The sequence below is a fragment of the Mytilus galloprovincialis genome, chromosome 6 (assembly GCF_965363235.1).
Source record: "Mytilus galloprovincialis chromosome 6, xbMytGall1.hap1.1, whole genome shotgun sequence".
NCBI classification, from domain to species: Eukaryota; Metazoa; Mollusca; class Bivalvia; order Mytilida; family Mytilidae; genus Mytilus; species Mytilus galloprovincialis.
The window spans coordinates 31,280,801-31,346,070 of NC_134843.1; the positions used below are offsets into that span (position 1 = coordinate 31,280,801).

At 32.7% G+C, this 65,270-nt stretch overlaps 2 protein-coding genes across 3 annotated transcripts; one reads left to right on the forward strand and one right to left on the reverse strand.

Annotated features, from left to right (window-relative positions):
• Positions 1-2,986: 2,986 nt before the first annotated feature.
• On the reverse strand, positions 2,987-36,943 carry LOC143079365 (G patch domain-containing protein 1-like). Of its 2 annotated transcripts, none has more exons than XM_076254642.1 (19): positions 36,822-36,943; positions 29,026-29,157; positions 28,509-28,594; positions 27,583-27,743; positions 26,743-26,825; positions 23,879-23,931; positions 22,751-22,936; positions 21,420-21,555; positions 20,497-20,718; positions 18,649-18,999; positions 17,908-18,086; positions 16,765-16,892; positions 8,198-8,298; positions 6,963-7,291; positions 5,808-5,901; positions 4,859-5,002; positions 3,978-4,174; positions 3,478-3,605; positions 2,987-3,210 (listed from the first exon to the last, which is right to left on the reverse strand). In XM_076254642.1, the coding sequence occupies exons 1-19, from the start codon at positions 36,883-36,885 to the stop codon at positions 3,168-3,170; spliced, it is 2,817 nt and encodes a 938-aa protein (XP_076110757.1). In that variant the 5' UTR covers positions 36,886-36,943; the 3' UTR covers positions 2,987-3,167. The 2 variants fall into 2 exon arrangements, with proteins under 2 accessions (XP_076110757.1, XP_076110756.1); XM_076254641.1 differs by having other exon boundaries at positions 4,859-5,005; positions 5,763-5,901.
• A 165-nt stretch (positions 36,944-37,108) lies between these two features.
• LOC143079366 (uncharacterized) lies at positions 37,109-39,628 on the forward strand. Its single transcript, XM_076254643.1, has one exon. It carries the CDS (start codon positions 37,236-37,238, stop codon positions 38,454-38,456), a length of 1,221 nt encoding a protein of 406 aa, XP_076110758.1. The 5' UTR covers positions 37,109-37,235; the 3' UTR covers positions 38,457-39,628.
• Positions 39,629-65,270: the final 25,642 nt, after the last annotated feature.

The following is a 65,270-nucleotide window of genomic DNA, read 5'->3' on the forward strand; positions in this document are numbered from 1 at the left end:
ACACTGAACAGCAAGCTATAAAGGGTCCCAAAAAATTACTAGTGTAAAACCATTCCAATGGGGAACCTAACTGTCTTATCTATATATATAAAAGTCAAGAAAGGAAAAACATTTATGAACAACATCAACAAATGACAACCACTGAACATCAGGTTCCTGACTTAGACATGTATGTGAGCATTCAACACCCCTTCAATGATAATTTTAAGTATTACTTGATACATTCTGTGAGAACTGGTCTTATAAGAGGTTACATTTTTAATTGCTTACAATATGTCATTTGCCATCTGCATACAGCCATCTCAGTGGTTATATGGTAGGTTGTAGGTTTGAAAGTGAGAAAAGCAATTGAATTGAGATGACCAATGTTAATCTGTTTATGCTATTTTACCTATGAAAACATTGTTAATTTCATTGAAATCAGCAAGTGCACTCTTAGTTTCTAGCGATAATTATTCATATCACTCTCCTGTGCTGAGAAATTGTAAGATCAAAGGGAAATTTCATAAAATGGAGATAAAGAATATTATCTGATGAATATTAATTATTCCCAAAAGTTTTAGGGATGTATACAAATCACCCATTCCCTCTGTACAGCTAGACATATAACTTCAGTTGTAAAAAACTACCAGAGGATGTCTTAAACAACATGTTAAAGGGGAGATAATAAAATTTACACCAAAACATATTGTAGGGCAGGAGTATCCTTTTGTCAGGTCACTCATAGTTCATTAATACTGTAGACTTGCTAATTGTTACTATTATGTTGGCAGTGTCTCCCTATTTGTAACAAGAGTGCACACGCTGAAATGTCTCGCCTTCTTTACTAATCATTGATAATAAGTTGATAGTCCTAAATATAAAGCTTTATTACAACTGTCACATAAACTTAACATTAACCAAGAAAACTAAACATTGACCAATGAACCATTAAAAAGAGGTTACGGTAAAATTAAACCTGCACGACTGACAAATAAATCATAAAATATTTCCTTACACCAAATTTAGTTGACCTATTGCATATAGTATTAGAAAAACAGACCAAAACTGAAAAACTTAACTTTGACCACTGAACCACGAAAATGAGGTCAAGGTCAGATGACACCTGCCAGCTGGACATGTACACCTTACAATCATTCCATACACCAAATATAGTACACCTATTGCATACAGTATAAGAAAAACAGACCAAAACACAAAAACTAAACTAACCACTGAACCATGAAAATGAGGTCAAGGTCAGATGACACCTGCCAGTTGGACATGTACACCTTACAGTCCTTCCATACACTGAATATACAAGACCTATTGCTTATAGTATCTGAGATATGGACTTGACCACCAAAAGTTAACCTTGTTTACTGATCCATGAATGAGGTAAATTTCAAGTGAAAACTGTCTGACGGGCATGAAGACCTTGCAAGGTACGCACATACCAAAAATAGTTATCCTATTACTTATAATAAAAGAGAATTAAACATTACAAAAAATCTTAATTTTTTTTCAATTAGTCACTCAACCATGAAAATGAGGTTAAGGACATCGAACATGTGACTGACAGAAACTTCGTAACTTGAGGCATCCATATACAAAGTATGAAGCATCCAAGTCTTCCACCTTCTAAAATATAAAGCTGTTTAGAAGTTAGCTAACGCTGCCGAGGGATCACTATCCCTATGTCGAGCTAAAAGTCGCAGGCTCAACAACTACAGGCTCTAAAGAGACGGTGTCGCTCACCTTGGTCAACAAAGGACACAGATGGATTCATGACAAAATTGTGTTTTGGTGATGGTGATGTGTTTTTAGATCTTACTTTACTTAACATTCTTGCTGCTTACAATTATCATTTTACATAATTCTGAATCTTTAAACCTAATAAATATAGCATGAACCTAAGAACCAACTTATTTAGTTGATGTCTCATTCAAATAAGCCCAGTGCACTATCTCCTTTTATTGACACCAAGATAATGTTGAAATGGATGGCTGACAGTTTGAGAGTATATACTACCAAATTTAGATAAAATATATTCCAAGTGTATGCTCAATCATACTTTAAAGGTTTTAAATTTCAACTGGTTTTTAGATTTGTACAAATTTTTGAGACTCGATCAATATCAACATATGAGCTTCTAACTATCATCTTCCAGGTTAATAGTGTGACAAGTTGATAGATTTGTCCCCAACAGTTGAACACCCTTTGGGCATGATTAAACCCCAAAAAATAGCAACTTGTAATTGGAACAACATCAAAATTTCAGTCTTTCAAGAACTGCTGTAGCCTTGAACTCTGACCTACTAACCCAAAATCAATATTGTTCCTGTTTTTACCAAGACAACAAACAAACTTTGGTAATAGTTTTATGTTGTTACCTTGATCCATGACCTACTAACCTCAAAATGTATAAGTGTCCTTTTCATCCCATTGGGCATTATCAAACCAAGTTGAGTCAAGACATTATTTATTGACTAGAGACATATAGGTTGTAATTCTAACGCTCAGACTGCACCAATCATACGATAAGCTGATATCTACTACATCCACTTCATTTGAACTGTTGTGGATATAGTTAATTCATTGGCAATCATACCACAACTTCTTTTTTTTACACATTGCAGATTTTCACCATAGTTATATTGTAGGTTACCTAAATAAAAGAACTTGAAAACTACCAAGGATTTTCTAACCCCGTTAGATTACCTACTTTCTTAGGCCTTTTTAACTTTCAATGTCACTGATGAATCTTTTGAACACAACACTTGTCACCAAATGTATGTATGGGGTACAAAATTTCAATCCTGCTATCTATGATGAGTTTATATTCAACCACCGGGTCGATGCCACTGCTGGCAGAGTTTTCCCCTGAGTGTATCACCAGCCCAGTAGTCGGCACTTCTGTTTTGACATGAACTTCATTACTTTGTTTGGCCTTTTTTGTCTTTTATTTAGATGAAAGGAGCATCAGGCGTACAAAACTTTGATCATGGTATTTTAATATGGCAAGTTTTATTTTCCTAGACCATTGAAGCCATTTGAAAATATAAATAAACTTTTATAATTGCTAATGTCTGCTGCGACAACATATCCTGTATAAACTGAACATGAAAATTGTTTGTGTCTTTTTCTATCACAGATGCGCAATGATCTTAATCCAACTAAGCATATCCTCATCTCAACAGTGAATGTTTCCCTTTAGGTAAACTCCTCAATCTGAAAATAAAAGCAAGGTTTGTAAAAAAAAATCACTTTTCATGCTAGTTAAAACAACCCTGGCGACAACCTTAAACATAACACCCAAGATCTAACTGAGATCACCCTAGTTTTGTTGTACAGAGGTTCGTGTTGATAATAGTTAAAAATTTAGTTATGTGTGCTTTCAAATTTTTTAATAATATATCTCTGTTGCTTATACCAAGAATTTACTAGGATGCTAAAAAGCCATTGGGAGAACACTGTACAAATGGTTTGTTTCCTTACTTGTGTAATAATTCCTTATCTGTAGGTAGATTTTCCTCACTGCTACTCTCATCTGAATCATCACTATCAGAATATCTCTTCTTCTTTCTTTTATCCTTCTTCTTGTGTTTGGATTTTTTACTTTTTGACTTAAAATAAACACACATAAATTATAATCATACCTTACAGAAGTAGGTATCTTCTATACAAAAAACTTGTATGAATTAAATGTCTATTATTCAAAGAATTTTATTTAAATGGTTTCACTTATTCTGCTGAATTCCGGCAAGGCTAATAATATTAGATTTACAGAAAAGAGAGTTTAATCATAGAATATTGTAGCCATAGTTTAAAACAGATTTACCATTATCATATATATACCATGTATGCCAATTTTTTTCAAGGGATTTTTAGAGAGAATGGAGAATATCATTCTTGTAACAGACCTTTTTAAGTAAAAAAATATTTTTTTAAATTTTCTTATTATAAATCTAATGTTAAGAAATGCATTTTTACATTACCTTTTTCTCTTTTTTATGTTTGGATTTGGAGCGTTTATGCATTCTGTGGTCACTAGAATCCCTAGTGTGTTTACTTCTATCAGGGAGTAAAGATGGATCAACAAAATCTCCTGTACCATGCTTTCTTTGACCTGTTGGTGCTAGATAATCAGCACTGCTTACAAAACTAATAGATACAGGAGTACTGGTAGATGCAGCTGAAATATAATATTTAATTTATAAATAGGGACTTACATTTAAAACTTGCTTTTTTTTTTTGGGGTGGGGGGGGGTAATTTTCATGCAACTAGTCAGTAAAATATAAATATAACATAAGACTTTATCAGAAATTGAAAATAATGAATATTCACACTACTTGATCACAATGTTAGTAAGTTATTTTCTTCTGTGTGTTTCATCCCATTGACATTAATACCACATACTATTTCTTTATGACAAACTTAAATAAATAGAACATCTGAAGACATAAAAAATACTGTATAGCTGTTCTCAGATTTATACTGGCCCCAAACTTTAAATACAGGAATATTGTCTTTTCCAATATCCCGTTATTATCTATTACTGTTGATATTTCCAAAATCAAAATAAGGATGTATTCAGAACCGCCAAATTCAGCTTTATATCTACTAGGGAATATTATTAGTTGAATACCAATTTTTGTCAATTTCGTGGGTACATGTGAACCAAGAGTTTAAATGTTCAACAAAAAACAAATCTTCTATAGAGATGTTTGCAGACTTCAGCTAAACCAAAAAATAAAAAATCCACGAACATGGAGGTTTATCTTAATCCATGAAAATTGGTACCCACAAAAGAATAAATGAATCCACAGTATTCGTAAATGTTATGTCAAATGTCATTTTTTTAATCAAACAACTCACCAGATGAAGATGGTGGTAAAGGGCCATAACTTAATGGCCCCTCTGGTACTTTGGGGGATAGTCTATCTTCTAAGGTTTCCATGACAACTGGTCCTCCTGGTAAATACTGTGATACATCTGAGGCTTCTTTGGGTGTAATTTCCATATCTGCAAAGTATTACTATGACTTACACTTCTAGTCTTAATGTGTAAAACTCGAAAATAGGAAGGCATTTTCAACAATTAAATTTTCTCACTTTTTAAATTTCAAAAATTAAACAGAAATGAATATGATTATCATATTTTTTATTTTTAAAATTATTTAATTTCTTTTTATGAATAAATAGATTTGTAGACTTAATTAGGAGCTAACAAAGTGAACAAGATTGTCCTAACACTTTTAAAGTATGAAAAAAATATGTTTTAGCCCCCATCTCTTTTGGATATACATGTAGACCATGCATGACATTGATCTTTTTATGGTACCAGGTCACCGAAGGAGAATCTTCAGCAAGCAAACTAGTTTTATCCTGCCCTATTCTGTGTGTGCCTGTCCAAAATCAGGAGCTACAATTTAGAAGTTGTTGTTTTTTGCTGTATATCATATCTTCTTTTTGTTCATTACTTTGTACATAAAAGGGCTGTTAGTAAAAGTTTGAGCTGTTTTACATTTCAGTTTAGGGCCACTTATAGCTGACTATACCATATAAGTTTTGCTCATTGTTTAAGGTCGTATGGTGACCTATAGTTGTTAATCTCTATGTCATTTGGTCTCTTGTCAAGAGTTGTCTCATTGGCCATCAAACCACATCTTTTATTTTATAATGTTACCTCACATCAGATATTTAAATTGTTCGAAATAAATATACTTTTAACTTCAATATTACTAAAAACACAGTTTTTTTTCAATGATTATATTTTATACCCTGTTTTGAGATTATAGATGTTTTAGGAGTATCATCTGGTGGTTTATCTTCTAACTCATCATTGTCAGAATCTTCTGAATCTGTGTTTCCAAAAATAGCAGCAAATAAATCCAATGATGGTTTTCCATCAACTGTTTTCTAAAAGTAAAACAAATAAGTTTAATTTCTGTAAACTTATTTACATGTTTACTTTATACAAAAAATTAAAATAAAAGGAGTAGATCTGGTAAGAGCCAATTTTGGCCTCAAATTTAAGTGTATTGGACACTTTTTAAACACTTAAGTGTCTAATTAGGTCGATTCAATAAGTAATACTTTATGAAATCTATCAAAAATGCCATGTCAATTTTCAGATGGTTTTTGTCAAAAATGAAAGTGGCTGCATCCGTGTTCACTCTCAACCTTTATATGTGTGATGTATGATGCTTGTACCCTATATATGTGCATTGTATTGTCATAAATAGCCCTTATACATGTAGCAGAAGTATTCTACTTTCAAAAAAATAGCTAAAAGTTTACATTTTAACAATTTTGTAAAACTGCTATATTTTGGGGCCAAAAGGGGTCCTTTCACTGAAAAGTAATGCTATACAAAACATCATAAAAGTTTCAAAGTAATTAAAATCTTTACTTTTCATGTCAAAATGATCTCCCCTGTATAAATCTAAACCTTTTGTTGTGGTATACCATATTTGCCGCAAATTTATTGTTTTCTACTTTGTATTAAATTAATATAGAGATCCATTTGTTACACATTGTGATCAATTTATTTGGCAACCGAAAATGGCAGTCAGCAGGGTTTAAGAACATTAGTTGTTTGACCTGCTAGTCAAATGCATTTTCTTATAAGATATTTTTTTCACTCTTTTGGTCTTTTAGGAAATTTTGTTTATGCTGTATTTAACCCCTCTACAACAAAATTTGTTACATGTACACGTATAAAAATTGTGTTTTTTATCCAAATTGAAATATAACAAAAGGATTGTGTGTTACTATTCTTTTTAATCACTTTCATTGGTTTTAAAATATTTTGTTATATTATTGTTTTCTAAGATACAACCTAATAGTCAAGCATATACACGTATATATATATTCAAACCTTACTACCCCAAAAGTGACGTGGATACAGTGAAGCTAGTTAATCTATCCCATAAAATTTATTTTGTTCACATAATAAGTTTTCTACTGACAATATTTACCTCCCCTTCAACAACAGCTTGTTTTTCATCATTTCCCTGGTCTGCTTTGTCAAAGTGAGCATCTTTTTGTAAACTTTCAGATTTGTCTTTTGCTTCTTCCACAAGATGACTAAAAATAGATTTAGGCTTTTCCGATGTTCTTTCATTTTTGCTTCCTGATTGTGATTGGTGCTTTGGTTTTTCTGGTGCAGAGAGATGACTAAATATAGACACAGGCTTCGAAGAAATTGATATGCCCTCTGATTTAGAAGTTTTATCCTGCGAGCTTGCAGATTCTTTATTATCATTTGTAGATGTTGAAGATGTCTGATTATCAATATCTCTGCTACCTTTAAAATGAGAAAATGAATAAATATAACCTTCAGAAATCATGCCATCTATATATTTATACATATTCACAAGAAATTAGTATTTAAATGATTGATTGTCAGCTGCTTAAAGTCCAGTGGCAAATATTTCATGCATATTCAGGAGAAAACATATCAGCAAAAAAAAAATAGCTCCTCAAATAGAGGCCATCAAGGATTTAGGTTGGGAAAGCTCCTCAAATAGAGGCCATCAAGGATTTAGGTTGGGAAAGCTCCTCAAATAGAGGCCATCAAGAATTTAGGTTGGGTAGCTCCTCAAATAGAGGCCATCAAGGATTTAGGTTGGGAAAGTTTGGCCTGCCACTAAAAAAGATGGCTGTATATTAGGTAGGGGCATAAATTTTGCCATTCAATAGGCCCCCATATAGTTGTTGTAAGGGTTCATATTGTGCAGAGAGCATGGCATTATTTCTTTACAAGGCATTAGATTTCACAACCCCATTCTGACTAGACGTGGCTGCATACATATACATATACAGTACAGCCAAACCAAAGCAGGCTGGGAAGGGGTTTAACTGTTTAATTAAAGAAAACCAAAGAGACCATAGTTTCATTCCACAGTAACCCATTTAAGATTAAGGATTATTGATCACATTCAACATTTTAACTAATGCAGACCATTATACATTTTTAATGAGTATCTGATAAGAAATGATTTCATACTTAATATTTTTAGGAGTTGCTTTGTTCAGTACAGAATTCATTTGATGTATTGGTGAGTTGAAACATTCATACAATCAAAGCTGTTTGCTATATTTCTTTGGGGGAGATAGCAGTAAACCTGAGTTGCTTTCTAAAAATACAAAAGTTCAATGGTATACTATAATATAATACTGCTGTTAAATTGAGTCCACTTTTTTAACTTACCAGAGTTTTCAGGTTCAGCCATTTCATCTGGTTGGAATGTGAGGAAGTTGAACACAGAGAATTTATCTTTCTTTACTGTAGGTAAACCAACTATACCAGACCTGAACAAATAGATAAAAAATTAATGTCATTACCACATGCTTTTAAATAATTTGTTACGCAGGGAAAAGAATCCAGAATCTATCTAATTTGGTTTGAACCATTTCACCACCTACGATAGAAATCTGAATACCTAATCAATTTAGAAGACAAGTACCATGATTCATGTAGCAGAGCCTGATACAATGCTGAAAACTTGGATGCAGATGCTAAGAAACCACATGTAATAAACATTGATAAATCATGATTCCATCTTTACAAACATAACAACAACAACAACAAAATCATCGGCACTGATTTTTGAACTTTTTAGGCATTTAGAGATGTAAACCTATAATATAAGTTTTTTTTTAAATAAATCTTCCAAGAATTGTATATGTGAGAGCCTTAAAGGGAAAATTCACGATTTTTTACTTATGGTTTAAATATGTTCATTATGACATAATATATATATTCACAAAGTTTTATCGCTATATGTGCAGTAATAAAGGAGAAATTCAATAATTAATGAAAAAATATCAACTACTTCCTGTAGGTCGTGACGTTTTCTCCTGATTTTTGCATGCCGGGATTTAAAATACAATCATTAAAAGTCTTGGTTTTTAATCATATTTTAACGTAATCGTAAGCGCGCCGATGACTTATGCTTTATCTAATAACCATCCGATAATAAGAAGATAAAACGCACAGACGTTCAATTGTACTCATTCGTGAGATAAATTATCTATGTTAAACGTATATATTCGAATTATGTTTGTAGACAACACAAAAAGTTATAAATTTATTTTTAATAAATGCATTTTCGGACTGATAAGGTGAACAAATTAAAGTACAATAATCTGTAAAGACAATATGTTGGTGTACTCATGATTATTGACCTTTTACTATCTCTGCTATGACTAGGTTTATACGATGTGTGTATTCACGGTTCTGTGGCAATACTCGTAGATGGCTTGTTGAAAGGTAAATTGTTATTTGCACTTCGGTATTTAACCACGCCTCTAGGGCACACCTTGCCAGGTGTGACTGTCTATTCGGATCAGTGGGAGCATTTAATACGCACATTACAAATACATATTCAAGTTGATGACAAATAAAAATTGGTCGCCGTGGAATTATTTAATTATATTTGGTGCTATTATTTATTTGAATTCAAATAAGTTAATTTACTAAGAAATACACAATTTTCGGTTAAAGACGGGAAACTTAATTCATATGTCAGAATGAAATGATATACAAGTCTTGTCCTTGATTTATGTCTCATAAAAAAGGGGGACTATAGCTTTACTAAATCATTTTTATTTGTCTTTATTGGGCGAAAAAATGTACGAGAACACTTACATTTAGACTTTTGAAAGCCATGTATTAATTAATATATGAAACTATCTGAAGATAACTCTACCGAAGCGGAATATAATATGTACGAATAAAGAAAAAATACTTTTGTATTGGAATGGAATCGAAAAATTACGAATAGATATTCTTTTCAAGTGTGAAAAACGTCAACCAAATTTATTCATAATCGGGAACGTCCTTATTAAAATCTGAGACTACTATAATAATCGTCGTCTCCCAACGTATATATATACTTAAATAACTATTTGACCAACGATGTTTAAAATTAAAAGACAACGAATTTAATGTTATCATTCCCTATTTTTGAATGTTATTATAAGTCTGTTCAACTTGCAAGAATACCCCTAAAGCGGACAAATATCCGACAAGCAGTTTATTCTTTAAATTGCTGTCATTGAATATCAAGAAAGAAAATAAATCCCGAAATTGATACTCAATAGTTTTCCTAGAAAATATTCACATCCCTTGGGGATTATTAGTGTACGTCCAGTTGCATATATTTTACATGAATGTTGGAACAATTGTGATGATGACAAATTTCGTCCTTTATTCGAGAACAATCTAATTGATATATAAATCTGTGAGTTTACTATGTTCTTAACTTCGATGAACCAAAGCAAGTTATAAATTGACCTGTATTTAAATCAAATTGTTTCTTTTTTTTCTTCTTCTTCTTTTGGTATACAATAGTCTATCGAATTCGTTGATTACATACTGTTGGCATACGTGGACTAGTCTATAATAATTTACAAAACTTTTACCACAATTTACACAAAATGTATGTTTCTTTCTTATGTTCAATGTATACATGTATACATATTTTAAATTGCGCTACTGACTATAGTTCCGTAACTTTCTACCCAGGCGTATGTATACACGAATCGTCGACAAGTGCGCAAATCAATAATTCTGGTATGTTCCAATCTGTCCTAAACTATTGACAATGAGTATATATTACATTTTCCCAAATTAATCCTTTGAAAAATATGTAAATAGATTTGTATTTCTTCATTTTTTTTTTTTTGTATTAATTTTTTTTTATAGATAATATTCTTTACACCAGAAATGTTATTTATAAACAAGCGTATGAGTTCAGTAATGACTAGTATAAATATCACTTTCGGACACGCAAGACAAAAATGTATATTATACATGCACCTGATAGTTCAAAATGGAAAGTTATAAGTAACGGTCGTGTACACTGATCAATACCTACAGAAGTGAAACGATGCATGAACTTGCAAGCCAGCCGGACAGGAAATCGATTGAATACCTGGACGTGTCACCTTACACCCCTTCCAATACCTTTGGGAGTAATACCTTTAGCCATGCTGGTGATCAGATGAGGGAAGATCCGAATTTATTTAAATAAAGTTTATTACTTGAAAGAATTATGAACGAATTAGATTTTCGAAAACAATTTCCACGGAACACTTATTTATGATTTGAACTTTGACTTTTTAACTAATTACAATATTATCAGTTTAAAAATAACAGACTATATGGTTATTTAAAAATACAAGACCATTTTCCGTATCAAGTTAGTCAGTCAGATAAAACAACCGTACGATTGACAAGATATCGACACGCAATTACGACTACATCGTTTACTGTAGTTTTGTTCCTTTGTGGTTTATAGACATATCGGGATTTTTCATCGGAGAAGGTGACAAGATGGCGGAGAGCAGAGAACTGATACTCAAAATTTAAAATCGATGGTGATCTCTTATTTAGCGGAATAAAACTTTAATATCTATAAATTTGAGCATTTTTATACAGAATGGACATAATATCAATTTTTGATTTTTTTGCGAAGTTTCCCTTTAAAAAGACCAGACAGACAGACACCAAGTATTTTTATGTCCCACATCAATGTGTTGCACAGGGGACAATAACCTGTTACATAGGTGTAATTGCTAGAGAAGCAAAATTCTTATCATGACAATTAAACAAAGTCCTGTAAACTCAGAAATAATTGTGTGCTATTATTTTTGCAATTTTTGAACAATTGACCAACATCATCGACATTAAAGACAACAACACCCATCAATTACCGCATGGTGATTAATTTATTAAGGTCAACATGTTTCGCCAACAAGCGTGGCGTCTTCAGGACAATTACAATATTGAAAATTTGCAGTGAAGTACTGATTCTGCGGTTGTGCGGTTCACAGAATTTAAAGTCATAATGAACGTAGTCTTGACGACGTTATTGTTTACAAAATGAAAGTGAAAGTAAAAACAGTATAAATAGAAATTAAAAATGTAAAAATAAAAAGTTATAAATAGAATGTTAGTATTTTCTCGTCTTGTAGCAATTCATTGTGAAATTATTGTCTATTCCATTCATTTCGATGTTCGGATATTCTCCTGGGATATGTCTATATCCTTCAAGACCTTCATAACTAGAATATACTGATAATTTCAAGGCTGTTTCTAACGTGGTTACTGTATAAATAAATTCCTGTTCCGGTGGTGTTGTTATTTCTTCTGGTTGTAATTCTTCTTCCTCCTCGTCACTGCTGATGTATAAGTCTGCTGCAAGATCTATAGTATTATTGTGGAGATCTGATTTTGCTATAACACGGAAAGTAGGTGGTTTTTTCCAATCGATTTTCTTAGTAGCCTCCATTGGTGGTATCCACGGCTTGATTTTTTCAGCTAAATCTTGTGGTGTTTTGTCCTCTACTATAAGTCCCTTTGAATTGAATATATTGTGATCTGTTTTCATATGCCTATGTGCCGAGTCCCTCCTAATAAAGGACTTGTAGCACCAGGAACATGAAAAATTGGTTACTGTCGGTTTGTGGTATGTGTTGAAATGTCTTTTTAAACTGCTCACATTCTTGTAGTTCTTTTGGCATCGGGTACAGTGTAATGAAAGCGGTTTTTGCGGTTTACGTGGAGTTGTTTTCGTTTTTGCCATTATCTTCTTATGTTGAGTCCCCACGGCGATTGTGTACTCAAGTAGTGAATATATGCTTCTTCTGTGCGTAGTCGTATGTTGACGTTGGCAACAGTGGTTTTGATGCCTGTTATTGTTACGTCGTTTGTATTGTGACCTTCTGCGCTAAAATGTTTCGAAACGGGTTTATGTTCGTTTTTATTTTTAATGTCATTCATATGCCCGTAAAATCTTTCACAAATGGTGTTCCCTGTTTGACCTATATATTGTTTGTTGCATTTTTTGCATTTGATTATATATATAACGCTGGTGGTTAAGCATGTGATCGATTCTGTGATTTTAATTGTTTTTCCGTTTGAGTGGCTTATTATTTCTGTTGAATGGGTCATCTTTGTGCAGATATGGCAATTCCGGCCGCACGGCCGGTTTCCTTTCGGGTTTGGCGGTTTTATGTCTGTGTTAACTAATAATTGGCGTAGGCTGGTGGTTTTCCGTGTGGTTACATCAAATTTCATACGGGACATATGATATGTTTCAGGTGATCTTTCTAGGATGTCTTTCCGTTGGTTGATAATTTTTCTTATTCTTGGGTTGTATGGGTGGTGGGTGATAATGAATTGTACATTTTCTTCTGTGGTTCCAATTCTTGGTGTGAAGAGTTCGTTCCGATCTTTTTCGTTTGCATTTTTGATAGCCTTTTCTATGATTTCCGGGGGGTAGCCTCTTTTTATAAAGTTTTCTTTCATCTTTTGTGTGTGTAACTGGTAGTCATCTATTGTGCTGCATATGCGTCTGATCCTTATGGCTTGACTGTAGGGTATGCTGTTTTTTTGGTGTAGCGGATGTGTAGGTACAGATTTGCATCAGTGGGTTTTTTGTACAATGGGGTTGTAAGATTTCCTTCTTTGTCTATTATAACTCTTGTGTCTAAGAACGGTATCGATGTTTCGCTTATTTCGAAAGTAAATTTAATCGAGTGGTGAAAATCGTTGAGGTCCGACATGAAGGCATCCAATGCCTCGCGATTGTGGGGCCAAATCATAAAAATGTCGTCGATATATCGATACCACACAAGTGGTTTGTGTGGTTGTGTGTTGAGAAAATTTCGTTCTAATTTGTCCATAAATATTATAGCATACTCAGGTGCCATTTTTGTGCCCATGCTAGTCCCGCGTTTTTGTAAATAGTAATTGTTCTCAAATCGGAAGCAGTTGCAGGTCAGTATAAAATGTATCCATCTTAAGACTATCCAGGTGGGTATTGTTTGTTCATCTCTTGTGTCTAGCATCTCTTTGGTGGCGAGTAGTCCTTCTCTATGTGGAATTGATGTGTAAAGTGCCGACACGTCTGCGGTTATTAGAATGCTATTTGCAGGTACTGGGCTTATGTTTTTTATTTTCATTAGGAATTCGTTAGTATCTCTTATGTATGAGTTAATGTTTTTTATTAGTGGTTTAAGTATATCATCTGTGACTTCGGACATTCTTGATGTGGGTGCGTCTATAGCGGAGACAATTGGTCTTCCCGGATTTCCCGGTTTGTGGATCTTCGGTAGTGTGTAAAAAATCGGTGTCCTCCATTGTTTCGGAATGAGGTATTTCTCTAAATTCTTGTCCATCTTGTTTTTCGTTATGTTGAGAAAGTCCATGAATTTCTTTATAAATTGGGGGTTGAGATCGTCTTCTACTTTCTTGTAGATACTTTCATCGTTTAGTTGTCTGTATACTTCATTTAAATAGTCGGTTTTGTTCATAACTACGACGGCTCCTCCTTTGTCTGTGGGTTTGATTATTATATCCTGATTGTTCCGGAGTTCCTTTAATGCCGTAAACTCGTCTGTGTGCAAGTTTCTGTGCGGTTTGTTTGTATTGGTGGTTTGGTTGTTGGTTATCTCTTCTGTTATTATGTTTATATATTTGTCTAGATCCTTATTTACATTCGCTTTTGGTGTCCATCCTGATGGTTGTTTATACAGTTTTGTGGTGGGTGTATATGGTTCTCCTTGGAAGTGGTGCAATAATCTTAATTTACGGTTAAATAAGTATGTGTCTCTAAGAGTTTTTATAGGGTCTGGATTCGGTGGTGTTGGGCAGAAGCCTAGTCCTTTATTAAGTAAAGCTAATTGTGGTTTAGATAGTGGGTGGTTTGAAATGTTAACGACTGAGTTAAGTTGGGTTGATTTTTTCAATTGTTTGTATTTATTTCTTTTGATAAATTTGCGGTTCTTTCTTTTATTTAATTTCTCTTTTGTGGTGGTCCTGTTTTCATTTCCTTGTCCATTGAAATTCTTACGTTTTGAATAAGATTGTTTATGTGGTTCATTTCTCTCTCTTCTGTCTTCTCTCTGAGGTCCGATTCTGCGGTATCTATTTGTTCCTGAATCGTTTTGCATCTTTCTGACCAGTATCCTATAAGTTGTTTTACCAATTCAAGACTGAAGTTAATTTGTGCGGTTTCCCATTGTACTAAAAATCGTGGTGTGGTATCTGGAACTTGTGGTTTGATGTTGAATCTTGAAGATTTCGGCGGGTTGCGATTTTCTAAGCAAGTGGTCAGGTATTTTAAATGGTGTGTGCTTCGTACGTGTTTTATGTTGATTTTGCGAAGTGTCCTAAATTCAGCTAGGTTGTCTTGAGTAACTCTGAAATTGGGGGCTTCCTGAGGTACTGTTTCTGCGGTTCCTTCTATTTCTCTTCTTCTTTTCTTTGACAGTTGTGTGGAATCTTGTTCGTTCTCTGTGGTTGATAATGTGTCCTCGAAATGGTCTGTGTTCTCGTCCATGCTGGGTGGTTGTTAGGTACAACGCTAGTGTGGCAAAGGTGGATCCTTACGGATGCAGGGGTTCACAGTAAAAAAGTAAACTTCAATTTAAAAGTGGTGAACCAACACCTGAGGTAGTAATTCTGCGGTTGGGTAATAGCGGGTGGATACCACGCGGTATTCACAGTTGTCTTTCACTATAAAAGCAAATCATCAACATTAAAGACAACAACACCCATCAATTACCGCATGGTGATTAATTTATTAAGGTCAACATGTTTCGCCAACAAGCGTGGCGTCTTCAGGACAATTACAATATTGAAAATTTGCAGTGAAGTACTGATTCTGCGGTTGTGCGGTTCACAGAATTTAAAGTCATAATGAACGTAGTCTTGACGACGTTATTGTTTACAAAATGAAAGTGAAAGTAAAAACAGTATAAATAGAAATTAAAAATGTAAAAATAAAAAGTTATAAATAGAATGTTAGTATTTTCTCGTCTTGTAGCAATTCATTGTGAAATTATTGTCTATTCCATTCATTTCGATGTTCGGATATTCTCCTGGGATATGTCTATATCCTTCAAGACCTTCATAACTAGAATATACTGATAATTTCAAGGCTGTTTCTAACGTGGTTACTGTATAAATAAATTCCTGTTACAGTGGTGTTGTTATTTCTTCTGGTTGTAATTCTTCTTCCTCCTCGTCACTGCTGATGTATAAATCTGCTGCAAGATCTATAGTATTATTGTGGAGATCTGATTTTGCTATAACACGGAAAGTAGGTGGATTTTCTTAGTAGCCTCCATTGGTGGTATCCACGGCTTGATTTTTTCAGCTAAATCTCGTGGTGTTTTGTCCTCTACTATAAGTCCCTTTGAATTGAATATATTGTGATCTGTTTTCATATGCCTATGTGCCGAGTCCCTCCTAATAAAGGACTTGTAGCACCAGGAACATGAAAAATTGGTTACTGTCGGTTTGTGGTATGTGTTGAAATGTCTTTTTAAACTGCTCACATTCTTGTAGTTCTTTTGGCATCGGGTACAGTGTAATGAAAGCGGTTCTTGCGGTTTACGTGGAGTTGTTTTCGTTTTTGCCATTATCTTCTTATGTTGAGTCCCCACGGCGATTGTGTACTCAAGTAGTGAATATATGCTTCTTCTGTGCGTAGTCGTATGTTGACGTTGGCAACGGTGGTTTTGATGCCTGTTATTGTTGTTGACCAACATGTGAGATTATTTATTGCCATTTAAAGAAAATCTGCATACATAAATGTCTGCAAAATATATCTATCTAAATTAAAAATGTAAGTTATTATAATTCATATTAATTGGGATACTCACATGTACATAATTACATTAAATGCATTCATCAAAACCTTGCAATAATTTCTGAACTACAGTATTTTTCTGTTTTTAAAACTATTTCCATAGAATATTTACCCTGGGTAAGGATCCGGCACATTGAACTTTCTACACAACAGTTTATGAGGATACCATTTATATTCATCCCTCGTCAATCTACCATACATCTTCATTTCTGCAGCTTTTTCTCTATCATCTTTGTCTCCCTGAAGTTCAAAATTCTTTCTTTAAACTTTCTGAAATGCTCTTTTTAATGTAAATTGCAAGATTTTACAGTAAAACATTCCAACATTTTTATTGATGCATATTTATTTCAGAGGCACCTATAAGATCTATAGTTTTGTCCCTTTTCTCGTTTTTTGAAATATTAAGTAAAAGTTCCAATTATTTTCAATTCTGTATGAAGGCAAACAATCACCAATACAAGTATATTTATATATATTTTTTTATAATTAAGAAATAATTCATGGGGGCTTGAGTATATCATTATTTTACCACGGGTTGGCTTTTTATGACAAATATTTTACCCTGAGCGATTGCTAGGGGTAAAATATCAGCATTAAGGGACAACCTGTGGTAAAATCACGATATATTCAAACCCCCTTGAATTATTTCGATTCTAATAGGACAAATACCGCAATTATTTGGATCAAAGCGCTTTAGTAGATGGCATTTTTTGCTCTTCCCGTAAATAAACGCACTAATAAATTGACGTAAAATAATGGAGCAAACTGAATAAATGATGATGCTTAAACTATTTACAATCACATATTTAGATAGGTTTGGATGAATCTAAATGATCATTGTACTTATATGTCTCATATGTATACAAAAAATGGCTAATATAACACATTTTTGCATCTTTGTTTACGTTTCCTTGTTGTGATGATTTTTGCTTTCACAGGTGTGTATTTTCCCGTAAAATGCTTATACTCTGGCGTCGGGTAGCTCATTCATTAAAAAACATATGACGTGGGAGTACAATAAGAACAGCCCTAACAATATATTCATTTGTTTACCACGGGTGTGTACTCAAAGCGTTTGAAGGACGTCATGTTAGAATGTTTTATAATGACTTTCTTTTGTTTGCAATATGTTCAACACAAGACAGCAAATAACACACATAAGCAAAGGAACAATGCTTTAATTGATGATCTTCATCTTAAAGTCACAGTAAGGCCCTATTTTGTTGATAGTTTTAGTAAATATAATCAAATTTACCCCTTCTTCTGCAGGAACATCTACAGTTTCAACAGTATCATCAAACTTAGCCCTGGTAAACCTGGAGGCTATCATCCCTGCTAAAGGTTTGTACATCTTTCCTGCCTTTATAAATTCTTCTTTCTCCCTTTCTCTTTCCCATTCTGTCATATGTCCTTCTGTTACTTCAGCATAGGCATCTGTGGTTAGAATTAAAATTGGAATACTGAAATTGGATGTATAAATGGTAACCAGATTTTCTTCATTTTGACTTTTACATAATAATTTTTATTAGTATTTTCATTTAAATTATTTAATTCCATTCCGTTCGGTGAAAAGGCATTGAAGATAATACAGCAATACATGATAATGTCTCATTATTATTTGAACAATAAAATGCATGTTAGTTATGCGTGTCAAATTTTTGTCACAGAAATAGCACAGTTTTCTTTTTTTAGTTTCAGTCAGTATAACTATTAAGCTTTATTTTAATTCTAAGCTATCCATTTTTTTTTTGTCGGATACAGCTTTCTATGACCAAAATTTCAATAAAAAATCAATGGAATCATGAGTAAAATTTTCTATGCAAGCAAAGTTTCATACTTTAGAAGTTATTCATTACAACATCATCAGAATGAAGAACAATTCAAAACTGTAATTTTCATCGATTTTTATTTAATACAAGAATTTTACTGAATATCATTTTCTTTGTGTGACTATAACATATTGCATTGAGATTGGTAAATTGATAACACATATTACCCTTCATTCCCTGTTTCACAAGTACAAGATATTTCTCATATCTTGCTTGTTTTCTTTCATCTTTGATAAATGGTTTAAAAGACAAACTTCCTCCTTGGAACACTGGTGCACTGGTTCTAGATTGATCAGTTCCTGGTTGTGACTGTTGTGACTTTTCAGTAATATCTGTATGAACTGGAACCAACTGTAGTTCTGTAGATGAACTCACTGATGGTACTTTAAATAACTGCTGATCTTCAGGAATAGATATCAGGTTTTTGTCTGAAGGCTGTACTAGAGAAAGTTCAGTTCCCTTTCTAGCTCTTTCCATTTTGTCTTTATCTTTAGATGACACCAAATCAAAAACAGATCCTGCAAGGTAACACATTGTTTAGACAAAACTATTATATACATAGGAAGCTATAATGACATATCTAGACAAAGAGTATGAAAAGGAATTATTTTCTTCTTCAGAACGCAATTAAATGATTTGAAACCATTAATCTAAATAACTAGCATCTTGAATACTTTAAAATACCAAAATAAAATTCCTTTACAAGACAAAATGGTAAATTTACCAAACATTTATTGCATTACATTCATTTTTTTTTTAAATTTTCATTGTGTAATTTTCAAAAACAGTTTTTTAAATACTGATCAAGCACTTACCCTTTGTATACAATTAGCATATCTTTTTAAAATAAAAAAAAATGAAGTCAGGGTTGAAATAAATTTTCTTAAAGATTATATTCTAAATTCACGAAATTTATTGTGACCTTTTTTAACACAGCTTAATCCTCACTAACTCATGTAAATAACACACAATGATTTTGTTAAATTTCCTTTAATTTTACTTCAATGCACAAGTATATCTAATTTTATGGATTCATTATTATTCATGGGAACCAATTTTCGTTCACTTCTTGGGTAAAGGAAAACACAATTTAAATGTTCTATAGGATTGAATACAAGCGTTGGCAAAACAAAATAATCAAACATCCAAGAGACTACACTTTTTTAATCAATCCTTGAAAATAAATGAATGAATCTCCAATAGATTATATGCTTAGGGCTATTCCATTAGAATATATGTGGAAGGGAAGTTTAATCATCTTAGGGCTATTCCAATAGAATGTATGTGGAAGGGAAGTTTAATCATCTTAGGGCTATTCCATTAGAATGTGTGTGGAAGGGAAGTTTAATCATCTTAGGGCTATTGCATTAGAATGTATGTGGAAGGGAAGTTTAATCATCTTAGGGCTATTCCATTAGAATGTATGTGGAAGGGAAGTTTAATCATCTTAGGGCTATTCCATTAGAATGTATGTGGAAGGGAAGATTAATCATCTTAGGGCTATTCCATTAGAATGTATGTGGAAGGGAAGTTTAATCATCTTAGGGCTATTCCATTAGAATGTGTGTGGAAGGGAAGTTTAATCATCTTAGGGCTATTCCATTAGAATGTATGTGGAAGGGAAGTTTAATCATCTTCGGGCTATTCCATTAGAATGTGTGTGGAAGGGAAGTTTAATCATCTTAGGGCTATTCCATTAGAATGTATGTGGAAGGGAAGTTTAATCATCTTAGGGCTATTCCATTAGAATGTGTGTGGAAGGGAAGTTTAATCATCTTAGGGCTATTCCATTAGAATGTATGTGGAAGGGAGGTTTAATCATCTTAGGGTTATTCCATTAGATATATGTGAAAGGGAAGTTTAATCATTGAATGTGGGTCATGGGTCTTTTTTCAGTATGTGTCTATTACCATTAAGCACAGTTATCTAAAAATGGTTCTTGGTTGTAGGGATATTTCGATAGTGCCTTCCTACCCTCCCACATTTATTTTAATGGAATAGCCCTTAATACTTACGAACTTCCCCTAATGCAATGCTTCTGGTGATGGACGTCTGATCCTTCTGTTTCATAATACTATCAGATTCTGTATCTTTGGGCTTCTGGAAAACATGGATAGGTCTGAAATGTCTGGGTAAATCAGGAGGAGGAAAAGATTTTCTTTGATGAAGAGGTTTATCTGTTAACTTAAATCCCTCTAGAACTTTCCCAATATAACCGATTGCTAAATGCCTAGATTCTGTAAAAAGAACGGAAACATAATATCTTTTTGCAAAGTTTGTATAAATATTGCTTTCACTCTCGCTCTCGAACAGTATTAATCTGTATAAAAAATTCAAATACACATAATAAACCTATTGTAAATTAGAAATTATTGCGTGCAATTATTATTACGATTTTGTCAATATTAGACTAAAATGCTATTTAAATTTTTGCGATGCTCAGAAAAATTCTGTTTGATTCTATTGCGATTTTGTCAATATTAGACTAAAATGCTATTTTAATTTTTGCGATGCTCAGAAAAATTCTGTTTGATTCTATTGCGATTTTGTCATATTAGACCAAAATGATATTTTAATTTTTGCAATGCTCAGAAAAATTCTGTTTGATTCATTTAAAAAATTACAAAATGCTAGTTTTAATTATTGTGATTATAACCCTGGTACTTTTTTTCGCAATAATAAAAACATCGCAATAATTTCTTAATTTACAGTAGTCATTTGTGTCAGGTCACACTTTACTATAATATTATTATAATATTTGTTTTATAATTCCTTGGCAAAAAATACTGCATCTCCTTATCTTTATTAGACATATTATCAATGTAATCACAATTGCACAAAATAGTTGACTGTTAGTGTTAAGTAAAATTCAGATGAAAGCACATTGCAATAACATTCCAATCAGTCATAAAAATTCTATAGATCTCTATAAACATACCATGTTTGTGTTTTGGAGCCGTCCATCCATGTAAATTTGATGTGTCCTCTATCTCCATTGTCATATCGTAATTTGACATGTGATCTTTTGAATATATATCATCATCTTCATCCTCTAAAGCTCCTACACCAAATCCCTACAAATATATAATTAACATTTTATCTTTAGCATTAATGATGATGTCATTACTTCTCTTATGGTCGTGACCTAAATCTATTTTACAGTTTTACTCACAAAAAGATATTTCTCTTGTCACACGTAAAGTAGTGCAACATAAATAAATAAGTTCTGCAACAACTTGTTAATTTGGTAACTCCATACTACAATGTTATGCGACAGTGAGATATTTCGTTAAAGTATTGATTAATGAATAGCAAAGGTAATAAAATAATATCAGGACTTGTTCTCCTTCACAACAGATATTTAAACTTCCTGTTTTTGTGTTGTTTTCTCTTATATCATTTATTTGATTATCATGGGCAATGAAATAATGAAAGAGCTCTACTTTTAGTAATAAATAATAAATGGTTTTAATCCATAAATGATTGGATAGGCCTTTGGTATTTACATATTAAACATATTTGTTCTACTCTTCATATAGAAAATTGGATTATTTTCTAAACCAATGAATCAGAAAATCAAAATTTCATTATATAGTAAAACCATTCCTGCCTTTATAATGTCATCATGGATTCTACGCTACTTATTTTTAGTATTGTATTACTCCAACTTTAAAATACACATAAACATCAATCTTTGAATGAACTTTTCAAATTTCAGTGAAAGATTACCCCAAATAAGATCCTTCTTAGATTTCATGAATACAGAAATTTTATTGCTTATCAAAGTGCCCACAAGGAGCAGAATAATTACAACAAATCTCACATAAATAAAAATAATAATGTGCATACATTTTTATAAGGATGTACTTAGTTGATGTTTAGGAATTTGTGTTAGATGTTCAAACTATTTCTGTTTTTTTCTATGATATAGCAGGTATAGGGAGCTCCATAACACCCATTTTTATTTTATATAAGAATTCAATAGCTCATAAAAGGTCATTTATCAAAATTTAAGCAAATTCTAGATTTCTTTTCTTACCATTTGAGACCAAAATAATACCAATGCAAATGTAAGGTAAATGTCTAAGTCAACCTTCCCCCCCCCCCCTGTTTTTTTTTATATATAAATTAATGATCTTAAACAGGAGCTCCATAATCTATCAATATTTTAGTTTATTTTGTTACTACCTAGTACTATTCTGACTTATAGTATCAATTTTATATTCTAGATTTGTTTAATTTCACCTTTGTACATCCTTAAATACATACCTGACCCCTGATTCCTTTCCGACCTGTTTTAGTAACTGCTGGTGGTTCAAACAGATTGACATGACTTCCAGGGAGTGCTGACCTGGGGTCAAGACCACTGTATCCTAAACCATGAACATTGTCTTTAGCAACAAATGATATTGGAGTCGTATCTTTAGGACCAAATTCTGCTTCTTCATCAGAATCCTGTTAATAAAGTTAATAAGTACACAAAACCAGACATACAAGGTTGTGATATTTAAACAATAACTCATCCAAAAAATCAAATATAGAATAATATTCCATATTGATAGAACTGTAGTAGGTTTTTCTATATGGATTGGATTTTGAATAAAACAACATATTCACCTACTGAAAAATGATATTCACCATGCAAACGTCACATGCAATTCTGTGAATAAGTATGGGTAAAAGTTAAATGCTTTTCCATATTTCTACTCTCGGAATAATCATAGATTATTTTATTAACCATGTACTTTTTAATGCAATAAAGTAGAAAATGCAATGAAATTAACCATATTCTATATATATTCCCAATTTGTTTTGATGCAACATCATCATCAATGTATTTAAATAACAACACACCTTGTTATTTTAAAGTCATAAGAAACCTCAAATTAAAAAAAAGAATGCATATGTTTTTTTATAACTCAATGGATAGTTTTCATTATAAAACTTATGTACACATACTTTATTCTGAAGAAAATTCCACTTGTTATGAACATAAAAGTCCTTAGAAACCATATATTTTTTAACTAAGAAGGAAAGACCTTTCAATTGTTCATGAACAATTGACTTTTTAATATTTTATTTGTCTTACTTAAATGGAATCAAGGGGAATAACTCCTAAACAGTATATCTCAAAATTATCAAAATTGATCTTGACCTATGTTTTATGGTCCATGAAATGGTATTCATTTTTGAAAGATTTTGTAAAGTGGTACTTGAATTATCACCTGGAAATTTAAATTAAAAAATCATCTAATTGTATTATAAGAAGGGGCATAACTCCTTGCTGGTGTAATTTGTCACTTAAAAATCAAACAATCTAGAAAATTCAAAACAGTTGTTTCAATTTGTCTTTTTCAATGTGCATTTTTTGGAACAAATATTTTTTTTTTCACTTACCCCTTCTTCTGTCTGAGATGGTAAAGAACATCCATAAATCTTTTGCTTTGGTTCTAAAAAGATATAAATATTGTAACGTGTACACAGGGTAAGCGTGTCTGTTTCTATTTTAGAATGAGTCCGTTACCAGTTTGATACTGGATCCAAAATTGCTCTATTTACAAAACATATAACAAATAATCGTTATTCAAATATTAATGTCAATGAACCAAAATATGTACAACTGCTCTTTGCAATCGTTAATAAACCATCTATAAACTATTCTACTCAAAATATATACACTAGTACAAATTTGTACTCTTACAAATTTGTCCTGGGTCAGGAACAAACTTGTCCTCCTGGTACAATAATGTACCCTACAAGTTTACACACTTGTCCTTGTTCTCTTGGTACAATTATGTACTTTACAAGGTGGTCACACAGACTCACACTTGTCCTATACGGTACAATACGGTCCAACTTGTAAACGTACAAGTCCGTATTTCTAACAGGCACCAACCTGTTCTTTATTACACTTAGTAATATTAACACAATATCTAATATATAAGAGACAGCGATCTCGAATATAAACGTACCGTACCTTGGTCTTATGTCTCCGAAGACTTTATGACAATCGACCCTGAGCTAGGAATCTCTCCTGATTTTATACCCCAATGGTAGCCGTACCATTATTATAGGAGGGGTGTTCTTCCAAAGTGTCTCATTACTCGTACTGACAGTTTCCTTTGGAACACCCCTTCACGTTTGACCTGACCCAAAGTTTACCTGCGAAACATCTTACTCTTTTCTATGTTTAATTAAAGTATATACAAATGCATTAAATGAGGCTTCTGCAGAACAGTTACTAATATAAACAATCTAGCCTTAGATACCAAATCATCACAATATGTATTCAAATAAGTTTTGAAATCCATTTTACTGTGTCTTTTTGTTGAATAAAAGTCAATGCAATATGCTATAGTATACTTAATCTTTACAAACTGTTTTTTTTTTCTAAATAATGAATCTGTTTAAATATGTATGGTATACTATAGTCTAGGTTTATATGTATCCTTATTTAGAACATAGATTCAGGGAACAGTTATTCACATTATTCAAGCTAAAATGATAGCTTGGCTTTTCTAGTTGTAATGTAGATGTAATAATTGACTTATACCACACATTTCATTTTATTCAATCATACACATCAATTTTAGATCATAACAAAAATCTTTAACAAAACCTACTCAAATATGACATAACATTAACAACCAGATGCTCCAGCAAGGCGCAGTTTTATACGTCCCCAGAGGTCGAACCCTAAACAGTTGGGGCAAGTATGGACACAACATTCAAGCTTGATACAGCTCTGAATTATGATTGTGATTAGTTGACACAGCATCGGTTTCTGACACAGAATGAATGTGGTCTTATGAACTTAAAAAAATTTAAATTTACCTATTATGGTCTAATATCCAAAATCTAAATACATGGCCATGGATTCAGTATATCAAAGAATCCCAAGAATTCAATTTTTGATGAAATCAAACAAAGTTTAATTTTGGACCCTTTTGACCTCAATGTGAACCAGTTTGATAACAGGGCCCAAAAATCAAAAATCTAAATATATGGTTAGATTTAGTATATCAAAGAAACCCATACATTCAATTTTTGTTGAAATCAAACAAATTTAAATTTTGGACCCCAATTCGGACCAACTTGAAAACTGGGCCCAAAATCATGATAATCAAAAATCGAAATACATGTTTAATTTCAGCATATGAAAGAACCCCAAAAATTCAAGTTTTGTTAAAATCAAACAAAATCAAATTTTGAACCCTTTCGACCGTAATGTAGAACAATTTGAAAACAGGACCAAAAACTTAAAATCTAAAAACACAGATAGTTTTGAAATATCAAAGAACCCCAATAATAGTTTTTTGATGAAATCAAAGTTTGATTTTGGACCCTAATTTGGACCAACTTGAAAATTGGGCCCATAATCAAAAATCGAAATACATGTTTAGATTCAGCATATCAATGAACCCTAAGAATTATTTTTTTGTTAAAATCAAACAAAGTTTAATTTTAGACCCATTGGACCTCATGTGGACCAATTTAAAAACGGGGGCCAATTCCAAAATCTTAATACACGGTTAGATTCAGCATATTTAAGAACCCCAAGAATTCATGAAGAAAACCTCATTGAAATTGGTCAAGAAATAAGCAACTTATACAAAGTATTAGAAAAGTATTGTTTTTGGCCCCTAATTCCTAAACAGTTTTGGCCATAACGGTAACCCCTTAATATCAACCCCAACCTTCCTTTCTTGAAATGGAACCTTGTGGTACAATTTCAGAAAGATCCATACACTTACACACACCTTATTGTCTGGAAACTAGAAAAAATACTTATTTTGACCCCTTTTTGGGCCCCTTGTTCCTAAACTGTTGGAACCATAACCCCCAAAATCAATCCGGACCTTCTTTTTTTTTGTGGTTTCAAACCTTGTGTTTAAATTTCATAGAGATCCATTCAATTAAAATAAAGTTATTGTCTGGAAACTAAGTGTCTTTGGACGATGCTGTGGACTACGTGATACCAATATACAAACACAAATTTTTTTTGTGGTCATATAAAAATTTAGGGGTTCAAATTTGCTTTAAAAAAATGAAAAGTCCAGGACCATTTGAAATTTTAAGTGAAAGGGCCTCCATAAGAAATCAATGGTCATGTATAAAGCATCAGTGAAAAGAATGGTACGTAGGTCCTTGACTTTTGTAAAATATGAAAAGTTCTCTCCTAGAAAAGACAGGTTCTTGACCTTAGACCCCTGTTACAAGAACCCCTGGATTCACAAGACATATAAGTACTGTTTGACTACCTTTCTCTTGTTTCTTTCTACTGCCAATTCCATGTCCTTGTTTCCATCCCAGCTTCTTTAGAAGCTTTATTCCAACACTTAGTCTGTAATATACAGGAAAAGTCATTAAAAAATTATCATCAAATTATTTAATTATCTTTTGTGAAAAAGTTGCAAAATTGATACAGTAATATCCAGTAGTCTAAATTTTCATCTCCATCATATACACCTTTCAGAAAATATTACCAGTTTCATCAATTCTTTATATAACTTGATACAATGTATAGATTGGCTTTGAAAAAGTTGAGAACTACAGACTGCACTAAATGAAAAAAGACCATCCTATGCCTGTTGCAAAGATAAGCTATATATGTGACTGTCATACAAGTGACAGGTTTAGCTAGCTAAAAAACCAGGTTTAATCCACTATTTTGTACATCTGGAAATGTCTGCACCAAGTCAGAAATACGAGTTGTTATCCATTAGTTTGATGTGTTTGTTTTTGCCATTTGATAAAGGACTTCCTGTTTTTGCCATTTGATAAAGGACTTCCTGTTTTGAATTTTACTTTAAGTTCAGTATTTTTGTTATTTTACTTTTTTCTAAAACGATGCATAAATTTAAAATTTGATAATTTTGACATGCTTGTCATTATTTTTTTTTGCACTGAAGGTTGCAAAAAATCAATATAATATTTTATTGCAGGTGGAAAATCTTTGGGAATTGATTGATGTATACTTTCTTTCTCAAAAGAGAATAACTCTGTAGAAACTTTGTCATCATGAAAATAGCATTGAGAAGAGATAGTACATAGATCTTTTTACCATGTTTACACTGCATAAGTTTTGTCAGGGATCTTACTTTTCAGGTAGAATATAATCTGTTAAGGCTGATGTTCCTTCAAATACAGTTCCTGTCATTAAGGCCTGTCCTTCATCATAACGTCTCTTTCTTCTTTCTTCTGTAGAAAATTTCTCTGATGTAACCAGTTTTCTTGGAGCTATCCCATGTTCATTGAAATCCTATAGTGTGTAGTAGATTAATAAATTTTCATTAATGTTACAATTATTTGGACATTAAGGACATATCAATTTTTTATTTTTTTTAAATAGGTGTCTGATGTTTTAAAAATGTATTATGAATCTGCATCCATCATACCAGTTTTAATTTTTTTTTAAATTCAGACAAGAGGTCAACTTTCTGAAGCAGAATTAACCATAAAACCCTAATTGCTTTGACTCTACAATTTTTTGTATATATTTTTATCCATATTTCCCCCAGCTACATTTAAAATCATTTTGGAATTTTTCTTCTAAATAATATGGAAGTAATCTTTTAGAATTAGTCACTAAGTCTGATTGTCAGACTGTTAGTGGCAAAGATAACATCTAATTGATCCCTTCTTTTAAATAAAAGCAGTTGACCAAAAAATTCAAGTAGCTATTGGAATCATTATATCTTTGAAGCACTTACAAACAAATACATGAAATAGACACTTTAGCCTTCAGATTAGACGGTTAGTTTTCCCGTTTGAATGGTTTTACATTACTAATTTTTGGGGCCCTTTATAGCTTTCTGTTCAGTGTGAGCCAAGGCTCCGTGTTGAAGGCTGTACCTTGACCTTTAATGGTTTACTTTTATAAATTTTTATTTAGATGGAGAGTTGTTTCATCGGCACTAATACTGCATCTTCCTATATCTCACTTACATATCATAATTAATTTGAAATTTTAGGGCATCTATTTAATTTACAGTGTTTACATGTACTACAATGACAATAATTTTACCTCATCATCCATAAAATCTTCAGGTTTTTGTTGCATAGATTCATACTTTTTGTCTCTTCTAGATACAAATTCTGAGGGTGCAAAGCCTTTCAAAATAAAAAAATTATTTAATTTCAAATCTCTTAAAAGTGGACTACAATATACATTTTGTAAATACTGGCATGACCTAAAAACCTTAAAACCTTTATGCAAGTATAGTGATTCAAATTTTTGTTTTAACTTTTAATTAATATAATCAACTGATTTTTCAATCATAAATATCTAATCATGAAATTACTTTAATTAGTAGATATCAAAATATTTTTATTCACCTTCAAATTGTGCAAAATGTTATCATGGTTAACTAATGAGTAAAAGAGCTTAATACGATAGCAACTAATTCTTTGAAACGATGCAATGTATAGATTAGGACAATTTCAAAATAATTCATGACCAACAAGTTGGAACTTTAAGCAGTTTCCAAATGAAATGCCAACATATCTTGTATCTTATCTAAAATGTCTGAAATTGTTTTTACCATCTTTAGATCCAACAGAGTTAAAATATCCGGCAGAAAATCCTCCAGTAAATGCTCCATGGAATCTCTGTCTGCCTTTATTATCTTTCACCTTCAAGTCTCCGACAAACACTGGCTTCTTCAATGGTGCATCTGGAATATAGTGAATTTTATCAATCATTTTTATGTAAATATTTATACCAATCTACACAGGTTTTTTTAATTTAAAATTCACTAATAACAATTTTTCCTGCTACAAGTAGTATGTTATTAAATTCTTAACACAACATGAGTATGCAGTTACATTAACTTTTCAAACTGAGATTTTGAATAACTATTTTATTTAACTTGAAATACTTTTCTTTTCCATTTCAATTGCAGTGAAATAATTATGTTTAATTCCATTTCATTTTTGTCGAGCCTTCGACTTTAGTCGAAAAAGCGAGACCTTGCGATCCTACATTCTGGAGGCAGCGGCGGCCACAAATATTCTGTGGTTAAAAGTTTATGAAATTATAATAACTTTCTTGAAATATCCTGGATTTCTACCAAACTTAGACAGAAGCTTGTGTATGTTCATAAGATAGTATCCAGGAGTAAATTTTGTAAAAATAAAATTCCATTTTTTCCGTATTTACTTGTAAATGGAATTAGTTTTTCTACCAGGAACCATTACATTTGCTCTGTGGTTAAAGTTTTAAAATTTTAATAACTTTCTTAAACTATCCTGGAATTTTACGAAACTTGGCAAGAAGCTTGTTTGTGATCAGAAGATAGTACATGTAGTATCCAGAAGTAAATTTTGTAAAAATAAAATTCCATTTTTTCCCTATTGTACTTATAAATGGACTTAGTTTTCTTCCAGTTAACATTACTACATTGTATCTAATAAGAATTAAGCCTCTGATATAATAAGAATTACTGGATTTGAAATTTATTCATATAATTGTTCGTACATAAATGACAGTGCATCATAAGCCTCTAAAGGCTGGTTGGTATAAATATACATGTTAATTGACTGCTTATGTTTAAAATTGTAATATATTGTTTTTCATGTATAAATTGTAATATATTGTTTTTCATGTATAAATTGTAATATATTGTTTTTCATGTATGTACCAAGTGGTTCTTTAAAATAAAAATATCTATATAAAATATCTATCATGCAGTCTGCAGTTAAAGTTTTTAAAACATTTTTAAGATTCTTAATTACCGGTATATAAAATAGCCTGGATTTTTACCAAACTTGGACAGACAATCAAAAGATAGTATCGAGAGGAATAATTTTATTGATTTTTTTCATCATTTTTTTTGAGTGTTTGATAAACATGATTAACAGCAAAAGTAGGTGAGACACTGAGTTCCGTGGAACCCTTACAAATATTTTAACTTAACTTTTGAAATACAATGTAATACATTTGTACTCTTTTTCATGTTTTTCATTTCATTTGACTATGTTTTATTTGAATGTTAAACATTGTACATTTGTAAATAAATTATTGAGTTTTATTTGATTTATCCTGATGATGGAAGAGGGATGAAGTACTAACCCCTACAAGTCCCGGCAGCTGACTGACCGAAAAAGGGGGGTGTCCACTTCATGCTTCAGTGATTCCCTTTATATGGGGACATAGTCTTCAATTATGGTTGAAAAATTTCAGGTCTTGTTTGCAAAGACTTTGAATAATATAAATATATTTATAAGTCTAGTAAAATATAGAAGCTCAAAATCAATTCGTTTTTAATATAGGGACGAAGTCCACTATTACAGTAGAAAAATCAATAAAAAATAAATTAAAAAAATGGGGAAATTTCCCAAATTTTTCAATATACTAATGAACTCAAAATCGTTAACTTTTTTTTCAGACTTTTTTTAAATCCCCCCATTTTCCCAGTAATATACTTCCTTTTTCCGGTCTTGTATGCATGAGACTTTGAATATATTATATATTTTAAAACAGAATAGTAAAATATAGGATTGGAACTCAATACCAATTCATTTTTAACATGTTTAATAATTGTTTTATATGAAAAAAACATTACCTGATGAAATCGTTTCTTTACTTACATTGAAGATGGCATCATAACTTAAATAATGTCACAACTAAATCCCTAACAACAGAACAGAATTTGGAAACGTAACAGTATTTTCATTTCCTTTATTAACATGTTTGAAATAAAAAAAAATAATTTGCACAGACGTCCCAATGCCTCATATTAATTGTTTGATATGAAAAAAACTTTACCTAATGACAGGGTTTCTTTGTTTTCATTGAATATGATGTCATATATAACTTTAGAAATAACGTCACAACTTAAATCCCTTACAACAGGACCATCATTGGAAAGGTTACGATATTTCCCTGGGTGCACTTGTTTCTAGTAAGCTGGTCATGCGCCGGTCATGTGACCGGCGTACGCCTATTCGTGCGAGAAACAAGTGGAACGGCTTATATACCGGCAAATCTAACATGGCTGCCCAAGGACCATTACTACCAGCTATAATAGGTTATGGCCTATTCCAGCTGTTTGAGATAGATGAAGAAGGAAAATTGCAGCTATATCTTTTACAGACTGAATTGTGATATTTATTAAACGTTCACAACTGTAAAAAAAACATTCTCAAGAGCGACAAAGCATTTATACGTTGCTCAATTATTTACAATTAACAATTAACAACAGGATAAATATGATAATAATAATAACAATAAATAATTTATTTATAAAGGGTGACTACAATTAGTTACAAATACTTATCTTCCTTGAGACCTCGGCAATTCTAGTACAGTATATAAATACAAATGTTAGTTTGTTTAGTTAGGTTTTTAGCGCGTTTTGGCTATTTCGCGATGATTAACAATACAGTTTTAAATGAACAAATTCGGTTCTTACAACAGTCAGCCATGTTTTTCGCCGCTTAGCCGGTCAAATCAAACCGGCTAGAGTGCCGTAAGCCGGGCATGTGCAGTGCTGAATATTTTTACAAACAAGTGTCATGCCGGTTTGCCGACGGCTAACGGCGTAAGCCGTTTGCTAGAAACAAGTCCTACCCCTGTCTTTATTAACATAAAAATATGTTAGAATTAAAAAAAATAATTGATACGGACTTCGTCCTCTTTCAACTTTGTACTTTATTTAGCCTTTTCAACTTTTTTGGATTCGAGCGTCACTGATGAGTCTTTTGTAGACGAAACATGTGTCTGGCGTATATACTAAATTTAGTCCTGGTATCTATGATGAGTTTATTTTCACAGGTCACGTTTGCCTCATATAAATCAACCAAATTTTTCCCTCAAAAGGGGACGCCAGGGCCCTCCACCCTATCATCATATAAGGCACAAAATGTGCACCTGAATATAGGTATCTTGTTTTGTAACCCCATTGACATAATGGTTACATTGGTTACATTGGTTACACACGTATGAACTATCATAAATCATTCACAAATTCTCTAGTCCATTTGTGACTTTCATTCACCTAATGGTTACATTGGTTACACTGGTTACACACATGCAAGAATCCCTTTTAGCCATCTTGTTACCATGGCAACCCCATTATTCATGGCTGTGAGGTTACATAAGTTATTTAGGTTACAATGATTTAGGGTTACAATGGTTACATGCATGGAGAATCAGGTTACAATGGTTACATGTATAGGGAATCAGGTTACAATGGTTACATACATGGAGAATTTTGTTATAATGGTTACATGCATGGAGAAATAGGTTACAATGGTTACATGCATGGAGAAATAGGTTACAATGGTTACATGTATGGGAAAATCGGGTTACAATGGTTACATGCATGGAGAATCAGGTTACAATGGTTACATACATGGGGAATCGGGTTACAATGGTTACATACATGGAGAATTTGGTTACAATGGTTACATGCATGGAGAAATAGGTTACAATGGTTGGTTACACGCCATTATTCCGACAGCCCATTAGTCCGACAGCCCATTGGTCCGACAACACAATAGTCCGACAACCCATTGCTCCGACACTTATCAAGTCAAGTATCAGGGTATAAGAGTAAAATAAAATTTGTCTGTCTGTATTATTACGTTTAAATATGTAATCACATATTTTAAAAAATAACTCCGTATATATAAAATAAAGCTTAGGTAGTTCGAATACTTTCTATATATACTCAATTCGAAATCTGTATATAGAATAGAACAGAAAGAATATTTCATTTTCCAAATTAAAGGGTCTATAAAGAGAATATAAATCAAGAACAACCAGTGATGGTGCGAGCTACTGATGATTCAAAAATTTCGCTGTTGAGTTATGAATCTGAAAAAGCATCACGCAGTAGAGTTGACTTATATAAACATTGAAACCAAATTTCAGAAATCATTGTATTGTAGTTCCTGAGAACAATGGGACGAACATTTTTAACTTGGCTGTCATGTGAAAAGTGTTCGGTAAACAGGAAGTCGTTGACAATGAATCTGAAAACGCATCAAACGATATAGCCGACTTCAATAAACCTTTCAGAAGTCCTTGTATTGTAGTTCATGAAAAAAATGCAACGAAAATATTCATGGGATGGACGGATGAACTGACTGACTGACTAACTGACGGACGGACGGACAGTTGGACGGATGGATAGACAGAGGCAAAACAGTAAGCCCCCGCTTTTTCGAAGCGTCGGTATAATGATTGGGTCAACATTAAGACTTTACAATACTAATATGATATAATTATCTTTATAGCAACATAAGCCTCAGTCACAATTGGAGCCAAAACAAAATAGAAAAAAACCTTAACTAACACATTGATATCAAATAACAGTCCTTATCAAGACATGCACTATATAATTCAAAAGAACTAACAATATAATCATCATTTTCCCCCCTTAATAGTAAAGTTTTCTTGTGTTTTTAAACATCGAAAATTTATTTAACTTTTTCAAGTTCTGACATGTGCTAGATATATGCTAAAAGAGTTCCTCCCTCAAATTATTATAAAGTAAGCATTCGATTGAAAAATGTTGCTCATCCTCAACTTTATCAGCTGTACAATACGATTGTTTGAGTATCTGACATTTTCAGTTCTTAATGTAATGGGTGAGCACCGATTCTTAATTAACATATGAAGTACCTTTCTTAAAATCAATGATATCTAAATATTTTTTCTCTTGAACACAATCTTTAAATGAAAAATAAGTGTCAAGTTTGCCATAAAACACATAATGTACTTATTTGTTTACAATTAGACAATTTGACAAAGACACAAGCAGGACAAGAATGTCACACATTGTCTTAGATTTCTTACCAGTCAAACTGCGTTGACTGTATATTTCTATGTCATATACAGTCACTGACCCGATATCATTTTTCCTCATGACTATTTAAGTAGAAGACTCAGTTACCGAAATGTTCTTGTCCGTCATATTTGTCTTAATACGACCGCAAAACTTTTTTAGGGGATCTTATAATGGTATGATGTCGTCTGTGTCGAGGGTAAGGACTGAGCAGTTGAAATAAGCAAGTGTTTCAACTCCAATATAATGAGACAAATATCCCGCATGGAAAGAATGATTGGAATCAAAACGGACAACCCCAAATATTAAAGAGAACAGGTTGGTCTTTTTAGAGAAAATTTACCCATACACACAAGACAGATGCATTGTCGGAATAATGGGCTGTCGGAGTAATGGGCTGTCGGAATAATGGTTGTCGGACTAATGGGATGTCACCCAATGGTTACATGCATGGAGAAATAGGTTACAATGGTTACATGTATGGGAAAATCAGGTTACAATGGTTACATGCATGGAGAATCAGGTTACAATGGTTACATACATGGGGAATCGGGTTACAATAGTTACATACATGAAGAATTTGGTTACAATGGTTACATGCATGGAGAAATAGGTTACAATGGTTACATGTATGGGAAAATCAGTTTACAATGGTTACATGCATGGAGAATCAGGTTACAATGGTTACATACATGGGGAATCGGGTTACAATGACTTTCCCATGCATGTAACCATTGTAACCTGGCTTTCCCATGTATGTAACCATTGTAACCCGACTTTCCCATGTATGTAACCATTGTAACCTGATTCTCCATGCATGTAACCATTGTAACCTGATTCTCCATGCATGTAACCATTGTAACCTGACTTTCCCATGTATGTAACCATTGTAACCCGACTTTCCCATGTATGTAACCATTGTAACCCGATTCTCCATGCGTGTAACCATTGTAACCTGACTTTCCCATGTATGTAACCATTGTAACCTGATTCTCCATGCGTGTAACCATTGTAACCTGATTCTCCATGCATGTAACTATTGTAAGCTGACTTTCCCATGTATGTAACCATTGTAACCTGATTCTCCATGCATGTAACCATTGTAACCTGACTTTCCCATGTATGTAACCATTGTAACCTGATTCTCCATGCGTGTAACCATTGTAACCTGACTTTCCCATGTATGTAATATAACCATTGTAACCTGATTCTCCATGCATGTAACCATTGTAACCCGACTTTCCCATGTATGTAACCATTGTAACCCGACTTTCCCATGTATGTAACCATTGTAAACTGATTCTCCATCCATGTAACCATTGTAATCATGACTTTCCCATGCATGTAACCATTGTAACCTGACTTTCCCATGTATGTAACCATTGTAACCCGACTTTCCCATGTATGTAACCATTGTAACCTGATTCTCCATGCATGTAACCATTGTAACCTGATTCTCCATGCATGTAACCATTGTAACCTGACTTTCCCATGTATGTAACCATTGTAACCCGACTTTCCCATGTATGTAACCATTGTAACCCGATTCTCCATGCATGTAACCATTGTAACCTGACTTTCCCATGTATGTAACCATTGTAACCTGATTCTCCATGCGTGTAACCATTGTAACCTGATTCTCCATGCATGTAACTATTGTAACCTGACTTTCCCATGTATGTAACCATTGTAACCTGATTCTCCATGCATGTAACCATTGTAACCTGAATTTCCCATGTATGTAACCATTGTAACCTGACTTTCCCATGTATGTAACCATTGTAACCTGACTTTCCCATGTATGTAACCATTGTAACCTGATTCTCCATGCGTGTAACCATTGTAACCTGACTTTCCCATGTATGTAATATAACCATTGTAACCTGATTCTCAATGCGTGTAACCATTGTAACCTGATTCTCCATGCGTGTAACCATTGTAACCTGACTTTCCCATGTATGTTACCATTGTTACATGACTTCCCAATGCATGTAACCATTGTAACCAATTTCTCCATGCATGTTACATTGTTACCCTATTCTTCATGTATGTAACCATTGTAACCTGATTTCCCATGCATGTAACCATTGTAACCCGACTTTCCCAGGCTTGTTACAAATTTTTACTGGATTCCCCATGGACAGCCATGCATGTACAGTTTGCAACAGATAAAGTCACTATTGCATATCATTTACTTAAGGTCCATGTGTGTAACCAATGTAACCAATGTAACCATTGCTTCAATGGGGGTAACAAAACAAGATACCTATATTCAGGTGCACATTTTGTGCCATATCATGTCCACCTGGATCCGCCTATGGTGATGCCTGCACCATATTACATTGTCGAAGTTCTATTTCGGCGAATAGGCCAAGGACGAATCAACAAAGTCCCAATTGTCTCCAGGGCCGAAACGTCTTTTTTCCGTTTTTTGTCCCCTTTGCTTTTTCTGACTACTTTTCTACGCCTCACAGCTGATTAAACTTCGGACAATCTGCAATATAACTGAAAAGATATTTCATGGGAATTGTTCCTAGGGACAATACCTTCATCAATTTGTTCCACTGGGTTTCCGAGACAAATAAACGTTTCTTCTTCGTCTGAATCCATTTTCAAGTTTTTTCCATGGAGGCTGCCATTTAATATTACCGCAGTAAAATATCACAGATAAAATATTTTTTTGGAATAAAAAGACTATTATGATTATCAGATAAGAATAAGAGATTGTTTTAAAAAAACATGATGATATTTAAATGATATTTACTACATTACTAATTATTATTATCCAATGGAATTAACAAAAATGCGGTCAAGATTTACCCTTACATCACTGCGCATGCGAATCAAAAAATGATTTTGGGAATCACCCAGAGATGAACTACCTGCATAAGAATTTTTATTGTTTTGTCACGATTTATGATGTAAGCTATTTAAAAATGTTTCTGCCTATATAGGTTAACATGAAGAAGATATCCTTTAAAGGAATGAGACTGTCAAGTCAAGGAGTCGAAAGACAATCAGGTGAAAACAGTGAAACTCCCATCAGTACACTAGTTGCAGCATCAATTGAAAGTGACAATGTGGCACCATCTGGAACGTTGATTGATGAGCCTTCAATTCGTAAAAAGGAAAAATTTGGACTTTTCAAAAGTTTTAAAAGAAAATTGACGTTAAATTTTAGACGAAAAACAGATGAAACTGACCACACTCACACCGAATCTCATTACACTGCTCCTAACATTTGTGATTCAAACTCAAAGAAAAAGAAAGGACGATGTCGTAAAACCATCTGTGATGCTTCATTAAAGTCTAATTCCTCATCTCATAGTTGTGATAGCTTAGATCTGACCACATCTTCAAACAATTTACACAAGTTTAGTGATTATCATGTGAATACAGATTCTAATTCATTATTGACAAAAGATAAAGTTAGTTATCGTAATAAAGACATCTCTAGATTTCAGCAAAGTGATCATATAAAACCTGAAAAACACTCAAAAGAAAAACTGATTACATATCAAGAGGTACAACGAAGTGGGCAAGGAAATTCTGTGTATGCCTCGTCAAACGGACACTGTCTCAACTTGACCAGTTTTGTCTCAGTTGAAAAAAGACTAAATAATTCTCAGGAGCTGCTGTGCCATCCAGAAATTCTTGATGATGAAGGTGGTCCTAAAATCTGGAGTTTAACGCAAGAATTGTTCAGACTTTCAAAATTTGGATGGTACTGGGGTCCTATTACTAGAGTGGAAGCAGAAGATAAACTGTTAAATCAGCCTGATGGTGCTTTTCTTGTTAGAGATAGCTCTGATGAGCGCTATTTGTTAAGTTTAAGTTTCAGATCATATGGTAGAACTTGGCATACAAGAATTGAACATTGTAATGGAATGTTTAGTTTCTATGCACAACCAGACACTGAGGGTTATCCCTCTATTGTTGATTTAATTGAACATTCAATGAATGATTCTCAGACTGGAATATTTTGTTATTCTCGTTCAAGATCCCCTGGTGCTCCGTCATTCCCGGTTAGACTGACAAAACCTGTGTCAAGGTTTACACAAGTCAGATCATTGCAATATTTGTGTCGTTTTGTCATTCGTCAATATACTCGTTATGACCATATTCAAGAACTACCACTGCCGAAAAAGATAAAGGGATGGATTGAGGAAAATCAATATTGATATAAACATGTACATGTGTACATAATTAAACATTTTCATTTTTATTAGTACATGTATGGATTGAAGACAACTGTACTGTAGGTTTAAATGTCATGATTGTAGTTTCAAATTACATGCATAAGTAAAGGAAATGAAGGAGAAAACAGTCTCTTTACCATTACTTTTTAAATTATTTGTTACATCACTACCAACACATGCAGCAGCCATGGCCACATGCGCATAATGAAACCGAAACACCCTTTTTTAATTTTCATTTAATATCTAATATAATGAGATGGGCATTGTTATTTTATTTATATTTGTACATGTACATGTACTGTTAAAGAAATTGAACCAGTCACTGTCAACATGGTCAACAAACAAATACACATTTTACATTGTTTTACCTGTACATGTATATATATTACAATGTATAACTGCAAACTTTCATTTATCATTTATTTGTCAAATAAAAAACATGAAAAACCAACAGAATGACCATATATTGTATATATAGATGGTTATGTCATTGTCAGAACTTTTTGCCAACCAACTCATTAAAGAAAAAAAAAACTTATAGATTAGGCATATTAGACATGTTAGACAGTGTTAGATGAGACAAACAATATTTAAAACTGATAAACATGATAAAGTACTTGATCTATAGTTGCTTTAATCCATGTCCTTTGGACTGGTCGTTGGCAGTCATGCCATCTTTTTATTTTACATACACATGTAGGGTAGATCTGCATAAACTGAATTAGTGAGCGTTCCATGACTTAATACTAGTATTTATAGGTACATATGTTTTTTTAATGTACCAATTTTTTTCACATACATGTATCTGCAATACATTTGCAATACATTTGCAATACTTGGCTTTAAACATGGTAAAACAATGAAACAGGTAAAACATTGAGTCAGATTTAGAGATTATGTAACTCGACATACATCTATACATTATAATTTTAGAAACCTAATGTATCGTCATTTGATCATCTCACAAGTGCATATTACAGTGTATACTTTTTACCAAGTGTGTCTTAGTGAATTGGATTATTATATTTTTTATGTTAGTAATTAATATTAAAAGTGTTCCTTTTGGCATGTTTGGTGTAAAATTGTTTGATTGACTGTTATATCTTTTGAAAAAAAAAAACCCAAGTTTTTGATAAATTAAAAAGAATAGCTTTGCACTTAATGTTTTTACATGTAGACATGATAGATAGCTGTGAATTTTTGTTGTCCTTTTTAAAAAAGGTGTTTGCTAAAATGTGCATGTACATGTATAATCAGTGTATATATATGTTACAGTGAATTTGTATAATCACGGATCAGGGGCGTAGCTAGGCATTCATTCAACTGTAGGCACAAATCGGCAGGGGTCTGGGGGCCGCTTAAGGCCCCCAACAGCTCCATGGCAGAGTCCTGGTATGGAATTCAGGGGGGCGAAGCCCCCCCCGACGGAAAACGGATTTCAGCGTTTTGGCTGCAAAATTTTATGCACAAAAATATTAAATTTTCTGGTCGTTTAAACATGATAATTATAATATACATGATGAAAAGTTCGAAGAATTATGAATAATTCACCATAACATCTGAATGGGGAATTAAATAACTCAGTACAATTGGAAAATCAAATATCAAAAAAAATATTTACAATATGTACTGCCCATCATAGATCCGCGTATCCCTTTAATTAAGCAGTACATCCTGTTTGGTATTTTTAAATCTATTCCGTTATGATCGATATATACATTTAACTTAATGGATAGTACATATTGACGATCCTTCATTAAAAAGAATACGCACGTGCACGTAAACACTGATATTATACTATATAATAACACTATCCTTTTGGCTAGAAAGACATCAACAATCAATATTTTGATTCTTAAAACTTCACCCTAGCCACACAAACACATACACACATAGTCGATGCCTAGTGCAAAAGTTCTGTTCTGTTCATACTAACGTAACAAAATTCAAGAAATTCGTATTTCTGCCCATCATAGATCCGCGTATCCCTTTAATTAAGCAGTACATCCTGTTTGGTATTTTTAAATCTATTCCGTTATGATCGATATATACGTTTAACTTAATGGATAGTACATATTGACGATCCTTCATTAAAAAGAATACGCACGTGCACGTAAACACTGATATTATACTATATAATAACACTATCCTTTTGGCTAGAAAGACATCAACAATCAATATTTTGATTCTTAAAACTTCACCCTAGCCACACAAACACATACACACATAGTCGATGCCTAGTGCAAAAGTTCTGTTCTGTTCATACTAACGTAACAAAATTCAAGAAATTCGTATTTCTGCCCATCATAGATCCGCGTATCCCTTTAATTAAGCAGGGATCTCCATGGCCTGTTTAACGATGGCGCCCCGCCATCGTTCAAATGTCTTGCGCCATCGTCAAATGACTCGCCCCATCGTTAAATTGTCTTGCGCCATCGTTAAATTGTCTTCCACCATCGTTCAAAACTTCATCATTTTTTGTAGCCCGACGCCATTTTTTTTTATCAATTATAATCAAATGCATGTAATTGCATAACCCTTAGGCTTTTTATGTTATAATCCAACACAGTTCTAACGCCTGAGGGTTATCCGGATTAAGATCGCTAATCACTTGTACCTGAGCTTGTACAGGTAGACCAACAAACCAGACAGGAGAATACAATCTGAGGATAGACGATCCATTTGTCGAATTAATCAACTAAGTTTCAGCAAATGATTATGATAATTTAGATTAAATAAATAAATTAATAATCCAGTTACAAAGAAAACAGTTTAACAAGTCGAACACGTGCTTTATTTTGACTTACACAATCAGCATCCCCTTTTTTTAAGAAGAACAAAATAAGACGCAAAACAGTAAATATTATTTCATCGCAAATAACTCGAGTACTGCTGTAACGATAATTTAGAATTACTTTAAAAGTTTAAAAGTAAAAACTTATAAATATTTCCTGTAAAGAAATATCGTATCGTAATTCCGAATTCATTTCGTATATTACAATCAAATTGATACATCCGCGTTTCCGGTTTCTATTCAGACTCGAAAGATTGCATGTTGCACAGCATCAATTTTCAGATTTAGTCATTAAAAACCTTTTCATTTGCTTTACAAATCTCTTTAACCTTTTACATGACCCGTACGAATCGTTTTGTTGTTGCTGCAAATCAGCCATACCGGTAATGGGTTCTGAATTTGACAGTGTCCATGAAAAATAAGCTCCACATCATATGATTTTTAACCCCCATAACAATTACCAAAAATACAAGAAATCTATATGGGGACCTTCATGACAGCTTTTGGTCATTCTAGACTAAGGGGGACCATGAAGACTTGGCATTTGAATGGTTAAAAACGGCAATAAATGAACATATTGATACTTCTAATTCTAAAATGAAAATTCAAATAAATATAATTTAAATAAGCAATGAATTAGCATGTTCACTATTCCTTGTATGGAGGGATAAAATACTTCCGATCGCGCTACACTGTACAGCGTAGACACGGTTTGTAATGGTAAAAGTTCCTCCATGGTTCAATTTTCATCCATGGAGATCCCTGATTAAGCAGTACATCCTGTTTGGTATTTTTAAATCTATTCCGTTATGATCGATATATACGTTTAACTTAATGGATAGTACATATTGACGATCCTTCATTAAAAAGAATACGCACGTGCACGTAAACACTGATATTATACTATATAATAACACTATCCTTTTGGCTAGAAAGACATCAACAATCAATATTTTGATTCTTAAAACTTCACCCTAGCCACACAAACACATACACACATAGTCGATGCCTAGTGCAAAAGTTCTGTTCTGTTCATACTAACGTAACAAAATTCAAGAAATTCGTATTTCTTTATATACTGCGCTACTATAAAATCCCTATCTGCTTAGGAATTTGAATAATTGTGGTCATTACACGTAGATCTGAGAGTACTCAAAACTACTGGAAGCTAGTTGATAGATTGATTTCTAAACATCCAGTGTAAAATTTAGGCAAGTTTACAACCAAAAAAAAACCAAATTGAATATTTACAATAAACACAACAGGGAACTTAGTCCTGTAATAGGTGTTGTACAGGACGAAGGTCTGGAAATTTGAAAATGTCATGCATTGGAAACTCAGTGAGGCCGATTATTGGATAGGAGCAGAAACTTTGCCTTTCAGTAGACCAACTATGAACTCCTCAAAGAGTGGCATTCTCTGTATACAACTAGGCATAAGATTAAATGTCTCCATTCTTACCAGAAGTGACTATGTATTTATGCATCCTGCACAGCCAAAACGGACGACCAACATTGGCAAATCGGGTGAAGACAAAGTGGAAAGCTAGTTAGAAACTAACAACAACTAATTCAAAATTCATGTGTCTAAGTTGAGGTTCATTCAAGTTTTTGTTGATAGAATTGAAATGATCTAAAACAAAGTTCTAGTTTATAGTTTCTATATAAGGTACACACATAAAAACATTCAATTCTATCCAATATTCCATTCACTAAGGACGAGAGACTAGTGTACACATGACATTCGAGTTGTGACAACTTCACTGGAGTTCATCAACATATAACGTTGTTTATTATTTTTTTTCAGAAAAAAAAAATATTTGTGAAAAAATTATGTGTAGGCACGTGCCTAAAGTGCCTAACGGCAGCTACGCCCCTGCGGATTATGTAGAATCCCTGATTTTTCAGGGAATATGTAGAATCACTAAAATCATTAGAAATTATATACAATCCCTGAAAATGACCAGTGATTTTACATAATCACTGAACATTTTAATAATTATTCTACAAATTCCCTAATATTTTTTTCAGGGATTATGAATATTTAAGGATCCTTTGTTTGATAAAAAAGAAAACTACATATAGACTAATCTTCATTTTTTACGTTCATAGTTTAGTTTAAACATATTTTATTTGCTGAATTAAAGCAAAATGGATCAGACACAAGTAAATCATACTTTCATATTCCGTGTAGATAAAATAATTTTGCTTTTAAACACAGAGGATGATCTTAAAGATACAACCAACTGAAGGTTAAGAGATAAAGTTGAAGACTCAAAATTAATATTATCAAGATTCACACATGATTCACTTTAAAGCGATAACTTTACATGTATTGTTTGTTTATTAAAAGCCAGAGTCCAATGGATATTCATGTTCTATTTGTAAATCCACAGAGCATGTTATTTGTGGTACATGGAAAACAAATCGTGAAGACGATTATGGAAGATCTGGTTTTTGTTTTGTTTTTGTTCAACTTCAAATGAACAAGAAATTTAAACAGAGAGAACTTACGCATCTAAATGTATAGAAAAACTAAGGCTTGACAATTAGAACAAAAGTTAAGAGGAAACTGGCATTTGGTGTAATATTCGAATTCTCTTAGCATGATTCCACAGGGTAAAAAAGGAAAGGGGATACCAAAAAACTTCATGATATATTTGTTCACCAAAAGTCTGAAAAAGGATATCGCCTGGCCAAAAACATGGTGTCTTGCTCGAACCAGTTCGGTGTTGCTAATTCCCTTTTTGGGGGGGTACCTACAGATGTTTTTACTGAACACTTTATTTCTCTTAAGCGGGTCATAAAATCTGATTCGATATGTGAATGAAAATGGTTTCTTAATTGTGGATATTGTGGTAATAACAGATGTGAGGCATATATTTTAATATATTGTGTTTAACATTTTAATATATTGTGCCTAACATTTAAAAAAAATAGTGTTATCATTTTGATATTTTGTGCTTAACATTTTACAGTTTATGTTTATACAGTGTAATGCTGTTTTATTATGAGCATTTATAACATAAATTATTTGACTTTTATTCATTTTCTTTATAAATTAAAACTATTTCTTCATTTCAGTTATTATGTATAATCCCTGACTTTTTTTCTAGTGATTATACAAAATCCCTGAAAATTTCAGTGATAATATATAATCCCTAAACTGGCCAGTGATTCTACATAATCCCTGAAAATTTCAGGGATTCTACATAATCACTGATTATACAAATTCACTGTAACATATACATCCGTTACATGTACAATGCAAATTAAAGTGCATGTAAATGTATTGTAGGGGTATTTTGCATCTGATTTTGATTTTTTTTCTATTTTTAAGACTGAACATTTCTGAATAACATTTTATGTTAAATACAAATGTACATGTCATTAAAAAAATAGGAATGATTTAGATCAGACAGACAAATTCATGTTCACAATTTTTTTTTTTTAAAGTTTTGTCCAGAAATATTAATAGAAATGTATTGAACCAATAATTATAGTCGATTTTCAAGTTTCTGTATCTGTTTTCTTAGAATTGTATAACAGTACATCGATGGTTGAGTGTATATGTACATTGTCTTTTCAGTAGAAAACATTTTCTAATTCATTAAACCAAATTTACTGTACATACATGTACATACCTATCAGTCAATGTACATGTAGGTACCTCAAAAGTCCATTTCAAAACTATTTTGTTTTATCAATTTTATCATGTTTATGATGTAGTTGGTTAAGGACATTACTGTAAGAACAATTGTTTTTGAACATTTGGAATTGTGAACTACATGCACATTTCATGTAGCTTGCTAGCCAGCTATAGCAGTTTATATTAATCTTTAATGAAATAATCCCTACATTTAAAATTTACACTTTTTCATTTTGATAGTCAAATGGGCATTTCAAGCACCTTATATTAGCTTTGATTCTAAAATAATAGTTTTATATATTACTACAATGTACTAGGAATTTTAAAATTTACTATTAATTTTTTTCAAAAAAAAAAAATTCTGTCGAACAAGGTTAACATTCTAGATCTATAACCAGTGGTTGGTTATGAACATGATGTACATGCCGTTTGTTTTTGTAAAGAAATCTTGAGACTGTTCAATTTGGAAATGCATTTATTTATGATCAAAATGTTTATTGTTTTTAAAATGAACAACCACATTTTAGTGGGAAATATTATGTTTTATGCTTAAGTTTGACATATTGGAACAATATTGTCATATGTGTACGTCATCCATCTTACATTGTAATTTCCTGGAGAGTGTAATTCAAATGGATTCCCAACATTTGGTTCTGGACTTAATACAAAATTTACATTGTAGTCTGGTATAATTTTAAGCTGAAATAGAGATAAACAATATGTAACACACTTCTACAATATATGAATCTCATACATGATTTGGAACCTATATGTACATGCATAAATGTGAAATGGACTAAAAGTACATTTAAGTTATGCACATGTTCTTTAAAAACTTTAGGGAAAACTGTATTTTCTTGTATAACACGCTTGATTGATTTTCTTGGCAATGCTTTTCAAGATGAAAGATTATTCTCAATTGTAGCATACTTGCCTGTTTGTAAACTTTTTAATTTGGAACCATAATTTGTGATTGATTTTAGTAATTTTGAATATAATGTTAATTCATGCATGATTTTTTTTCATACATGTAAATCATCTATAAACATGTCTACATATTTTTTTTAGGTTTAATTATTCCTAGAATGATGGATCTTTGAAATATATGTACATGTAGTATGTTGTTAAAATAGATTTAAACTTTTAAGAGAGGAGAATATATATCTGTAGGTAAATTAATACAGATTACATGAGTAACAACTTATATAAGTGTTAGAAATTTACTTTTGTTTCAAGTCAATTTTGAAAGTTAGTGCTATCTTTATATGTTAAACCCAATGTTGATTTTTTTAAAGTGATCTTGAATGAAATATATATATATCTACATGTATAAATATTCACATAAGTGCTGCTGTTTTTGTACGAAATTTGTAAATGCTAGTAACATTTTGTCTCGCTCTCTAGACATCCTAGCGGAATTGTATTATCACCATACCTGTTATAACTATCCTAAAGTGTTAAACATTCCTACTATTGGGTTTGGGAGGTTTTATCTGAAAATCTAATTTTTGGTCAAATATACATGTATTTATGAAAAAGTAGATCACAAAAATACTGAGCTTAGAGGAAAATCAATTCGGAAAGTCCATAATCACATGGCAAAATCAAATAAACAACATAAAACAGAATTATTATGATTTAAGGAGAATACATTTGATGCAATAAAAAAATAAATTGAACAAGATAACAATTAAAATTTAATCATTTAATCCTAAGTTTAATTGTATGTAAATGATAAGGTCTCTAATCTGTCATTGTCTGTAGTTAAAGCAATTTTTTTACTAGATTCAAAATATTTTACTTGTAAACATGTCTGAGGTAGGTTTTGAAATTAGACTATAACTACTTTAAATGGAGCCTCCCCTTTCATTTGGGTTTCAACAGGTATGGTAATAAAGCTGTTCTTATTTAAGTTTCCTTTCTCAGGAACATTTGTCTGCTCAAATATGACCAAATGGTTAGAGAGGTATGTTTCAAGCTAAGTTAAGGATGTAATTTTTTAGAATATATTTCTAGGACATTAGCGACAACATGTGCAATATACATATTACATTAGTAGGTTGTTTCATTATACAAAATGTTTTAATATTAAACGAATGTTCTGATTATAATTTTTAAAGTAATCACAAAACTTGTGCAATGATAACTTATGTGTATATCAGGTTGTTATACATGTTATTTGATAATATTAATATGATCAAGTAGATATTTAAAATCATTTATGAATAGATAGGTCTCAATTCACACAATTTGAGCAAGAGTTACTGCCCTTTTGTTACTATGATAGAGGTCTTTATGAGAAATCATTTTTGTAAAGAAAGGTCTCAATTCACACAATTTGAGCAAGCGATACTGCTCTTTTTTGGTCTCCATAATGGAGGTCATTGTGCACAAAACCATTCATAAATCAGATTTGCTACACTACATGTATTCTGGTGTTGAGACGTTAGAAAAAGTTGTTTTTTAAACAATTTAAAATTCTTTAATTCTCTCATCGTCAATTTGGTTAGTCAAATAAAAACCATTAACCCTTCTAAATAACACCCAAGGGAAATCGGTCACACCAAAAAAAAAACCAGATTAGATAATATTTATTATAATAACCTGTCATAAAAGATGATAATATTATTCTACCTTTTTTTTGTTTTTGAAGTTTTTGCATTTGTTTATAACATAAAATTTGTATTTCCATTGGGCATAAATCATATCATTTCATGCCTTTGTCTTTAAAAAGAACAAATTCATCATAGCTTCATTATTGAACTCTCTAGGAAATTAATATACCATGATTTTGTTGATCATTTTGCAAGTCAAAGACTTTTACATTAAAATATATATAAAACAGTTTTTAATGTGTTTTTCTTCAATTTATATTCAAATATCCTGTTATCAAATGGTAGATGATTTGAAAGATAAAGCAGAATTCTGGTCTTTAACTGAACCTGTTTTCAGTTAGGATAATGGTTCATTTGCTTACAGGATCAGAGGCACCATCTCTGTAAATCCCTGTAAATCGGGAAGCCAGCAGATCAAGGTTATGCAGAATCTCGCTGAATATTTTCTGGAGTTATTTTGCCAAAGTTTACAGCCAAAAATAAAATAATTTTTTTGGATAAAAAACATTAATATTACATATTATAAAATGAAATCAGGAACAGAATAGAATGTTCAGCTAACCTGAGTTAACACTTCTTCTCACATGTAATATTAACCAGGATCAGCAAGTCTGATGCCAGAGGCGGATTTAGGGGGGGGGGGGGCAGGGGGCCCGGGCCCCCCATTTTGGGAAAAAAATTGGTTGCTTATATAGGGAATCACTGAAGCGTGACTGGAGCAGGCCCCCTCTTAGGTCAGTCAGTGGGCCCCACTTATGAAAATTTCTGGATCCGCCACTGGATGCTGAAGTTATTGTATAATAGGCTTGAATTAATTTAAATTATATGTCTGCTTCTCTGGGGAGATGGATGAATTATAAGATTGAAAATAATCATGGTGAATGTGCAAAAGAGACAACAACCAGACCAAAGTGCAGAAAACAGCCTAAGGCCAGCACAAGGAGAAAACCCCTCACATGGGATAAGCATGTTTGTCTTTCAGTTACAAGATTGGTTTCCAGATAATAATTCAACTACTTGCTTGACCAAATTTTGACATTTTCATGGTTCAGTGACTACTTGAAAAAAAAGTTAAGATTTTTTGTAATGTTAATTTCTCTCTTATTATTAGTATAAATAGGATAACAATATTTAGTACAATGTATGTGAATATCTTGGAAGGTCCTCATGACCATCAGACAGTTTTCACTTAACCTCAACCTCATTTATTGATCAGTGAATAAGGTTATGTTTTGTGGTCAAGTCAATAAAGCAATAGGTGTAGGTTATTTGATGTATGGAAATATTGTAATGTGTACATGTCCAACTGGCAGGTGTTATCTGACCTTGACCTCATTTTTATGGCCTGTGGTTAAAGTAATGTTGAGTTTTTGTCTATTTTTCTAAAATGGACAACTATATTTTTGCAGTAGGTCAACTATATTTGGTGTGTGGAAATATTTTATGTACATGGCAGTCTGAAAGGTTTTATTTGACCTTGATAATATTTTTACGATTCATTGCTCAGAGTTGAGTTTTTATACCACCACACAATTTATTGCGGTTTTGGACAATAACTTTAGTTTAAGTGAATAGATCTCTATGATTTTTATACGACCGCAAAAATTTTAATTTTTCGTCGTATATTGCTATCACGTTGGCGTCGTCGTCGTCCGAATACTTTTAGTTTTCGCACTCTAACTTTAGTAAAAGTGAATAGAAATCGATGAAATTTTGACACAAGGTTTATGACCACAAAAGGAAGGTTGGGATTGATTTTGGGAGTTTTGGTCTTAACATTTTAGGAATTAGGGGCCAAAAAGGGCCCAAATAAGCATTTTCTTGGTTTTCGCACTATAACTTTAGTTTAAGTGAATAGAAATCTATGAAATTTTGACACAAGGTTTATGACCACAAAAGGAAGGTTGGGATTGATTTTGGGAGTTTTGGTTCCAACAGTTTAGGAATTAGGGGCCAAAAAAGGGCCCAAATAAGCATTATTCTTTGTTTTCGCACAATAACTTTAGTATAAGTAAATAGAAATCAGTGAAATTTAAATACAAGGTTTATGACCACAAAAGGAAGGTTGGGATTGATTTTGGGAGTTGAGGTCCCAACAGTTTAGGAATTAGGGGCCAAAAAGGGGCCCAAATAAGCATTATTCTTGGTTTTCACACCATAACTTAAGAATAAGTTAATAGAAATCTATGAAATTTAAACACAAGGTTTATGACCATAAAAGGAAGGTTGGGTTTGATTTTGGGAATTTTGGTCCTAACAGTTTAGGAATAAGGGGCCCAAAAGGGTCCAAAATTGAACTTTGTTTGATTTCATCAAAAATTGAATAATTGGGGTTCTTTGATATACTAAATCTAACTGTGTATGTAGATTCTTAATTTTTGGTCCCGTTTTCAAATTGGTCTACATTAAGGTCCAAAGGGTCCAAAATTAAACTTAGTTTGATTTTAACAAAAATTGAATCCTTGGGGTTCTTATATATGTTGAATCTAAAAGTGTACTTAGATTTTTTATTATTGGCCCAGTTTTCAAGTTGGTACAAATCGGGGTCCAAAATTAAACTTTGTTTGATTTCATCAAAAATTGAATAATTTGGGTTCTTTGATATGCCAAATCTAACTGTGTATGTAGATTCTTAATTTTTGGTCCCGTTTTCAAATTGGTCTACATTAAAGTCCAAAGGGTCCAAAATTAAACTAAATTTGATTTTAACAAAAATTGAATTCTTGGGCTTTTTTGATATGCTGAATCTAAACATGTACTTAGATTTTTGTTTATGGGCCCAGTTTCCAAGTTGGTTCAAATCAGGATCCAAAATTATTATTTTAAGTATTGTGCAATAGCAAGAAATTTTCAATTGCACAGTATTCAGCAATAGCAAGAAATCTTCAATTGCACAGTATTGTGCAATAGCAAGAAATTTTCAATTGCTCAGTATTGCGCAATATCAAGAAATCTTCAATTGCACAGTATTGTGCAATAGCAAATATTTTCAATTGCACAGTATTGTGCAATAGCAAGAAATTTTCAATTGATTGGAGTTATCTTTCTTTGTCCAGAATAGTTGAATCAACTTAAATCATTGTTTTATACAATATACAATGTATATTCACTTTTACTACCAACTGATAAATTAAAACAATCTTTACCATTCAGTGATAACAAGCACCTTTTGTTACATTTTAATATTTTATGATGTATTTAAATGAGTAGTTATTGTTGCAAACTCCATTAGAAATTTGAATTGAGATCAGTTTTGGAAAAAGGGAAAGGGGTATGTGAAAAAAAAATGTGGGGGGGGGGGGTTAAATTTTTCTCATTTCAGATTTCATAAATAAAAAGAAATTTTCTTCAAACATTTTTTTGAGAGGATTAATATTCAACAGCAAAGTGAATTGCTCAAAGGCAAAAAAAATATTTTAAGTTCATTAGACCACATTCATTCTGTGTCAGAAACCTATGCTGTGTCAACTATTTAATCACAATCCAAATTTAGAGCTGTATCTAGCTTGAATGTTGTGTCCATAATTGCCCAACCGTTCAGGGTTCAACCTCTGCGGTCGTATAAAGCTGCGCCCTGCGGAGCATCTGGTTTTTATTGGAACGCAAAATATAAAAAACATTTGGTCGTATATTGGTATCACGTTGTTTTCGTCGTCATTGTTGACAACAATGTCAAAAGACCCAAGGTTTCCGGATAATAACTTTAGTATTAAGTAAATAGAAATCAATTAAATTTTTATCACAAGGGTTTATTACCACTAAAAGAAGGTTGGGATTGATTTTGGGGTTATGGTCCCAATTATTTAGGAATTAGGGGTCAAAAAAGGGTATCAAATAAGCATTTTTAGCTCACCTGGCCCAAAGGGCCAAGTGAGCTTTTCTCATCACTTTGCGTCCGTCGTCCGTTGTTGTCTGTTAACTACTGGGCCAAATTTAACCAAACTTGGCCATAATCATCATATGGTATCTAGTTTATAAAATGAGTCTGATGACTCGGCTAACCAACCAAGATGGCCACCATGGCTAAAAATAGAACTTAGGGGTAAAATGTAGATTTTTGCTTATAACTCTGAAACCAAAGCATTTAGAGCAAATCTGACATGGGGTAATATTGTTTATCAAGTCAAGATCTATCTGCCCTTAAATTTTCAGATAAATCGGACAACCGGTCGATGGGTTGCTGCCCCTGAATTAGTAATTTTCAAGAAATTTTGCCGTTTTTGGTTACTATCTTGAATATTATTATAGATAGAGATAAACTGCGAGCAGCAATAATGTTCAGCAAAGTAAGATCTACAAATAAGTCAACATGACCAAAATGGTCAGTTGATCCCTTAAGGAGTTATTGCCCTTTATAGTCAATTTTACCATTTTTTCTTAAATGTTTGTAATCTTTTACAAAAATCTTCTCCCCTGAAACTACTGGTCGAAATTTAACCAAACTTGGCCACAATGAATCATCATTTGGGTATTTAGTTCGAAAAATGTGTCCGCTGACCTGGCCAGCCAACCAAGATGGCCGCTCAGCGACGCAATTTATTTTAAGAAGGACCAATAACACAAAAGAACAGTTGGGGATGATGGTCCTAACGGTTTAGGAATAAGGGGCCCAAAAAGGGGCAAAAAACAAGCATTTTTCTAGTATCCGGACAATAACTTGTGGAATGGTGTATGGATCTCTGAAATTATACCACAGGTTACCATACCACAAAAGGATTGTCTTTTTGGGTTTATGGCTCAAACCGTTTAGGAATTCAGGACAAAAAGGGGGAAGAACAAGGGTTTTCTGGTTAATGGACAAATACACTTACACTGCATTACATTATGCATAAAGACATGTATTGTCTTGAGGTGATTAGCTGTCAATTTATTTTTAGATCTTACTGTTTTAAAAATGCTGATTAAAGGTATATCAACTTTATCTATGTTCATGTATTTTTTTGTAAAAAAAAGGGGGGGGGGGGTAAATTCGCAACAGCATAGTGTATTGCACAAAAGGCAAACAAGGGGGTTGATTTTATTTTATTTTTTTTTTTTATTTTCTAATTCAAATCATATACATAATTCATAAAACATAAGTTTGTTGACTATATACAGATATTCTTTGTAAGAAACGTATTGTGTGTCAACTATTTAATTACAATCCAAATTCTGACCTGTATCTGAGACTACTATGACGTTACGCACGGTATTCGGTCTATGTTGCATTTGACCATTTCTTGATGCATAAGTAGGACAGAAACAAATCAATTATGCGTATTATCAAATAATTACTTGTCTTGGTTCATCAGTTTAATCGATATTAAATAAAACCTAATTTTAAAATATTTAATTTTATGTATTATTACATAATTAAGCAATAAGTCCCGTGTTCATAATGCCATTTTTGCCGTGTAAGACGTAACAACAATAACTTACCATACAAATATAAACGAAAAAAAATCAAAAACTACTGAATGGATTACGATAAAATTCAAACAGGTGGGATATAATATGATCATATGCATGGTGTGAAACGGTTACGATAAATATCATGTCAGTTCGCATTCTAGTGGGCATTTTCGAAATTCCATACAGCTGCAAGATTTGAAAATTCGAGTATACAAAAATGAAAGCAAGCACTTCAATATTACAATATTTTCACATAAGTCATAGAAAAGGTTCGCCACATCTACATGCAAATGTAATTTTATTGAATTTTACGAACACATATTTATTTATAACATAGCTTCTCTCATTTTGTTGTTTTTCAGGTTTTTCCGTGTCTCCCTTAAATGTTACCATAGAGCCATTGTTTAAGATTTTTCAGTACCATGCTAATTTAGGGTATTTTAAATTTGTGACAGACAAATGAACTATGAAAACAAATGTTACTACTGAAATGTAATTTTTTTAAAGATTGGTTTAAGCCTTCAATGTTAAGCAAACGCTAAATTTTTCATCAATTTCCATCAAGTTGTCCATGTCTCCCCAAAATGTTACCACGTCCAAATTGAACGTTTTTTTGTTTTCACTTTTATCATATTTTTACAATGATAATTTTTGTCGAGCCTGCAACTTTTGTTGCAGAAAGCTCGACATAGGGATAGTGTTCCGGCGGCGGTGTTAGCTAACTTCTTAAAAGCTTTATATTTTAGAAGGTGGAAGACCTGGATGCCTCATGTTACGAAGTTTCCGTCAGTCACATGTCCAATGTCCTTGACCTCATTTTCATGGTTCAGTGACCACTTGAAAAAAAAGTTCAAATTTTTTGTAATGTTGAATTCTCTCTTATTATAAGTAATAGGATAACTATATTTGATATGTGCATACCTTGCAAGGTCCTCATGTCTGTCAGACAGTTTTCACTTGACCTCGACCTCATTTCATGGATCAGTGAACAAGGTTAAGTTTTGGTGGTCAAGTCTATATCTCAGATACTATAAGCAATAGGGCTAGTATATTCGGTGTATGGAAGGACTGTAAGGTGTACATGTCCAACTGGCAGGTGTCATCTGACCTTGACCTCATTTTCATGGTTCAGTGGTTATAGTTAAATTTTTGTGTTTTGGTCTGTTTTTTTCGTACTATATGCAATAGGTCTACTATATTTGTTATATGGAATGATTGTAAGGTGTACATGTCTAGCGGGCAGATGTCATGGGACCTTGACCTCATTTTCATGGTTCAGTGGTTATAGTTAAATTTTTGTGTTTTGGTCTTTTTTTCATACTATATGCAATAGGTCTACTATATTTGTTGTATGGAATGATTGTAAGGTGTACATGTCTAGCGGGCAGATGTCATGTGACCTTGACCTCATTTTCATGGTTCAGTGGTCAAAGTTAAGTTTTTGAGTTTTGGTCTTTTTATCTAATACTATATGCCATAGTTCAACTATATTTGGTGTATGGAAATATTTTATGATCTTTATGTCAGTAGCGCAGGTTTCTTTTGACCCTGACCTCATTTTCACGGTTCATTGCACAGTGTTAAGTTTTTGTGTTTTGGTCTATTTTTATTAAACTATAAGTAATAGGTCAACTATATATGTTGTATAGAAGCATTGTTAGCTGTACATGTCTGCCTGGCATGGTTCATCTGACCTTGACCTCATTTTCATGGTTCATTGGTCTTTGTTTAGTTATCTTGGTAAATGTTAAGTTTATGAGACAGTTGTAATAAAGCTTTATACTTAGGACTATCTACATAATATCAATGATTAGTATAGAAGGCGAGACATTTCAGCGTGTGCACTCTTGTGATAATTTTCTTTAAATTTTAAGAAGGGAAAATTCTGTTAACAGTTAATTTTTAGTGTTTTCTTTTATTAATCATTCAATATTCATTATATTTTTAGACCATACATTTCTCTAATCTTTTTTTTTTTTGCCCGTTATTCTCTAATCTTCATTTTTTAAGGGCATTATTCTCTAATCAGTTAACCCCATCCAAACCCTCATATCTATTTCTATTAAATCACACCAAAACTTGTCCCTTTTTGACAGGAACAAGAGAGTACGATGTTGGTTAAGTCGTTAAAACAAGTTAGCTAAGTTGAAATCCAAGCCGTTATAACAAGTTAAACCCCAGTCCCTCTAAACCACGATCACACCACGCTCACCGAGATCTAAAATAAATTCAGATCGTGGTGAGGTCGCGGTATGAGCGGCATGGAAATGTAAATTTTCGTTGCTTTCACGATACTACTACGTTCTCATTACGCTTCTACGACAATCCTTCTACGATAATAACACGTTCTCACCGCACGTGGGCGTGGTGGTACTGAGGGGTTGATGTAGAGGCAAAGGGAGCTCTAATAGTTTCGAATCCTGATCCAGCAGAGATGTCGAACCGACCAATCAAATCTAAATTACAACCTATTGCTGGTCCATCAAGCTCAAATGACGATATTTTAGTGAACGATAGCAGAGATGACACAGATGTGTCAATAGAAATAGGAGATGTGATATGAGTGTCAATGAGACAACGCTCCATCCAAGTAACAATCTATATTAGTAAACCAATATAGGTCAAGGTACGGCCTTCTACACGGAAACTTAATGCTTAATCCAAAAATAACTTAATCCAAAAAATAATGCTCACACCGAACAGCAAGCTATAAAGGGCCCCAAAATTACTACTAGTGTAAAACCATTCAAACGGGAAAACCAACGGTCTAATCTACTAGCATATAAAAACAAGAAGCATGGTTAAGCCGTTAGAGAAAAAGAAGTCCTAGTTACATACAGACAAATAAAACCTGGAGAGATTTAATATATTTTATGTGAAAATGACAATGAGAATGATGGTCGTAAAATGAACGTAGTGGGGTCGTAAGAAGAGCGTGTTGAGGACGCCAAGGGCGTACTAGAATCCTACTATGGTCGTGAACAGCGTGGTGTTAACGTGGTATGTTTGTAGTTGGGTCTCTATGATAACACGATGGTCGTAGTGAGGTCGTAATAACGTCGCTGTGAGATAATAGCGCTGTCTCTCCGAAAATAGAATCACGCTTTCGCTGCGCCCTCGCTACGATGGTACAGCGACCTTTGTGATCTTACCACGACCTTAGTGCGCTCTCACTACGCTTCTACTACGACCTGATTTCACCACGACCGCACCACGATTGTTTTGAACATGTTCAAAGTTGGCCACGCTCATCACGATCTTGAAAACCTCACCACGATCGTGATACGACCTTACTGCGATCTACACTTTTTGATCTGACATTTTTTTCACAGATCGTAATAAAACTTCATTCAAATAAAAACCAAAATCTGATAATTTTCTTAAATTACCAATTAAGGGGCAGCAACTCTAAAAACTGTTATCCGATGTGTCGAAAAAAAATTCAGCAGATAGATCTTGACTTGATAAACATATTTACTCCTTGTCAGATTGGCTCTGAATGCTTTGGTTTCAGAAATATAAGCCAAAATCTAAATTTTACCCAAAGTTCTATTTATAGACATGGCGGCCATCTTGATTATTGGGCGGGGTCATGTGATATATATTTTTTTTAAACTAGATACCTAAAGGATGATTGTGCCAGTAGTTTCAGAGGAGAAAGATTTTTGTAAAATTTAACGTCGAAGACGGATGCCTACTGATGAGTAAATCTCAGTTAGTCCTCTGGTCCAGGTGAGCTAAACCAGCAAAACGGACAAAAAGCAACGGACAAAAAGCAAAAGTGTCGGACAAAAAGCAAAATTATCGGACAAAAAGCGAAACGGACAAAAGGCAACGGACAAAAAGCAAAAGTTTCGGACAAAAAGCAAAATTATCGGACAAAAAGCGAAACGGACAAAAAGCAACGGACAAAAAGCAACGGACAAAAAGCAAAAGTTTCGGACAAAAAGCAAAATTATCGGACAAAAAGCAAAAGCGGACAAAAAGCAAATTGCGGACAAAAAGCACCGTATCAAACGTCAATGTAACGTATATATATTTAATTTTCCATAGACTAAAAGTTAAGCATTTTTGAGTCTTAAGCATTTGACACGTTCTGTTGAATGATATATTTTGGGAGAGAGTTTTCAAATATTTATTCTAAAATGTAATAAATCAACAAGAAATTTGACTTCCATCAGTGTTTTGTAAACCATGTGCTGATCTTAAAGGCGTCGAAGTTTTTGATAAATGATAAGTTTTCTATAATACCGAACCTTTCGACTTTGGGACCTTTAGTAAAAGATATGTTTCTGCTAGTGCGAATGTTTGTTGCATACACTAACAGTTATTTCCACGCATCCGATCAACTGACGCATGGGAAAAATACTGATCCTAATTCAAGGACTGTAGAACACTTTTTAATCTTAATAAAATGAGCAATTTCAAACTGCCGTTTTCTTTCCAAAAGCTGAGAATGAAATTGAAATTATAGATCAAGCAAACAGAGGACACATATAGTAGCTGTTGCTGCCATTGACCCGAACGAGAATTATTTTTCATTTTAATCTTCTCGAAAGACTCATATTTGGAATGTAACTGTTGGTAGTACGGATAGAAAGACCCTAAAATTATTTCAATAAGTTAAGATTATGAGAAAATAAATCAATCGAGAATGGAAAGATTATTCATCAAAAATGTATATAAATCAGTCATGTTCACAGTCTATAATTTTTTTTAAATAAGTAGTCAAACATCAAAAAGCCATATGTATTAAAAATAGTGCAAAGCTTGAACGTTTTGTACAAAAGTCGGTTGAAATAAATGAAAATTACGTCGACTAACGTTACCATTACTAAACCGAACACTGTGCGTAATGTCTATAACACATAGTAGTCTCAGCCTGTATCAAGCGCGAATATTGTGTCCAGTTTTGCCACAACTGTTCAGGATTGGCCCTCTGCAGTCGTGTCAAGATGCGCAAGTCTAAGCAATTTATTGTGATTTGTTTTTCTTAAACTATAAGCAATGGTCAACCTTTATTTGTTGTATGGAAGGATTACAAGCTGTTCATGTCTGCCTGTCATGGTTCATCTGATCTTGACCTTATTTTCATGGTTAAGTCTGTTTCTTCTTAAAAACTAAGAAACAAAAGCTGAATGAAACTAAGGTTATCGAGAATAAAGTTTGTGTTTTATTTTCTGTACTTTTAAATTTGCAATAGTATCACCTCCTCCAAAACATTTAAATATAGTCTTATAGAATATGAATGTTGTTTGAATTTAAATATTACCAACCGAAATGGTGTCGTAAATCTTCAATGTACAGTTTAACCGTAAATTGCCAAAAATAATAAGTTTTTTTTAATATATTTTAACATGTTTAATAAGAAACAACGTTGTAATTTGGCATTGTAAATTCATTTCTGGTTATGGTACTTTTATTCCTTGACTGACTGTTCAGAAAAACGTCACTGGATTTATCACTCATCTGGCTGTTCATGTAATCGCGATAACTTATGTCTGCAATGCTGCAACTGTCCGTTAAATTCAATGGCGACATATTTGCTAAACAGCTGGCATCGAATTTGTATGTGTATTTCTTTCCATTGACTTTTCTCATAATATTTTTATCGTAATAATACCGGAGTGCTCTACTGAGTTTATCATAATTCATGTTTGGTCGACACTTTCTTTGTCCCCATTTTCTGGCCACTTCTTCCGGATCAACAATTCTAAACTCTCCTTCAGTTCCTTCCCATATTATACATTCTCTGTTTGATGTTGTTGATAGTAGCTCCAGTAAGAATTGCCAAAGCTGAATTTGCCCAGAACTTGAGCCTGAAACTAATAGGCAACGAAATATATAAATTAGTTTAATCTGAATCGTTTTATTGCGAATCATACTTGCAATAACATAAACAACAGGCGCCATTAGGGGACCAGACACTGTTTGTCCGTTGTGAGCAGATAAGTTATATTGAACTTTTCATGAAAATAATTATGTTTAAAGTTTTATGAATATATATTTAACGTTTACGACCAATTATTTAATTCTATGAACATTTCTCTTTTTTGTGTGAAAATTGTTACATTTGACATGCCATATCTGGTTGTATTTAAAAGATTTCCCGATTGGTTACACGAAAAAGTAAAAGTAAATGTTTTTAAAATAGTTCTATTTTCATACATTGCCTATTGGGTTTAGTTTACAGCAGAATGCATTTAGTGTGAAGGTAAAGTATAATATTTGATTAGCTTGCTTGTTAGCTGAACCGTGAAGTCTTTGTTAGGTTAGGCGTTAGGTTAGGTATACTATATATATATATATATATAGATACCCTTATTTTGGAGTAGTCTAGTTCTACAGACTGATAAATTGGTTATATGTCGGACTAGTCTACTGTTAAAGGAGGGTAGCTATATAGTTTACCTAACCTAAAAATGACTTCACGGTTTAGCTTAGCTAGCTAGCAAGCAAGCTAACCAGATAGTACCTTTACCTACACACTAAATGCGTTATGCTGTAAAATTAAAGAGTTATATACCCGTGTTTCTGAAGATTTCTTCTGGGTAATCAATTACTCGGTTATCTCCCCTAGAGATGTATTGCTGGGAATAGTTTACGTCATCGTTGGCTTGGTATCTGAATTGTAATAAATCTTTATATTTCAGGTATCTGTACTGATTATATGTGGTATCTGTTGGTATCTCTCCACGATTTGTAACTGGTTTTCTGCTATAGGAAATGTTATGACACATGTTGCTGTGTGCTGTTGATTGGTAAATTGGCAGAGTGGTATTTGACTTGTGGTTATAGAATTCCATATCCAATAAATTAAAGTGCCTATAATATAAAATTTATATGCTAAGCTTTCTGGTGTAACAAGAATACCTGCATCTTATATTTACAGTGTTTTTTTACAGATTTGTAACTGATTTAAAACCCGAAAGGGGAAATATTTTTGTCGCGAATACACATTACACCATGGAATAATGTTGTAAACAAAAACCAAAAAAAAGACTTTATTATCAAGCTCACAACTGAAAATGACCATACATATTCGTAGATTGTGAAATTCAACGTCAACGTCAACGTCAACCGTTTGATCGCCTGGGAGTCAAAAGTATGTGCCCGTCACATATAGTGTAACAAACAAACAAAATGTCTCTCTGCAGACTGTTACCTTGTGAAACTAGCATCCGACTCGGCGTATATTTCTAATACGATACAATTTCATATTAATGGCATCCTGATATTCGTGTGATATCTGCCACTGTACGTTAATATCTAATTCATCCATCAATGTAGTTGTTAGAGTAACTTATACTTATTGAAGTTAAACACATCGACTTTGTTGTATGCATTGTATTTAAATATATGACCAGAAGCAGTATGCCTAGTAAAAAGAATAGGCCTAAAAATTAATACCGGCCTCACAATACCGACTTTGTTTTATATAGTTGAAACCCTTGTTTTTGTTAAAATGAAACTAAATAAAAATTGACAGCCCAGCCTTGTCTATAAAAAAGTGTACTTCATAAATAAAAAATACTATAACAATGACCATGAATTGAACGTTAGATGGTCAATCATAAAAAAACAAAGAGTGATATGATTGTCATTGGGACATTTATCAACCAAAGTTCAAATGAAGTGGATGTCAGAAAATATAAGCAACCGTACGGCCTTCAACATCGAGAAAAACCCATACAGTATAGTCGGCGATAAAAGGCCCCGATTGACAATAATTTTCCAAACTCTTATTGAATATAGAACTGCTATTTCTTTGAAAATTTTCCATGAAGTTTTGTTCTTGTTTTATTTTAGCGTAATCTAAATTGTAAACATCATTGGGGTGAATGTGGTCATGTTTACTTCTTGTTGTATACACGGATTTAAAATTGGAAACTGAGTGAATGTGAAAACCATTGAAACCTGATTATTGAGATTTATATTTATAGTCGGAATGATATATATTTGGATCCTTATTTTTTAACGTTTTTCCGATTATCAAAATAATAGTTGTAATTTCACCATAATTCTTTGATTGTATGACTATGTTCTGAAATAATAAAACTGTCAAAAGTATCGTCTTTTAATCTAGCTACACAAATTAAAATCTATAAAGTTTTTGATTTCATTGTTGGGTTGATCTTATCAGTGAACTTTTTGTTTGTCCCGATGATGATAATGATTTTTTTTGTATATATTCATTGCTTCTCTTTGGTTGGATTGTCTCGTCGACATATTCTCCGTTTTCATTCTCAATACAAAATATATTCCCCGTTTTCATTCTCAATACAAAATACTCCTTTTTCATTTGATAATAACATAGCTGGAGTCGGGTTCACAAAAAAACTTGAGACTAAGATTGATCGTATAAGTTATGAACAATGCAGTATACTTACGATCAATCTTAGTAGTAAGTTTTTTTGTGAAACAGGTTCCAATTGTAATAGTTACAAATACAAATTTTGGAACCAAATATTTTGGATGAGACAGCAGTCCAGTATGTTTAACTTTTGTATTGGTTTGGCGTATATGACTACTAAACTATGCCTTCTAAATGTGTGTTCTAAACAATAAATAAGCTTTCAAATTCATTAATTTCTAAGGCTTGTTTTGTGACTTATGTATAAATTAGACGATCACGTATTAGTCCTTGTCTTCTTTGTAGGTTAAATGTTATAATGCAATTTCCTTACCTTGAATTCATTTGGAAGTCTCGAATAAAATGCACTTTTCCTATAATATCCTGAGACATCCTACATCTTTATATACCATGATTTTATCTTATTAATTATTCATATAATAACGGTTCATTGATTAATGGTGTTCATTATTCCAACAAACCGAATTTTATTACTGGACTTTTAGAATTAAAATGGTCTGCTTTAAAACCGTCTTTATTTTGTTCATGTGTTCATTGTATAAAAAATAAAAAAAATATTTACACTTGCAGAAGAGTATAAACTAATTACAAAATGTTATAATATAATTAACTTTGCCTTCATGTTTATTTTATTTTTTTTATATATGATGAAGTTTAGCACGGCAATCGTTTGTCTTTCAGCTGCAGTACTCGTGTGCTCAATTATCTTTGCAAATGAGTGGATATCATGCTTTGGTTAAGTTTGAATTAGTTAAAACGATAAACAGATTATAAGTTGTAAGAAGTTTTAATTAATAATTAATCAGACAATTGATGCTAAATTCTGCATGGCAACCTACACGCGAATTGTCATGTATATACATGTGAAACAAAGCACCTGGTTCTGAAAAGTCATAAAAATACGCGGCATTTCCGTGATCTTACAAGTTAACGATCTTCGATGATGACGACCACTATTTGTTTACGTTCAAATTCATTTACACGAATCGTAATTAAGATATAATCGTTAGGAACAACTTGAGGCGATAAGCGTTTCTTTGAAAAGGGAAAGAGACAGGCTATTAAAAATTAACTAACATTAGCGGTATCTGATCAAACACTTTGGGATTTCATGGAAGAATTAAGTCAATGAAAATAATAAAATTTCCAAATGCACAAAATGAACAAATCTTCGTTATGGTCGCATCTATTTAAAAGTAGAATTAGTTATTACATTAACAACAAAGAGAATGAGCGAGATTAACAAATGCACATGTAGTGCTATGGAGTTCACAGACTGGTGGACAAGAGCTAGTGCTTTAAATAATCGATCCCAGTTTTCAATCTAGATACATAAAAAAATCACAAAAAGATTCCACTTATATTAAAATTGAGAATGGAAATGGGGAATGTGTCAAAGAGACAACAACCCGACCATAGAGCAGACAACAGCCGAACTAATCTATTCACCTGCTTTTATGTTCAGAATTTCGGTTTATGATTTACTTTACCCCTTTCGGTCCCAACTTTGGAACCGGACCGGACCGGGTCTGTACCAATATTGTGTAATCAAATACTCTAATATTGCAGCTTTCGGCAAGATCTTTGAAATATCTTTGACTGAAAAAATGCACCGACTCATATCAGAGACATATATACACACACATACATGCAGGTCTCTGCTCCTATAAAGTTGTTTACCTCCATTCACAAAGTTTTATACTGTATTTCCATATATCTATTTTAAATGTCCATTATAGACCATTCCCTATTTGTTAAAGAAACATTCAGTCATTACAGTTTTTACTATTCCATTAACCAAGGAGTTTCATATAGCATAAAGATATGACATTGCGCAGGACCAGCCTTTTTCAGATGGGCACCTACACTAAATACCGTTTGATTTTGTACTGTTTGATTTATTTGTTGATTAAATTGGCTTTGAACTAGCAAGGTATTTTTATGTGAAAATCTTGTCTTGATTTTTAATAAAAGCAAATTTTGAGTCAGTTATTCAATTCATTATTTAGACTTCATTAAATATGGGACAACTATGTGATTTCAACTTATGATCACTTATTATAGAAATGAGAAGATGTCGTATGACTGCCAATGAGACAACCCTCTACAAGTGAAGAGATCGTACAAATGACATAGAAGTTATCAACTATAAGTCACCATATATGGCCTTCAATAATGAGCAAAACCAATACCGCAAAGAATGTAAAAAAAACAATGAACGAAAAACAAAATATTATATATACACGCCCGACAGTAACATCAACAAACAGCAACCATTGAATTACAGTTTCCTGACTTGGAACATGCAAAATGTGCCGGGGTTTGACAAGTTTAAAAGAAATCATTTGAAAGGGCTTAACTCTTCAGATCGAGTCGAAGCAGAAAGACAACTAAACAAAACAGACTGGACGTGTACATCCCCACATCACAAAGAAACATAAAGTACAGATCTGATAGTACTCGCGCTACTTACAGCTACTTCAACGCCATTAACAACTCAAAAAAAAAATCATGCATCAAATGGTTCTTAAAAAAGGAATATTTTTAATGAAATTAAACAATTTTTAACTGTAAATATTATACGGGGAGATCAGTGAACTCAGATAAACGGTTACACATTTTCTTTTGATTTTCTAAGAGGTCTTGTATTAAATTCTAAAAATCTGACATTTAGTTTCCTATTCACACATAAAAAATGATATTCCTAATATAACCTTACAAAAATATGTCATGATTTTACAACCTGAGCTTGAAAACAAGATCGGTTACCAATAATTCTGTTTTATTCGAATTATATTTTGGCAAATTATGAAACAAATGATGGATTTCTTTGTTTGTTCAAATAAATGTACTATATATGTTCATGTTTGTGTCACAGGTGAAGATTGACCAATCAGATATAAGAAATGGAGTTATCAGAAGTTGACTAAACTTCTGGAAAACCTAATATCTTGGTCATTCCCTGAAATAACTTCTGATGATCAAAACATTCGATTTTACACCCTTTACGCTATTAAGCCTTAGTAACCACATAAAAATTATAAACTAGTCTAATCCGCAATGCTTTCCTCCATATGATGATGAAATTGGGGGTCGAACGAATGGATAACAACTGTCATATTCCTGACTTGGTATAGGCATTTTCTTATGTAGAAAATGGTAGATTGAACCTGGTTTTATAGCTAGCTAAACCTCTCACTTGTATGACAGTCGCATCAAATTCCATTATATTGACAGCGATGCGTGAACAAAACAAACAGACATAATACTAGGTAAAAATTTCAAAAATACAGCAGTCAAAACTGTGCTATAATCTCAATCACTAATAAAAACCCAACAAATATGTAACAAAGAAGAACAAAATGGCATATAGACCAAGCATATTAGCAAAAACTAAAGACAAGAATACATGAATTTACCATATTACAATGACACAATGATGGGAACCAACTGTGCACCTCTCCTTGTCGAGCTTTTCATATTTCCATACGAGTCGGAGTTCCTTCAGACAAATGAAAAGAACACGAAGATCAAAGAAGTTAGATGATTTAATTTCAAACATATATGTACAGGTATATTGATGATGGTCTTTCCATAAATAACTTTTTTTTTCTAGTTGTGTCCCATTAATATATATGCTCCTGAGCTAGAGATTCAGGAAATCACAGATACAGCTCCTCTTTTCAATCTAGACATGTACCTCGAGTTTGCAACAGCAGTCATCTCAGTACCATGATCTATGGCAAACGAGAAGATTTCAATTTTTAATAAACCAACTTTACTCGCATATGGAGTATTTGTTCCTCAATTCATGCAATATTTAAGAGCTTGTAGCTGCTACTCAGACTCTGCAAAACATTGTCAGTGTCTAAGCAAAAAACAAAAAAAATAAAATGATGAGCCAGAGTTTGTCAAAGAATGTCTCGTCCTTTTTCTAAAAAAATCACCGGACAGTACCATATCAATTAGATATA

Excerpts from the sequence above, each read along its gene's own strand:
- LOC143079365 (XM_076254641.1), bottom strand. The coding sequence starts at position 36,885 with ATGGATTCAGACGAAGAAGAAACGTTTATTTGTCTCGGAAACCCAGTG. Across the intron at positions 8,299-16,764 it reads GTGCCGGATCCTTACCCAGG|GTCTGGTATAGTTGGTTTAC; the intron begins GTAAATATTCTA and ends CTATTTGTTCAG. Across the intron at positions 3,211-3,477 it reads GATAAGGAATTATTACACAA|ATTGAGGAGTTTACCTAAAG; the intron begins GTAAGGAAACAA and ends TTTTATTTTCAG.
- LOC143079366 (XM_076254643.1), top strand. The coding sequence starts at position 37,236 with ATGAAGAAGATATCCTTTAAAGGAATGAGACTGTCAAGTCAAGGAGTC.